This window comes from Siphateles boraxobius, unplaced genomic scaffold (genome assembly GCF_051911475.1).
Source record: "Siphateles boraxobius isolate OS27281-9 unplaced genomic scaffold, OSU_SipBor_1 9, whole genome shotgun sequence".
Classification (NCBI taxonomy): domain Eukaryota; kingdom Metazoa; phylum Chordata; class Actinopteri; order Cypriniformes; family Leuciscidae; genus Siphateles; species Siphateles boraxobius.
In genome coordinates, this window is record NW_027509219.1 from 2,135,378 (window position 1) to 2,207,466 (window position 72,089).

The 72,089-nt window shown below is 41.1% G+C and overlaps 3 protein-coding genes across 5 annotated transcripts in view; 2 read left to right on the top strand and 1 right to left on the bottom strand.

Moving 5' to 3' along the window:
* Window positions 1-2,525: 2,525 nt before the first annotated feature.
* kansl3 (KAT8 regulatory NSL complex subunit 3) lies at window positions 2,526-28,795 on the bottom strand. 3 transcript variants are annotated; one of them, XM_077222776.1, is made up of 22 exons: window positions 28,598-28,789; window positions 26,967-27,252; window positions 25,947-26,117; window positions 25,633-25,723; window positions 23,475-23,660; window positions 23,260-23,391; window positions 22,964-23,080; window positions 22,645-22,743; window positions 21,821-21,892; window positions 21,662-21,736; window positions 21,373-21,530; window positions 21,227-21,290; window positions 20,810-20,998; window positions 20,203-20,359; window positions 16,510-16,587; window positions 14,375-14,551; window positions 12,239-12,326; window positions 11,388-11,515; window positions 9,884-9,972; window positions 9,588-9,780; window positions 6,065-6,177; window positions 2,526-3,088 (listed from the first exon to the last, which is right to left on the bottom strand). In XM_077222776.1, the coding sequence occupies exons 2-22, from the start codon at window positions 27,179-27,181 to the stop codon at window positions 3,086-3,088; spliced, it is 2,595 nt and encodes an 864-aa protein (XP_077078891.1). In that variant the 5' UTR covers window positions 27,182-27,252; window positions 28,598-28,789; the 3' UTR covers window positions 2,526-3,085. The 3 variants fall into 3 exon arrangements, with proteins under 3 accessions (XP_077078891.1, XP_077078892.1, XP_077078893.1); XM_077222777.1 differs by lacking the exon at window positions 16,510-16,587; XM_077222778.1 differs by lacking the exons at window positions 2,526-3,088; window positions 6,065-6,177; window positions 16,510-16,587 and having other exon boundaries at window positions 9,002-9,780; window positions 28,598-28,795.
* Window positions 28,796-56,993: 28,198 nt separating this feature from the next.
* Window positions 56,994-63,218, top strand: msmbl (microseminoprotein, beta-like). Its single transcript, XM_077224270.1, has 4 exons — window positions 56,994-57,013; window positions 57,334-57,415; window positions 57,493-57,607; window positions 62,676-63,218. The coding sequence occupies exons 1-4, from the start codon at window positions 57,011-57,013 to the stop codon at window positions 62,788-62,790; spliced, it is 315 nt and encodes a 104-aa protein (XP_077080385.1). The 5' UTR covers window positions 56,994-57,010; the 3' UTR covers window positions 62,791-63,218.
* Window positions 63,219-64,896: 1,678 nt separating this feature from the next.
* Window positions 64,897-72,089, top strand: part of antxr1a (ANTXR cell adhesion molecule 1a) — a 106,079-nt gene continuing 98,886 nt past the window's right edge. The window contains exon 1 of the mRNA XM_077222781.1: window positions 64,897-65,380. Within this exon, the coding sequence (XP_077078896.1) occupies window positions 65,238-65,380 (143 nt within the window). The 5' untranslated portion in view covers window positions 64,897-65,237. The remainder of the gene's footprint in view (window positions 65,381-72,089) is intronic.

Consider the following 72,089-nt stretch of genomic DNA (forward strand, 5'->3'; position numbering starts at 1 on the left):
AGCAAAACTCCACTGGTGCACAGTGGTTGGATTTGCGATTTGCAGTTCTCAAATATTACAAGCATACACACACATTTTTTATTATTACACACATACTAACCACACTTTGACATCCATACCAACACACCCACACAATTATCGCTGCATAATTTATCCAATTGGCTCTATAATATGCCGAAGCAGAAAACAGGAATAAAGCGAGTATTTGCTTTATAGGCCAAAGCTGAAAAAATGGCACCATCTGGTAATTTTTTTTACGATTTTTAATTTTGAGTACTTGCCAACAGAATGAAAGCCTCTTAAAGGTGCCATATGTCAGAATTGAGTTAAAAATATACAAAAAATGAGTTACACGGATCAAAAGAATGAGAAGAAATAAGGGCGATGATGTCATTAAAAAATGAAAAGTTATAGTATTGCAGAGATATCAACCTGAATTAGCATGCTAAATTACTAGCCCCGGCACGACGTCATAATACCAGTTTTGGCCATGGGAGGCGGTATGTGGGCAACATCAGCCAAACTGCAATAAACGAATAAGTCGCACGCTTTTGGGCGTACTTGAACCTGATGCCAATCGTGTGGAAAGTACACCCCACTACTACTGTTCAGTTCAGGGAAAAGAGCGGAAGAATGGCTGAAGCTCTTGGCAAGAGACCTTTACCACCACCACAACCACACGCTGCAGGGAAAAAACCGCGCTCGGAATCACAAATAAAATCAGATCGAAAAAAAAGGAGCAGAACCAGAGTTAACATTGGCACTGCTTTCCATCGTTGGAGACAACTAATGGAAATGAAAGAAATGAGGTTCGACTCCGAACTTGCAACATTTCTTTTGGATTGGTAAGTAAGATGCTGTTAGTATTTCGCTAGAAGTTTGTTTTATATGTTTGTTTAGTTTTTCCAGGAAGTTATAACATAGAAATGTATCGAAGGCTGTTCGATATAAGTTCTAAAGTTAGCGATGGCTACATTGAAAGGTGTAATGAGAACTGCGTGAGCTATATTATGTTTACTAAATTGCTTTCCTTAGGTAAATCTGACATATTTCTTCTCCAGCTATGTTATTGACCTCTGCACGCTGATTAAAAAAATGATTGGTCGGTATTATGTATGAAGAATACATTTTGGTAAGTTGTATCATACTCTATCTTTCAACAGTGTTCGCAGATGATCGGTTCACGTGCGCTAAGGATCTGTCGTGTAACGTTAACATTTACAAGCGCCAAAACGGTATTTTTTGTTTGAATTGCGTAAAAACATTGACAGAATCGGTGACGGTGAATTCGTGAGAGTTGGCAGCTCTGAATGGCGCTAGCTTGGTCAACAGTAGCGAATTCTGTCTGTCAAATTAATGTAATTCAAACTAGCAATAAAAATGTAATATGAACAAAACGAATATGAACATTCACTGGTGAAGGGGAGTAGCTTGAAGATGTCATTTAAAGATCACTTGACATCAACCAACGTTCCCCTGGAGTCAAAACGTCCTCTATTAGGAGTTGGCTCGGCTTCGGCTATGGCTCTAGGGTCGTTGTGAAGGTAGGGGCGGAGCATAGAGACTATGCCGTTTCTCGTTTGTTACTCTAGAGTAGACCAACTCACTTTCTGGAGGTAGACTGCCCCCATCTGGTATGGAATGTGGAGTATGAATTGATTTTTTTTTGCGGATATTACACAAGGCACCTTTAACAAAGATTACATCATTTTATAGTTAAATGGCCCTAGGATTAAAAGTTGCAGGTTTAATGGGTTTCAATGTGGACATTTTTGTCCAAAAGATGCTGAGAGGAAGTATTTGTTGTACCTAGTGCAAAATTGATTTTGGAAATGGGGGTAAAATAGTAAAATTCCAATAAAAATGCACACCTGTGCCAAAATTCATGCAGTTGGCATTAACACAATGGCATTAAAAATCAACTGAAAAAGAGACAAAATTTGTACATAAGGATGCACAAGGGTTAAACAAACTCTCGACCCTTGAGACATCTAACAACCAAAATACCCAAGCAACCACCTAAGAATCGCCCAGAACACCTTAGCAACCACCCAAAATAGCCTAGCAACCACCTAGACCCTGCCTGCACATTCACATGAAATAGCTTACTTTTGAGTTAACAAACATTTTGATAACCTCTGCCCTACGAAGCTTCTGAACCCTCCAGCAACTAACTAGGAACATCCTCATGTAATCAGTTCGAGCGCTTCACAATCACCTCATGTATTGTTCTTCTTTCTAAAAACATAATGTTTTGAGGACACAAATCGCTGCATTAATCAGTGTCTATCATTCAGTTTCAAGCGTTTCAACCTCTACAGGTTTCCCTCATTAGAGGCAATATAGCAATCAGCAATCAAAACAATTGTGACTTAATCAGACAAACACATTATTATCCCCGTTGGCATAATCAGAACGGTTATTTGAAGGACAGCGATATGCTGTCATGAGGAAAGCCGTGCAAAAATGCATTGGGTGATTGATGCATGGTTAATCTAAAAACAATGAAACACTCTCACGCCATCTTTTAAACGTTTTGAATTTATTATCTTTTTTTGATCCATTTCTCTCAGGCGCTTTATGGCTGTAAGGAAATAACACTCAGGCTCTGCTGGGGTTTTGTGCAAAACATTTTAACAACAAACTATTTTTTTGCCAAATCAACTGAATCAAATATTCTGTACTGGCAAAACATCATTTTTAGACGGCAAGAAAAAAAGCCTGTTATAACTAAAGAACAAAACAGTGTTTGTGAAATCTCCCAATAAATATATTTTGAAGTGCTGTATGGAAAAATATATTAAAACGGGTGGGGGGAACAAATATAAAATATACAAAAGGAACATTGCTCATGGCACTGCACAGTCAAAGTGCTGCAGATACAAATAGACAAATGCATGAGTGTGAAGTCAAATTCATGTGTGCAAGACAGTGTCTATAGAGGGCGCTCTTGCAGGTTGTGAGGCAAATGAGACTTGAAACCGGGTTTTTAATCCATTTGATTCCTCTGGGTTCATCCATCTGTGCTGTTGGATTTCAGTGATGGCCATTTCAGCTTCTCATATCCATTTCAATGAGCTTCTGTTCACTGCAAGATAAAATACCGATTGAACACATGAACATAACATACAATACAATTCTCCAGATGAGTAGTGTTCCAAAAGTGCTCATATTTCTTATGATGGAAATGCATTTATTTGTTTTAAATATATGCCTACTTACATTTTTAGACAGTATTGTCACTTTGTTTTCACTCTGCCAACAAAAAGTTTTAAATGAAGCCAATGCAATCAACTTTTGCACATCAGTAGTGGAGATCCGTTTTCAAATTAATTTGATTTTGGAACAAATCTGTTGAGTGAATGATTCAATGGGTGTGTCTCAATCAATATCGTGTACACTGGTAAGGACCTTGGTTCACTGCACAACGGGATATCGATTACTCAATTTCCAGTGACATGACTACGAACGACTTCAACATACAACGTTGTAGAACGTTACCGCTGGTATTAATCAAACAGGTAGACCTATATCTTTTTATGTAATGTTTTATGCTGTTTAGGGATAGTTCACTCAAAAATTAAAATTATGTCATTAATTACCCTCATTTCGTTCAAAACCCGTAAGACTTTCGTTCATCTTCAGAACACAAATGAAGATGTTTTTAATGAAATCTGAGATATTTCTGTCCCTCCATTGACAGCTACGCAACTACCATTTTTACCCTTCAAAAAGTTAATAAAAAGGTCATAAAACTAATCCATATGAATTGAGCGGTTTAGTCCTAGACGCTTTATATGATGAACAAAATTAAAATTTTTGGGTGAACTAACCCTTTAAACACATAGTTGTTACATACCCTTACAAAATCTTAGCTGAATATTTATTATAAATGTTAACTATGTGTGTTCACTACCTGTCTAGCGATGTGTGTTTATGCTGGGATACACTATATTGCCAAAAGTTTTGGGACGTCTGCCTTTACATGCCCATAACCTTTAATAACATCTTATTCTTAATCCGTAGGGTTTAATATGGAGTTGGCCCACCGTTAGGTATGCTGAAGCATTAAGCGTTACTTTCACTGGAACTAAGGGGCCAAGCCCAACCCCTGAAAAACAACCCCACACCATAATCCCCCCTCCACCAAACTTTACACTTGGCACAATGCAGTCAGGGAAGTACCCCAAACCCAGACTCGTCCATCGGATTGCCGGACAGAGAAGCGTGATTCGTCACTCAAGAGTATATGTCTTCACTGCTCTGGAGTCCAGTGGCGGCGTGCTTTACTCCACTGCATCCAAAGCTTTCGTTGCACTTGGTGATGTTAGGCTTGGATGCAGCTGTTCGGCCATGGAAACCCATTCCATGAAGCTCCCTACGCACAGTTCTTGAGCTAATCTGAAGGACACACGAAGTTTGGAGGTCTGAAGCTATTGACTGCAGAAAGTGTGCGACTTCTGACCCCGCTCTGTGATTTTACGTGCCTACCACTTCGTGGCTGAGTTGCTGTTGTTCCCAATTGCTTCCATTTCGTTATAATACCACTAACAGTTGACCGTGGAATATTTAGTAGTGAGGAAATTTCACGAATAGACTTATTGCACAGGTGGCAACCTATCACAGTACCACGCTTGAATTCACTGAGCTCCCGAGAGCGACCCATTCTTTCATAAATGTTTATAGAAGCGTGTGCATGCCTAGGTGCTTGATTTTACACAACTGTGGCCATGGAAGTGATTGGAACACCTGAATTCAATGATTTGGAGGGGTGTCCCAATACTAAAAAAAGTTTGTCTTTTCAAATCTTCCATCCGCTTGTCATTATATTTATTGAGTTGGCTCGTGTGTTTTATGTTTCATGCTTCAGAAATGTGACGTAAGGTAAGGGGAGCGTAGCGAGCATTGATGCTCCCTAGTTTTTGCGGTGCATTGTGGGATTGTCTAAGTGCACTGGATGGGTTTTGCGGTTGAGAGCCCTTATAATGGCCGACTCCCTGATCAGTGCCCTGACTGCAGAGCTGATTGAGACGCACCCAATGTCTCGCTCACTAAAAACAGGATTGTTTCGTTCCTGAATGTTTTTTTATTCAAATGGCTCATAAAGATAGTCATTTGTCGCCACCTACTGGTGTAAAGACGCAACTTGCAGAAAGTCCACCACCATTTATGTTTTTCAAAATATGGCTGGGTTTATTTGATCAGAATACAGTAAAAATAGGAATATTGTGAAATATTATTACAATATATTTTTAATGCATTTTATTCCTGTGATGTAAAGATGAATTTTGAGCATCATTACTCCAGGTGTCACATGATCCTTAATAAGCCAATTTTGCCTCTCAAGAAACATTTGTTATTATCAGTGATGAAAAGAGTTGTTGTGCTGCTTAATACTTTTGTGGGAAACATGATACATTTATTTCCAGGATTCTTTGACGAACAGAAAGTTCAAAAGAGCAGCATTTGTTTGCCATTTTTGTAACATTATAAATGTCTTTACTGTCACTTTTGATCAATTTAATTAATCCTTGCTGAATAAAAGTATTAATTTCTTTAAAAATACATATAACTGACACCCAGCCCTATGCACTCATGCTCGTGTGATGTTGCTTATTTAAGTTTATTTAACTAGTAACGTTAGACACAATTAGCCAATAGTGTTTTTATGAATCATAAGCATTCTTAAATGAACTAAACCATTACTAATACCTAAGTGATCCAAATAAAAAATGACAAGCATATAATTACGCTTTTCAGAGTGATTAAGCAAATAATTACACCTCATCTCTCTGCATGGTCAATGAGACGGTTACTACAGCAACACTAATTGCCCGCACTGCATGGCACTAAAGGCACTGATCCAACTGTGGGCGCTGCGAGTAAACATCAGTTAACACAAAAAGTTAAAAGACTGATGAGCTCTTCTAATTTGTCGAGCGCGAGTTAAAGCAAAGGGAACCCTAAAGCCAACTGTTCTGTTTCAGCTCTGGTAGGCTACATCAAGCTAAAAAAAAAGTGAAAGAACAGACAGAATATAATTTGGTGACTGCGGGTCACACACCTGGTGGTCAGGTGCGCTGTGAGAGGGCACTGTCGCCCCCGTGTGGCTGAGAGAGGGAATTCTGCCGGGCTGCCCTCGCAACGTCACTGTGATGGTGGTTGGAGCTTTCAGCCCTGCAGATGACACACACATTACAGGAAAAATATTTGAAGACAAGAAATATCCTTAGCCTTTTCTTTTCCTTGAATATTATAATCACAGGTTGTTTGGAAACATATGTAAGATTGTGGAATACTTATTTTGTGGCACAGCTATTATACATGCAGACATGTTATTCTGTGTTGCTTATTAATTGTAATTAAATTCAATCTGTAATGTTTTGTCCATAATTTATAATGTGATTAATCAGATTTACTATTATATCAAGTAGCCTAATGAATAAATGAATGTTATATATGATGCAGGTGAATTAATCATAGATTTTTTTTATTCACCTCCTATTAAGCACCTCCTTTAATCAAAAGCGAAATGATCGAAAATTTACAGCATTAATATTTTTGTTTATCTAAATAGATGCATTTCATAATTCATATGCACTTTTATCCAGAGTAGCGGCGACTCTGAACTCGATTTCATGAAAAAACTAACTAATTTGTGATTTGTTCAAAAATGTTACGATGCTATTTTCATCAAGAGGTGCATCAGTTTTCGCTCAAGATCTTGTATTGTTAATGCAAGAGTCCAGCTCTCTGTAAAGTCTCCTCCAGCACATCCCAAACACTTTCAATGAATTTAAGATCTGGACTCAGAGGAGAAGATTCATGTGTGAAAATGATTCTTCATGATCCTCACAACCATTCTTTCACAATCTGAGCCTGATGAATCTGCACATTCTCATCCTGGAATATGGCCATGATGTGTCTTTATACATGGTTGTTTAAGAAATGAAAAGATACACACTCCTCAATTAGGGTTAGAAGAACTGTTGCCAAAAATATCACATGATTGAAACATAATAATCACTGCAATAATGACTCTTAACCATTTACCTATTTAAATCCAAACAGCGACTTTTCTTTTCTTTTTTTTGACCAGTGTATAACCGTCACCGGGTGTAGGCCTAAGATTATACGAAAAAACGTATGAATGAGATCTTATGAATTCATACGAATTAGCCACCAAGTGCATGAGGCCATTTGTTCCTCATTAAAATCCCTTTGTAGTAAACAAGATTCATGGCATCGTGTCTTAATTTTTTACTTTTTTAATACAAAGGAACCCCACAAACAAATCTTTTTCCTCATTAAAGTACTAAACTACTGTAAATATTGCTATTAATCTACGCACTATGAAAAGCCTTATAACAAACCTATTATTTAAAAAAAAAATTAGTTATTCTCCAGCAATATTTAAATATTTACTTAACACATCCCCGCTGCGGTAGTTATTTTAGTTTATAGTCCATCACGTTTCAAAACTTGATCAAAAGATGGTCTAAATGGCCACAGAGCTCAGAACTGTGGGCATGCTGCATAAAAGAAATACAAAATAATAAATGTTAAAAAATAATATTTGGCATCACAGTGAATTTTTACATTACATTCATTTTTTTTTTTCCCATCTTTTCATGTGTATAATAAACCATTTTGTGAACCGCAATCACGGTCTACATAGAGCTACTAATGCAGTGGATGTGTGAGTATGTGACTGCATTGTGATGAGGTGTCAGCTGGGAGCGCTAACGTTTGTGTTGAATAATGAGTGTATGAAAAGGAATCCTATAGCGTACAATCAGGGTTTCTGCAGGTTTATGAAGGTAAACTAATTTAAGACCTTTTAAAGACCAAGTTAAGAAAATTCAAGAAATAAATTGAAGGGAACACAACATGTTAATATGATGATGTCTAAATGTAAATGTCTAGGGAGAAACACAATGAGTTGTATTAGCAACACTTCAACTGATAACTTCCAACAGATATCCATTACTTTCTCATTCATTTTACACACACCTTAAACCGCTCTGCTACCAAACAGAAAAATATGGAAATAACTTCTACTCTATCTTCTGAATGCAGTGTAAAAAGTGAGGTTCTTCCTCAGTATTTTTGTCTTGTTTTCCAGTACAAATGTCTCGCGTGTTAATGGAGGGACAGAAAGCTCTCAGATTTCATTATAAAGATCTTCATTTGTGTTCTGAAGATGAACGAAAGTCTCACGCGTTTAGAACGACAAGAGGGTGAGTAGATGTCAGAATTTTCATTTTGGGGTGAACTATCCCTTTAAATCAAGATACATTTATTTGAAATGCAAAATGACAAAATGATATTTGTAAAAAAAAATATTAAATCTTGTTTTCTGTGAAATTGATCAAAATTAAGGGAGTTTATGATTAAAATGAACTAAAACATAACTGCTAATGGCTCAAAAAAACTTAATTCAAATGGAAGTTTTTATAACAAAATTGACAATTGAAATGTTTTCAAGGCTTGAAAACAGAATACTGAGGAAGATATTATTTTTTTGCAATGCATACAAAATAAGACTTTAAACCCCACAGAAACCCTGACAATATACTGGATACTACTAAAATAATGATTAAGTATGCACACACTTAGTCTGCATATTTAATTCAAATTCTCAGCTTATTTAGCATTTTGCAATCCGATTGTTAAAAAAAAGCCTTAAATCTTGTCCATCAGATAAATCAGTAGCTCTCTAAATCAGAATTCTGCTTAATGCACAGTCGACACTGCCTAACATTTAAAAAACTAATACAATTTACAGAACATTTGCATACTGTATACAGTCTACACGCTGCAGAAATACTCTATTGCATTTGACCAATTATGGATTAATAATCCATAATTTGCTTTGGTTTTGTTCTATTTGCACTGCGTTTAAATAACTTCAGCAAACAATAGAGAACATTAATGCATGCAATTTGGGAGAAGATGAAAACAGAAAACAATAATAATGACACAAAGAAGAGGAAGGAAATACTTTGCTGTTGGGGATTTAATTAATGTCTTTGTGAGTAGAGCAAGCATTATGATTTACATAAACCTCATCCAACAGAACAACAAACAGAAATGAGAAAAAACAAACAGAAAACCACAGTGAGGCGGTCACATTGAGCACACTGAATGAAGCTGGTGATGTGGGAATTTATCACAGCTGTCATTTTATAGCACTGCCATATAAATATTTTGGTCCTTTGTGCATAACAGCAGTTTGGAGTTTAAGGTCAACCCCTAGAACACACTAAAATGAACAACTTGTATAAAAGTACATTAGTTTGCAAAGAGGAACTTAATCAGCCCACTAATTGTAGAAGATCACCCAAATAAATCTTTTTACATGCATAAAAAAAAGGTCAAATTTACACAAATGTTTGCTTATGATACATATATACATGCTCAGCTGGATATTTATTGCTCTTTCAGAACATTTACCTGTCCGACACCTTTTTTCTGCTAATCCTTTTCATGGATTTGACCTTTGACCTTACTGCTACTCTAGTCAGCTACTCATCGCGGGCGCCTCTGTTTGGAGCGCTGTGTCATCAGTGGCGACGAGGACGTACCCGTGCTCTGACTGGAGACGTGGGCCAGTCCTGGCAGGCTATTGGCTAGTTTGGCCAGGCCGCCGTTGGTGAGGAGCTGGTGTATCGCTGTGGTTTTGGTGGATACGACCGGCACCGCGCGCACTAGCGTCCCGCTTCCCGAGCTGAGAGAGCTCAACACCTGCCCCTGACACTGGGGCTTCCCTCCTGACACCTGAACAACACCACAAGATGGAATCGTACAAGCATGTTTATTATAAAGATTTTAGACAAAGACGTGCGTTGAAGAAGCATATGCTGTGTGACTGGGCCGGCACCTGTGTGGTGGAGGGAACGCCTGGGGATTTGGTGTTGATCTCCTGCAGACTGAGGCTGAGGCCCTGCAGCAGACTACTGGCAGAGGGACCTAACACACACACACACACACGCAGTCAAAAAGGATTCAATCTAGTGTTACTTTTCTCAGCTATTTTTTCCATTTAGTCTAAAGGCCCGCTCACACAAAGGACAATAACTATAACAGTCGTTCTAAATAGAATGGCAGAATCCACACCACAACTGTAACAATAACGGCACACAGAAACAATGTTGTTGGAATCGCACATAAACAGCCATTCAGAATCCATCACGCTTTAAAGCAGTGGTTTCTTAATTTGTGGGGCGTGTGGGAGATCAGCTGAAAAAAATAATAACAGAAAACAGACGTTGCAATGGCGTTCAAATACGTCAATAGCGGTGGTGCTCTGCTTGTATAGAATGGCACCGAATTTAATACAATTATATAATTTTATAAAACTGTTTTATTTACAAATGTTATGTTTGTAATTTTTATTCGTTAGACAAATTAAATTATTAAATATTCAGAAACAATTGCATTTATATAAGCTACCATTATTTTGTGTTTAACTTTTATTAGACAGCAGATCAAAATCAGACAATTATTTTTAAACTGAATGCAGGTTCACTTTTTTCATCTGCAGAACAAAATGAATAACTAGGAAATCACCAAAACACGTTACTAACACATTTAGTGGCAATCGATAATGGATAAGAATATATAATGTATTATGTACTGACACAGCGCACACAAAATTACGTAACGAATCAAAATTAGTTTTTAGAATCAGTTTTTTGGCTTAGAATGTAATGTTTATATTTTAACCCTATTTTGCACATATTATACAGCAAAGCCTACATAGAAACATTCACTATATTTGTTATTTGTTAATTCTTTAATACAAAATAATTTGATTTTTCATCCGATGCACACTGTTGCCAGGTTGTGAACATGAAGTAAAAACCCAGCAGAAAATCTCCCCCTTTTAAGAGAAGCGCTTTAAACTTGAAATCTGGCAACCACACGTATAAATGGTAGTGGAGAATTGTCAAAAGTAAAAATACAAAATAAAAATAAAAAGTCTATAATATTTCTTCTCCCCTTTTTTGGTTAAATATATAGAGATTTTGGATTTGTTTTTTTTAAACTGCATTTTAGTGACACCTTTTTGGTCAACAATATTGCATGTTGATGGAGTGACAACAGTGTTCAATACTGTTGATGTTGTCTCGTCTTAGTCTACATTAAATTAACACTCATTTTTATTAAACAAAGAGCTTGCAGGTGACTGCGGGCTCATTTACACTTAGCATTAACATGGTTACAAAGCACACATAAGTTTTCCAGGTAGACAAGCCACTTGATGTTGCCAAGTGTAAACACACAGTGCCCTGATTGGCTGATGATCCAATCTGCTTCACCTGGTCATGTTAATGCCAAGTGTGAATGCAGCCTCAGTGGGCAGAATTCGAAGGTCGTGGTACCTTGAGCAGTGGCGGGGGCCTGAGCCTGGACAGGAGAGGAAGAACCCGACATCACGCTCCCCTGAAGGCTGTGAAATGACCCCTCACTGGAGCCCAAAACTCCAGACACATCTGCCAAAACTCCTGACCTAAAAGAGCAGAGGATACCAGATCAGAATCCAGCCACCATAAACACAGATGCTGACATGAACTGACAAAATATTAAACCAACCACATTGTACACTTTGGTAGCATTTTTTCTTTTTTTTTATTATTTCCCACAAGTTTCCAAGGTTGGAAAGTGGAAACGTACAAAATATAGTCCAAATGCAGTGTAATGAAGTTATGCAAGTGTGGGGACATTCTCTGATCTAATACAGCATGATATTGCATAAATCATGCAAATGTCACAAAAACACAGATCTAAAGCTAATCGTATTTTTGAATATTGAAGGCCTGTCCATACAAAGTTAACAAAATGCACACAAAGTGCCAAAATTTGGTTCATTTGAATGAATGCATTTGTTCAGACTAACATGAACATTCACATGCCATCAATGCAACGTTTTTTTATGGTTCTAATCTCTTCTCAATTACACTGCGAATAAAGCTGACTATCCAGAAAGATTCACGCTTTTGGACACATGCCCAAAGCCACTGCTTCAACATAAAATGATGACTTGGTGGTGCTCATGAACAACACTGTCTTGCTAAGCGACTCTGAACAGCAGAGCAATCTCTTCTCTGTACACATGTATTTGGTGTGAAAAATTTGCAGAATGTCCATTTTAACAGTCGTGTTCGTATGAACAGGTCTTAAGAGGCTTTTTTTCTCTTTTGTACAATTTATCTGGTGTGTTTGATAAAGGTACCTTTGTGCACTGAGAAGCTCAGACAGCTCTTTGGCCCCCGATACCGTCTGGCCCACTGTGAGTCCGAGGGGCTTTCCTGACAAACCCACTGCACAGAAAAACAGGAACACAACCGTAAACACTGAGGTGGAAAGTCAGTCTGAGACACCTTTTTCAAATTTAATGTGGGATTATGTAGGCTATTACAAGATTTAATTATATAATGGCTTTAGTGGAGAAGTACACTCAAAACTATGGGCTCAGTAAGTTGTAACTTTATTCAGCAAGGATTCATTAAATTGATCAAAAGCGACAGTAAAGACGTACGTTGCTAAAGACTTGTATATCAAATAAATGTTGTTCTTTTGAACTTTCTATTCCTTTCCAGAATCCTGGGGAAAAAAGCTTTGATCACAGGACCAAATTAAATTTAAATATATATTTATTGAAAAAAGTTATTTTAAATTGTAATAATATTTAAAAATATTACCGGGACGAATATCGGCGCGCGTTATTCGCCAGCGTTTTTCAACGTGTTTTTTGTGTTCACACCCAAGCGATTTTCACTGACGATGAGCCGAGTGAACATGCAAATTCATTCCCTGACATTAGATGGTGCTTAATGTAAAACAGAAATATCCAGACCCCTGGATTCTGTTCCATTTTAATGTGCTCTCAAGGGTTTTTTGAACCAAGAACACGAGCTGTGTGAATGACTCCTTACCAAGAGCAGTAGTAAGTGTTGTTTAGCGAGTCGCGTTACCTGTAATAGCAGCTGGGACTCATTTCGATGGGCAAAAACATGAAGGTGGGATGTGGCTTGCATCTTCCTCGTCTTCTTCCCGGCAGTGTGTAGACCTTTTACAGTCTATGGTGTAGACGCTACTTGGCATATCTTCTTCGCCGTTACGTATGTGTGCTCGGCAAGACCGTTTTGTGTTTGAGCGCCCTCAAGTTGTGTTTACTGTAATTTCAGAAGCTCCAGACACGTGAGCAAAAGCACCAATCTCATTGGTCGGATAGTTTTTGACGCAGCGCGTCAAACCAAAAAAACGAGCCCGAGGCGTTTTTTTTTTTTAAATGACGCTTTTACGCGTGGCGTTTTCCGCGTTGGTGTGCACACTCACATTGGCGCCCTTTGTTTAATCACGAGGCGTTAAACGTCGGTGAATATCGCGCGCGAAATTCGTCCCGGTGTGAACGCACCTTTAGTGAGCATTAATTACTTTATTTCAAAAACAAAGAAAATCACCCCAACCCCAAACTTTTGAATGGTAGTGTGTCACTGCATCAACCAGCCCAACTAATAGGGTAATGATAGTCAGGTGCTTCATTCAACATGACACACTAAGACAAGTTACTGTTTTAGCATGTTGCGTGTATCTTATATCTAAACCTAGCTTATACAAGCATCAATGATTAACTCTTTCCCCGCCATTGATGAAATTTCCATTTTCACCGTTATACGGTAGGAGGCATCTTCTGAAAGAGAACTGAATCTTTGAATCAAAACACAGGTGAAGAAGAATCACAAAAAAGAGATATCAAACGCAAGCAGATGCATGTATAAAATAACACAATCATTAACCTTAAACAGCATATAAATCAAAAATTCATAATGTTACTGGATGAAATGTCGACCCAGGACAAGCTATAGAACTGTGAAGCTTAGATTGAGTACATCAACACCCCCTGTGTTTTGATCTGACGTAGTGTTTGACAAAAGCAAGGTTCTATTTATAACTGGAAACTTACAAAATATAGTCCAAATGTGAATGACATTAACATGCCATTAATGCAACAGCTTTTTGCTCAAAATGTAGCTTTAAGAAACTTACCAACATTCAAGTGTTCATAAAAAAGAATGCATAAAGCTAGAATAAAACATGTTTTTTGTTTAAAAGCATTCATACAACAAAAATATATTCTGGTGGCCATGAAACTTTTGTGAAAATGATCAAAAATGCTGGCAGTGGCTGGCTTTTTTTTTTTTTTTTAAATGCTGACGGGGAAGGAGTGAAAGAAATGGCTTAACAACAGGCTCACTCACAAAGCAAATTAAAGTAATCAATCTGGCTGAAAATTGCTTAAACCAAAACGTTCCTCCTCCTGCCTAAACTCATCAATATGCGGCTCAGTGGGCTGTGTTTCCAGTACCTTCCTGAGCAGTGGAGCCAGTGCTTCCTGACGCGTCTCCATGGGACACGATGGTCACTTTGATCTTGGCTCTTTTGGAGGCTTTGTTGGGAGTGGGACTGGGAGTTTGTCTTCTCTTGAGGTGTAGCCTCATGTCGTCTCGGTCCAAACCCTCCACCTGCTCACTGGGCACCGGCACTGAAACACATGATGCTGAAGGGTTAAGCTCCAACAGTCTCCTGTAGTCTCAAGGTCACTCAGGGATTCACAAGGTGCTGATACAGTTAATATGAAATGCTGCAGAGGTCTATGGGTACAGATTAAGACGCTTACAGATGAGTCGGACCCAAAATTATTTTGACATCAGTGTTTGGTTTTTGTGAAAGATACTTTTTGAACTCAGGCACACAGAAAGGAAACACACTCAAGACTGCTTGACAACAGGGGTAGGATTAGGGGTAAGTATTAATAAATATGTAATTATAGTATGAAAATAATCTGTCCTTATTTGCAAAAGTGAACCGGAATTGATGATATACAATTTAGCCATCACAGAACAATTGGTCTTGTGAGAAACTGCCTTTGATGATGATCTGCTCTGTCTATGCAGTAGAAACTCAAAACAAATACCCATAATGCACTTTTGATCATGCCACCACCCCTCTGTCAATCCAACTGTCCGCTGGCAGGGATTAAAGAAGTTAAAGTTCCATCTGTAGTTATAACAAGACCTGGAGCTGAGAAAAACTCTGCCAGATAATGCAAAATGATCATTCAGAAGACGTTTGCTTTGCTGACAAATAAAAATGGTGATATCTAAATGCAGGTAACATGGAGAATGAGTGCACATTGTCCATTTACCCATACTACCCATATTTTAACAATACAAAGCTGGTTTAAAAATCGCCAAACTTATCATTTACTATTTGGTAGTAGAAATTGTAATGCTATAAAAGGAACATTGCTATGGGGAAACAATGTTCACTTGAAATGATTCTGTTTTAAATTAAATTAATCAATTTAAATTACGGTGATATATTGACACTAACAACGATGCGATTTCAGCTGAGAAGCTTGTGGTGAGAAGTCCATACAAGCAAGTGCAACTTGAGAAAAAAAAAAAAAAGTTTGGAAGAATAGCATGGTAAAAATTCTAAAGCAAATTAATTTAGTATGTAATCCTGCATCATCCTCTGTAGTGAGGCAAACTCTCTTGCTTAGTCTATTATTAAAAAGCCAATCAATTCAATCTAAATCAATTTAATTTCAGCCCAGTGCATGCAATCAATGCAATTGACGTGAAACATCAGCTTCAGCGTTACCCAGGTGATGCGTCGCTCATCGATTGAGCCTTGGAAAGTGATGCTCAAAGTTAATTTCAACATCTTGTTTCATTCATGAATGAATCAGCATTTAAGCATATTAGTTAGATTAATAGTTTAATAATGACACGCTCATAATGACGGTCCCTTGCCGCCGCCTGCTGGCGTAACAATGTAACTGCACTGACTGACAGCCTGCAATTATGTTCAGTTTAAAGCCTTGTAGGGTCTTTAATAAGTCAAAGTATCCTAATATGGATAATGTTCTGTGCAAGCTCAGATTTTAAAGGCCTATTAAAATGATGTATTTACATTAAAATTCATATTTGTTATGCTTATTTATTTGATTCTCAATTAAAAGAATTGCAACATTACTGTAAATAATATAACCAAGGCAATCTGGGATCTCAAAGCGGTCAATACAAGTTCCACTTCCAACTTTACTCAGCACAGAAAAACTTGACAGATGACAATAATTAAAAAATAAAAATAAATATAGGCCTAGGCAACGTATTGATCAAATGATACTTTAAATGTGTTAACGTGAAAAGGTAAACAATGCACCTACTCTGTTAGGGAAAACTATTACGCAGGAAAATGCCCATTTTTACACTCTCACATTGATTTAAGATAGATTCTGTCAGGAAGAACATACATTTGCAAACAGTTATTATTTGAAGGATTAACTATTGTTATTGCCTTTTGCAAACACAAGCTGGTGAAACATTAAAGGGACGTATGTGATACAAATATGACAGACAACTTTAAAGAAAAACATGAAAGGGGCAGACAGACAAAACAGAATGAAGGAAAAAGAGAGGGAGAGATACTCACCAAAGAGACATGAAGGGCTGCCAGGAGGAATGCTTTTCCTCACCAGCATATTATGTTTCATAAAAGCAGCAAACTGAGCTGTAGCAAACGGAAGACAAAGATGGAGAGAGTGAAGAAGGAAAGCACAGGATATAGAAAAGACAGGAATCACACACAACATTACAGCTTGATGAGATCTGGGATTGTCCTCAATACAAGGATGATGTGACTACATCCCAGATAGTTAACTGTGTGGACCTTGTCATTTAACATGCACAGGCATCAGCAGAACAGCTCAGGGTTAAAAGAGGCTTAAACGTGATTTATTGTTCAAGTTATGCAGATACACAAGACACACTCTTCAAAAACAGAAAGGTACAGAACACAGGGATCATGATGAGGTACATTTTTAACTACTGGGTCGTTCCATGTCAACTCAACCAGAGATCCCCGGCTCAAATGTTTGATTTTGATCATTTTTTTCTGTAGAAAGACAAACATAAATAGTGATGAAAGCCGAAATAATAAAATGTCATGAATGTTTAATAATTAGTAATCCACTGTTTTGTAGAGGAGGGTCAAAATAAAAATTTTCACCTGACATTTGGAGCTTATAAAGCATAATTATTTTATTTTTACACAGAGATTGGAAGTTCTATTAGTAAAATCTGTTAATTTTAGCAATCTTTGATTTATTAAATGCTAACGGTGGACGTTCAAAAATGGAAAACAGCACTTGTGTTTTTTTCCCTTAAGTTTAGAAGCCTTTAACTCAAGAAGTATTAAAGGGGTGGTAAAACACGATTTCACTTTTCTAACTTTAGCTAGTGTGAAATGTTGCTGTTTGAGCATAAACAACATCTGCAAAGTTACAGCGCTCAAAGTTCAAAGCAAAGGGAGATATTTGCTATTAAAGAAAAGGACTACAACAAACGGCTGGTAGGGACAACACGACATTCCTCCTGGGTTAGTGTCATCAGCAACCCTAAAATGTACATAAACCCCGCGCCCGGGACACGCAGTCCATGTTGAGAAGAGGAAAAGTCGTTGTATAAGAGTGTATTTGTGAGTCAGCTCAAACTTTAGCATCCTTCTTTTCACATGCAATAGAAAGTCACTCTGTGTGCATCTCACAACAGTTCCTATATGAGCGGTTTATAGATTATCATGACAGAATATGATAATTGAAGATAGTTAACTCCACTTCAGCAACATAAATTCAACAACTAACCATTCAGAGACGTCCTGTTGCATTCTACATGCTGTCAATTCTTCTTGAGTCTCTCCATCTTTGTCTGACTCTGTTTTAACATTAAAGGCAGAACAGTTTCTGTCATTTTAGTGTGTCTGCGTGAGGTAATCGTAATCGCAGCTGCTAAAAGCGCTTGAAACCCCGCCCTCTGCAGCAGCTCATTTACATTTAAAGGGCCAGGCACAAAACGGTGCATTTTTGCTAACCCTCAAAAAGTGACAACTTTAACATGCTATATAAAAATACCTGTGGGGTATTTTGTGCTAAAACTACACACACACAGTCTGGGGACATCAGAGATTTATTTTACATCTTGTGAAAAGGGCATTTTACCACCCCTTTAATGTGGCTCCATGAGTAAATTGGTCAATTGTACACATTGTCAGTGGTCAAAAACCAAATGTGGGTCACTTTGCACACAGCAGATACTTTTTTCTAGGAATATCTAAAGAAGAAACAATGTTAAAACTAGAAATGCATCTAATTTTTTTCTATCTGCTCTATCTGTCACCGTTTGCATATAATACAACAAATATTTCTGAAGTCAACAGATTCAACTAATAGACCTACCAATCTGTGTAAAAATAAAATTATGATGCTGCCATCTTTCTAAAGTCAATTTTACACCTCTGTAAGTTGGCTCCAAATCTCAAGTGAAAATTGTCATTTTGACCCTCTACAAAACAGCGGACTATACTCAGTATAATATGATATGCTCCATTTTCATATCGTCCAATCGTCAGTCTGTGAGATCGGCGATACACAATATTACCGTGAGGGGGGCCGGGGCTTACTTATTTGATTATTTACTGGCTTATTTACTCATTAATTTGCTTGTTTTATTACTACGTTTTATATATGAGAATTTTTTTTATTTTGCTAGCAAAGCGTTTATTAATCAGGTTATTTCCCGGTATAGTGAGGTAAAAAAAGATCCTAATCATTTTGAATCTGACTGAGTATTTCAACATGTCAGCGGGAAATTTACGGACACACATTATCCTCTCATGCCGTTACACATGCAGCATTTTGACTGTAGCCTACTTCTGCACGAGATGAGAACACGTTTTAATAATTTCTTGGGTCAAGAAACCGTCAGATATATGTCCTCCCAGTGCTCTCTCTGTCTGGATGCACTTTACATATGCGCTCTTCAATAAGGTCAAAGAACGCGGGTTAATGTGCTTTAAATGCCGGGAGAAATCAGAGTAAGGGGCATAAATCTAGCTTAGTCGATCGGTTTATATGACTTGACTCCGATAAAAGGAAAACGGGTTAATGCGTTTACATGACCACATGCATTGTCAGTTTATTCAGCATAATCGGGTTAAGAACGTGCATGTAAACGCGCTCATTCCCTGAAATTGAAAGTAAAAACGGACTGAGCTTTCAGCATCTGTCGCTGCATTAACGCCTCATTCTCTCAGAGACGACGATGGATATAACAGTATAGCAACTATCTTAATTTACTGGCTTAATATTTCTCTTGTGGACCTACATTAATGACAGTGTAAAAATTAAAAGAATATTACTTGTTAAACAAGTGTTTGAAGCTGCTTTTGATTTTCAAGGATGGCAGAGTTGTGCTGTGTTCGAGGAACTAAAGACTGTTATTAGGCCTATATCATTTTAGTGATATTATTATTATTAATATTTAGTAGTTGTATTGTTTTTAGTGTTATTAGTGTCATTAAACGTTTTGTTAAACGTTTTGTTGTTTAAACGTTTTCCATGGGCGATGGAAACAAAATACTGACGAACAACGATGCCGTTTTCATCTTGGATCTGTATAAGAATTATGCGTCTGTTAAAACAAGCACTTTTGAAAATTTGAGAATGGATCACCTTGCAATTCAATTTGATGTGGGATGTAGTTTTTTTAGTCCGTTTTAAAAGCATTTTCTTAGAGGAGTCCTCATAAGCGCGTGTCGGTGTTGTCTCAAGTGTTAGGCTATGTGATGTCGTCGTTATGAATTTATGCAAGGCAAATTAATTGTAGTTCCTAATATTAATTTAATAACAATACTAGCTTTATGATAATAATAATAAAATACATTTAAGGAAAAACGAGCCAATTATCGTATTGATATCGTCAAATGCCTTCAGCGATATCTCTGACCATCATCGATACACGATACTATCGTCTATCGGCACAACCCTAATACTCAGTCAATATACATCCATGACATTTAATATTTGGGCTTTCATAACTATTTATGTTTGTCTTTCTACAGAAAAAAATACTAACCATATCAAAAATTTGAGGTGGGGAAGTTTCCGAAATGGTTGATTTGACACGGAATTACCCTACTGGCTTTGTTACGTGCAGTTGTCTCCCACAAGGCATAAATAATCTTAGCACTATTAATAACACAGACAAAATGTGAAAAAGCATCCTGCATCTAAGCTCTCTTATAGTTCTGGGGCCAAATCTGTGAACTTGCACCTGGAAAGATACACACCTTGTGCTTGCTTGTGTGTGAGCACAGTTCCTGAGCGCTGCATGTGGGTCTTCAGTAGCTGTGTGGCAGTAATGAGACTGGACTTCTGAGCTGGTGAAAGCCCGACGGTCTTGGGTTTGGGACTGGCTGTAGGACTACTGCAGACACTAGACATATCCTGGAGGGGAAACAATATTGATTTTCGATTAACTTAATTATCTACATGTTCTGATTGGTTTTAGCCATATCATTATGCGTTTCATTTTTCTATTCAGGTACAGAAAAACCTTTTATATCTGCTGCTATAGAGTGCTACACTGACGACGTATTTTTTGAGGAATACCCGGATGTTAGCATCACCCTGGTTCCCATGAGACAAAGCCAATAAATGTTCTTCCATTGGCTTTGGATATTTGGATTATTGCAGAAAAGAAGTTCTGCGGCTAACAAGATAATGTTCACAAATTAACGTTTATGTATTTTGAAGCCAATCGGCAGAAGCAAAAAGCTAAACGTAAGCTATAAATGGACTACACTATGGTCACGTGACTTCAATAAAATGTGAAAATATCTTAAGCTTGTTTTAACCACAGACATTATTTCAGCACTCTATATCCTACATGTTCACCTCTGAGCCTGATGGGGAGATGGGTAACCTCACAGCAGGTGAAGAGGGTCGTGACCTCTCAAGGTCAAAGGGCAGCTCACGGCGTGGTTTCTTCTTCTTCTCTGCATCCAAATCTCGTGTTTCACCAGACCCATGACCATGACTCTCAGCACGGGTCAAAACTCCTGTCAGAAAATCCACTATCTCGTCCTAAAAAAGGGGGGGGGAAAGATTAAGGCTAAAGACTAAAGAGGTCACACGAGACAGAGCTTTATGCATTTATCAGAGGTAATTTTTAAGGTCAGTTTTCCCTAAAAATAAACTTTGTCTTGTGCTGGACTTTAGTCTCTCTGTCTTAAGAAACGATTTTAAATCATGTTTCATTGACTTTGCCTTTAAATGATCATGATGTGGGGAACACAAGTGAAAAGTACTGACTTGAATGCAGCGATCAACCATGGTCTGGGTCAGGCCTTCTGTCTTCATCTTGGTGGAGTTGATCCTGTAAACAAAGCCAAGTGTTTTCAACTAGTCTATACAGAGGGATTCCCCAGAAACACACGTGAATGTCAGAGGACACAAACCTCAAGTTGTCATCTGCCCCCCCGACAACTACCATGCTGTTATCAGCTCGAATCTTTTCCCTGAACTCCTCCATGTTCTCAGGACTGCACTGTAGTGCGTTCTGTCCAACCACAAACAGCACAGGAGTCTTCATGTCCAACAGAGGATCATCAACATCCTGACAAACACAATACAAACATTACATTTCAGCCAGCCATTTTAAAAGTATCTGCTAAATGATTTCATAAAGCTCATCATGAGAAAGAACGGTTTACACTGAATGAGAAACTATGGAGTGTTTCCTCTTACCCCTCGTGGCCCGCTGACAGTTTGCAGAGGGAAACCCAAACACACAACAGCAGTCATGTACTCCATAAGGGAAACCTGGATGCAAAAATAGACATCTATCATCAGTTCACAGCCGACAATAGACAAGAAATTACAAAACTGTTGTTGAGAGAGACTTACATGACAAGAGATCAATGACCCCAAATTCCAGCCAACCAAGATGATCGGTTTATGGGGAAAGTGGCTATGAACCTAGAGAGCAAAAACATTAAATTTACCTAAAAATAATCTATTTTTTGCCCTGTCATCACCGAAGATTCATTTCCATGGCAAGAACATGATCATTTAAAATACAAATGGCAAATAATAAACAAAAACTTGAAGCACTTTAGAAACTATACGCGATATTTTAATTCGATACTTCTTAATTCTTATATTTGAAATAATAAAAAGAATAACCTGTTGAGTCCTTCTTAAAAACATTTTTAAAAACTTTCTAAAATCAAAGGTTTTCCCAAGTGATATTAAAAGAACATCATTGTATTAAAATGACTCATTTTATTACAAATGATATATTAAATTAAATGCATATTAAGCAGCATATGAAATATGCCTAGTGTTCTGCTATGTAAACATATTTTTCACACTTCACAAACTGTGGTATGTGTCCAAATTATTTTCTGTGGTACTTGACACCATGCCACACAGAATTGCTCTCCATAGACATGTATTTATACAAATAATCAAGTAATATAAGAATACACCTTTAATTTCTACAAGTACAAGATAAACCACAAATTGCTAACATAATGCGGATTTGGGACATCTAAATAGACAAGAATGGACATTCAATATAACAATACAATAATAATTTATTTTACACAACTGTAAAATTGCAATTTTAATATTTACGGCTGTCCGATACAGAAAAATCGCATCCCTGATTTATCTTGTTCTGTAAAGCGAAAGTGGCATTGTCTGGCTAGTGATGTGTCGTTTCATACCTCAATGACCTTTCCTCTGACTGTGCCTATCATGTGCTCTAAACATTGCGTGATTCCGATGTTGGATCCACTGCCCACGTGAACGTTTATAGGAATGACCTGAATCACAAAACAAACAGACACAAAATACAGACTTTAAAAAGAGCAGTTTATTTGAATCAGAAACTGAAGGGACTCTATAAATGCAAGAATGATGCATTTAATGCAATAGTTTATTCACAAAATGCCTTTACTCTCAATGTGTAATGTAACCAATCTAACATTAGAACTTATTGTGGAGAACACTAAATCAAAGTGTTTCGCTTATGATTTTGTATACCTTCCCTAGACAGGAGAGCTGAGATTGCCAGAATCTCATTCGCCGAGAGGTAGAGAAGGCAGGGTTGGTTGGCCCTGATGGAGCTAACAGGATCAGTGGAGATCCAGGAAGTTTACTCTGAAAATAAAAACATGAACACTCAGATTTGATTCAGACAGCAATCAAGATGTCCATCAGGAGAGCATCACCAGACATTTTCTGTAAAATACTTTTTATTAGAGAAATATTAGCATAAACAGATCTCTCTCATTCTCAATTGGAATGAATAAACCAACAAAATAAAGCCTGGTACATACTGGTTTGTTGTGTGAGAGTACACCCACAGCAGGGTCCCATGGGCGTTTAAGGAGCAGAGAAAGAGCCTCAGCCCCTGCAGCTCCTGTTTTTACAGAGGATGACAGCAACATCCGGTCAATCAGGGATGGTACCTAAGAGAAGAATAAAAACAGTCTCCTGTAACCTCCTGCTATGGACTCGAAGCACACAGTGGTATGATAATAAGATATCCCACCTTGCTTTTGAGTGTTTGCAGTACATCAAGGTAAGCCGCCAGCATAGCAAGACTCAAAGACTCCACAAGTGTGCTATGCAGCCACTGTGTCAGCTTTATGTCCCAGCTGACACTGGACAGAGCGTGGCGTACCTTATGAGCACATTTATCCACAGCTATCCTGCGTAAAACAGGTTCATTACAGGCCTGTGGAGACCAGAGACATAGAGACTGAGAGAGAGCACGACCTGACAACTTTCACAGAACTATGTCTTTCTAATAGACTGTCACTAGACTAAATATGCATCAATAAAAGAGTAATCTGTCAAACTGGTGGGTTGTGTTGATTGGTTAGTGGACAGCAGGGAGAAAACATTGCTAAAACGCAAATGATAAAATCTAACAATATAGTTATGATAAAACAAATAGGTTTATCTATCTATAAAAGGGCAAACTCATCAGTGGTATAAAAGGTGACAAGCACGTGACCCCTCTGAGGGGAGTCCAAAACCTTTCAAATATCAGCTTTAAAACGTGGATTTACAGTCGATTACCGCATTAGGCTGTAAAAGTCACTAAATTCTCTCTCTCAGTTTTTTCATTTTACAGTAAAATTATAATACTATTATTATAATAACTTTATTTCCATTCAAATGTTAAACCAGGGCTTTTATTTTGGTGGAAATTCAAAGACTGAGTCTCATTACAAATTTGGGAAGATGGCTGGTGCATGTTGCATTTCCAAATCCATGTTAAGTGACCCAACCTCACAGCACACGCAGCAATGAAGTTCATGTGGTGCAGCAGAGCACCAGACTCAAAGTCATTGAAAACACCAGAATATGAACCGCCAATTTCAAAACTACGGCTGTCACTTTACGTTCGAAAATCGATTGCACAATCGATCGGATCAACCAACACAAGTTTCGAAAACGAAAATAGGGAATCGATTTTAACTGCCTTTTTTTTTTTTTTTACCAAAAATGTGTTTTAGTTTGACAGATCAATACAGTGCACAGAACATGTAGGATGTTGGGAAATAACAATGTCTTTTCTGTTAACCAAATGCTTTTTAATATTCGCTATTGCTTCAGTGCAAGTGAACAAGCGCGTTGTTACCGTTACTTGTTGCTTAGTGACGTGTGTGTTTTCAAGCAAGCCAGAAATGCGCAGATTCTGCGCAACACGCTGTATTTAATATATCATGAGGACTCACGAGTTGCGTATTTGCGCTAAATCCACGCAGATTTGGCGTACACGAACTTCCCCAGCAAAGTGAGTAAACATAGAAACACGCAAAATTGGCTCGTGATATGACAGCGTTACCCGCCAAAGTTCATTTTTATCCGAATTTGGCGTGTGTCCATTTCAATCCTTGAATGTTGCACTCCTGTTTGTCACCTTGCAAAAAACTTCACGCCAATAAATCATCAGAAATATTGCTGACTTGTGCGCGTCTCAAGCGCCCTCCTTACGTTCGTCCTAATGCCTGTTAGTTGTCCGTGGATTTGTCAATATTTGCTGTTGAAAATGGAAACGTCTTTAGACATGGAAAAATCGATTTTACAATCGATTCAATTAACACAAATGTCTCAAAAATCGAACAGGATTTTTTCACAAAAGTGACAGCCCTATTCAAAACCTTATCGTATTTACACAAATCACACAAAAGTTTGCATCTCTGTGGGATTATGGTGCCTTTAGTCCAAACTGATGTTGTTCCAAACCTTTATGATTTTCTTTTCTACAATGGAGAACAAAAGAAAATATTTTAAGAAATGTCTGTTTTTTTTTGTTTGTTTTTTGTTCCATACAATCGAAGTCAATGGTAACCAAAACTGTGTGGTTTCCAAAATGCTTAAAAAAAAATCTTCTTTCTACTTTGCGGAAGACAAAAAATTACACAGGTTTGGAATGACATAAAGCTGAGTAAATGATGGAAGAATTGTGAACTACAGTATCACTTTAAGAAACATTGGCATAAATTACTGCTCCGCGCTAAGCCTTGTGAGATATATAAATTATATATATATAGTAGGATGAAGCAGTATGCAAGTCTAAGACTACTATCATCTGTCTGTTATAATACTACTGTGAACATCTTTAAGAAACAGCATCTCATGGATTTGACTGGGTTTATCTTGCAAGCTCTGTTTTATAATCAGTTTTGAAAACTCACACCATCATTGGCCAGTCTGCCGAGTCTTTCTGCCTGTAGGGCTTTTAATACTTTATTGAAGAGCTTGTTCTGAGCCAACGACCAGCCAGCCCTAAAACAGAGCGGAACGAAAACAGTCGTATCAGCAATCTCTCAAACATGACCATGCACAGAGAAAATGTTTTCTTTGAACACTGAAATCTCATGCAACAGTCAGACCGTATAAAAACTGAGGAATTGGAGATCTGTGCTGCTGAAAGACTCTATAAAAATATGAACATCCTCCTTCTCAAACTTCTGTGATCTTGTAATTTACTGCGAGTAGTTTTTCTTACTTGTTGATGTGTTCTTCCCAATCATCGGGAGGAGGTGGTCCATCAGCGACGGTTCGTGCAAACAGAACGTGACGTTCACATTCGTTCATCACACTACGAGCTTTCTGGTTGTCATAGAGAGGCATTGGAGTGGGTTTGACCGTCTCTACATCAATGGAAATGTCCGAATCACTGTAGTGGACAACATCACAACCAATTATACATTTTGTGACGTGATATACGTTTACTGATAAATAGGTAACTAGCTTTGGAACAGTCTAGGGCCTTATGATTTCAGTAAAACCTCTATTGTGCAGCACCTCGTTTGCTCAAAAATAAGAATTTTTTTAAGACCGTCACCAACGATTATTTTGGCAATCGAGTAATCAGTCGATTATTTTGACGATTACTCAAGTAATCTGATTTCTTTTTTTGTAGTAATAAAAATAGACCTAAGCAAACAATGGCCTTTAAACCAACTAATATGACATATTGATGCATTCTCCTCCCAGACCAGGACTGGGACATTTACGTTGGGTTTTGTCTATGTATGAGTGGCAGTCAGCTATGAAGCATCTGCTGTCTACTTTTGCTTCATTTATTTTAAAACGTCTGTTCACCGGTTCCCCATTCTTACCTGCGCCTTGAATTTTGTTACATTTATATTTAAAAGCATTTAAAACAGCACATTAAAATAAAACACTTGAAAAAATAATACCTTAAGAGGTCATCTTTTTATTTTACCTCAGATGCGTTTTCTTTGTGAAGCAAGAAAATGCCCATTGCATATTTAATTAAACTTCCAAAAAATTACTGAGCATCAGAATGAGCTTTATTTGCCAGGTGTGTGGCATTTTTATTGTGGGATTTAACTGTTTGATTCATAGATTAAGTGCTCAAATGGACCATACATGCACACAAGTCTTTAGAGGGTTTCTCATTTTTAGACTAGTCGGTTTCAAAACTTGCGTTCAAACAACTGTCAAATTAGTCGATGCACTCATCCCTACTTCTGACAATCTTCTAGAAGAGAACACTCACACAGAAGGCTCCGGTTGCCGCCGAGGCGTGACGAACAGCATGCGGGTGGGCCGGGCACTGCTGGCATCCGGGTGGGCGTTCCAGGGTTTGGCATAGCTGTGGTCGAGGAACACAAGGTCCAACTCGCGCTCATGGACCGACAGCTGGAAGAGCAGGGACGTTCCCATCCTTCGGGCCGACGTCTGGAAGTCTCTCTCTCCTCCAGGGCGGAACATGGTCCTCTAGCCCCACACGGAGGCTCTGCGGTTCCCGCAAAAAAGGGACACTTGCACCGTAAACATGAACCCTAGAATTAAACAACCTATCAGTATCAAGCATCCTGATAAACAGAACATTTGGGCCATTCCGTGTAAACTCAACCAGAGATACCCCGGCAAAAAAAATTTGATTTAGATTTTTTTTTCTCTAGTGAAAGAAATACATAAATAAAGATGGAAGCCTAAATATTAAATGTCATGAATGTACATTGACTGAGTAATCTGCTGTTTTGTAGAGGAGGGTTAAAATGACAATTTTCGCCTGAGAACTTAGAGCCAAATTACAGGGGGGTAAAAATGACTTTAGAAACATAGCATGATGGAAGAATCATTATTTTATTTTTACAGACGTTGGTAGGTCTATTTACTTTACTTTAGCAATCTTTGTTGCATATATATGCCAACGGTGATAGTTAAAAATGGGGAAAAACACTTTTTGTGTTTTTTGCCCCAAGTTTGCATGCCTGGAACTTAAAAAGTATTAAAGATGTCTTAATATCCTCTTAGATTCTAGTTTTTTTTCTGTATTTATTTATTATAATAAACATTTTTAAAAAAACAAAGGTGGTAAACTTTGCACAAGGCTTAGTTGTATCAGACTTATTGCATCTAAAGGGGAATGTCTGAAGAATACATTTGGCTCCAAATCTCAGGTGAAAATTGTCATTTTGACCCCCTCGACAAAATAGTGAATTGCTCCGTCAATATACATTCATAACATTAAATATTTTGGCTTCCATCACTATTTATGTTTGTCTTTCTTCAAAAAAGAATCTTAACAAAATTAAAAATTTGAGACGGGAAAGTTTCCGAAATGTAGCACTCATGTGATATTGTTAGTGTAATCATTATGTACTTTACTGAACTTTATCAAATTACACTGTATTAACAATGAAGAAAACTATTATCATGTCAAATTTTGTAGGTTACAATTTGTCGGGGACCCTGAATCTTAAACGTCAAGAAAGCCTCATAAGCTGTTGCAACCACTAACAATGCTGCAAATATACACAACATACGGGGGAGGACGGTGTTGCAGAGCTTAGCTTAGTTAAATGGCGTTAAATTTTAATTTAATGTAACGTTAACAGTTTTAGTTGGTGGCTGACGCGCGAGCATGAGTGGCAACGCCAGTCGCGAGGCTTCACGCATGGGCGTGTTTAGGGCCCGCGCCACACAATCCATCACATTCATGCCAGTTTGATACAGTTGAGCTTTTAAATCTAACGTTACCCGAAATATCCCCTGTGTTACTTGACCAATGACGCAATACGTAGAAAACCCTCAAACGTTTACGTGTCGCCATTACGGTGTTATATTATGGTCTGGTACTAGGCTTTTAGCTTTGAGGCTAACTCAATACACAATACTCACTGTCCGCTATCAGGCTCCTTTCATGTCATTTCGGTCCAAAGAACGATCTCCCGAAACTTCTGTAAATAACACTGGAGAACTCGGGATCACGAGACGAGAAAACAATAAACTCCAATCCACTCTATAAAAGGTTTAGCAACAGACGACTGTCTTTTGTTGTACCACCGCGCCACAGCGGCTCAACAGAAAACCCGGACTGGAGTTCATACGGCGTCAAAGTAGCTGTTGGGACTGCGAGAAACCCGGACTGGATTTCATACTGCCACAGTGTTGCCTTTGAAGATGTTGTTGACCTTTGTTGAATTATTTTCCTAGTAAAAAAAAAGGGTGCTTTTATTACCGATATATTCGGATTTCGCTTAACATGTAGCTATTAATAATGAGCTATCCATTGGTTTAGCTAAAATGTTGGACGAGTACTTTTCTTTATTTAAAATCGTGGTCTGGCATTTGTTTTCATTTTTGTGTTTGGCTGTAATAGACTGGGTCTGACTTTTTTTTTACAGTCTATGTGTCTGACTAACATAACACTCATTTATTTGGGTCTAAAGACTCTAGACCTATTTATGTAAATTAATTTCAATCATGAAATTAATTATATAACAATTTACAATAATGGTTTAAAAAACATTTTTGGGGAAAAGTACCAAAACATTTTTTTCCTTAAAGATTATTGACTAACTTGAAACAAAACATTTGCTTTTAAACTTATATATATATATTTTTTTTTTCAAGTTGGATTTATTAATCTAGTATACTAGGGTTACCACCTCGTTTCCATGACACCGTGATGGTGCAAGATAGTAATTTCATGGAATTTTAATATACTACAGTAGAGAATAATTACCACATTTGTATTTACAGTAAATGGTACTCTTAAAATACAGTGGTACTTTTTGTTAGTGTGTGACTAAAAATCTGCTTTGATGAATAAATTCAATTGACTGATTATCTTGCTCTAGACATCCATGAAGCAACATGTAAATTTCTCTTCGCAGGATTAAGCCACTAAAACGACTATTAAATAAAAGGGACACATGGTCTAGCGACAGGTTACATAATTATTAAGATAGTAGTATATTTAATATTAAGACTACAAAAATTACGTCAAACGGATCACAGAAGAATAGGATGCAGAAGAAGAAAGTTCAACACTCTTATAAAAACAACAAAAAAAGAAACACAAATGTTCTGTTAATCTAATTTTTGCTTATTAGCATTTTTAAATTGAATCATCTCAGTAGCAAAGACATTGGTTAATGAAGTGAGATTAAATAGGCTACAAAAGTAAAACGATTAAATACAACCACCGAAAAGGTGGCGATATTCACCAAGTATGTAAAGCCATTAAACAAAAGAAGAAAGAAGTAGTATAGCGCACTTTTTCTTAGCGTCCGTTTCCATTTGGACTTGTCGATTCGTCGCTCTGTTGAGAATGTCTTGTGTGTTAACCGTGAACATACTCTGGGTTTTCTGAACTTACTCCCAGACGCCTTTTTGGAACCAGCATTCTTTGAGTAAGCACGGTTTGGATTTATAAACCAAGAGCTCAGTGTATGTTTTACAGTAAGATAACCTTGCTTACTGGAATACCCCCCTGCTCACATGTAGTCTAGAACTATAACACCCATCATGTTCACATAGCACCCACAACGCCTCTGCACTCACCCCCGATTTCTCTCAACATGAGAACAGGAGAGCTGTCAGTCAATACATGGCTGCATTGCACCAGGTGTGTAAGGGGCCCACTCAGTGTGTCCAATCGGGTAATCAAAAGCTCTACACACACTTGCAGTCTTCACGCCTACTTGAACACTTGGGCCAAATACAGGAAATAAGTCATGTAAGTAGACAAGTAATTGCAAAGTGTGGGTATTTGGAAAGGCCCTTAATATCCAGCAATATTATTGTTCTCATCTATGTTCCTCGACTGTTTTCATCATCCCTGCACCACCCCGACTCCTCACTCTTGGCTGGTTCCTGCAACAGCCAGGAATACTCAGAGACCTCTCCTCAGACAGCACGACAGATAGTCCTTTACTCTATCTGAGGATTTATAAGTGTGTACTCGCCAAAATCAAAACTTGTTTATATTTACAAAATACAATTTAAAGCTCCAGTAGGTAGCTTTTGTAAACAAATATTTGTTAAAACTCTCATTATGTCCTGAAAGTAGAATATGAGACAGATAATCTGTGAAAAAAATCAAGCTCCTCTGGCTCCTCCCTGTGGTCCTACTGCCATTTGCAGAAATACACCGCTCCCGGTCAGAAACGACCAATCAGAGCCAGGAGGAATGTCTTAGCAGTGTCAATCACGCTCGTGTACGCGCTGATCACCCCTCTCTTGCACAGCGCGAGCGCGTACCGTCGTTCGTGACTCTCCTGTTCAAACTCGTTCATCCAAATGAACGAATCTTTTTCGAGTCATTTCGTTCATTCAACGAACGAAATGACTCGAAAAAAGATTTGTTCATTTTGAACGAGTCTTTTTCGGAGTCATTTCGTTCATTCAACGAACGAATGACTCGAAAAAAGAATTGTTCATTTGGATGAACGAGTTCGAACAGGATCACGAACGTGCATCACAGAACAGAGCAAGGCGAGCATTTGTGCTTATAAAACTTAAAGTTTTTTATTTATTTTTGAGATGACCGATCGTTTCACTAGATAAGACCCTTATTCATCGTCTGGTATCGTTTAAAACCCTTTGAAGCTGCGCTGAAACTGTCATTTGGTCCTCGAAACGTTTGTGTCCTATTGAAGTCCATTATATGGAGAAAAAGCCTGGAATGTTTTCATCAAAAAACTTAATTCTTTTCGACTGAAGAAAGAAAGACATGGACATCTTGGATGACATGGGGGTGAGTAAATTATCAGAAAAAGTTTTTTTTTAAAGTGAACTAATCCTTTAACGTTATTTTAGTAGCTATAACTTATAGAAAGAGTGCAACGTTATAAAGTTACATGTATTGCAAAATACATAATGATTTGAGGACCAAGTTTGTAGTCAAAGTATGGGCAGGCCATAGTCAATGTAAAGCATATTGTTGATGTTTCGTCCCTATTAGTGAATGTTCCATAACTGTTTATAATCCGCCGTCATCGGTGGTCCTGCTTACTAGCCTGTGCGTTCACGGCAGGCTCCGCTGTGGGGGAGGAGCTGTGGGGGAGGAGCTGTGGGGGAGGAGCTGTGGAGGGAGGAGCTGTGGAGGGAGGAGCTGTGGGGGAGGAGCTGTGGAGGGAGGAGCTGTGGAGGGAGGAGCTGTGGAGGGAGGAGCAGTGGAGGGAGGAGCTGTGGGGGAGGAGCTGTGGAGGGAGGAGCTGTGGGGGAGGAGCTGTGGAGGGAGGGCTGTAGCGCAGCAGTGAGCAAGGGGGTTGGACCTGTAAGTTGTGCTTGTTCCATTTTTCAGGCTAAGTCAACATTTTCTCAAAACTCCCTACTGCAGCTTTAATGTAATGATTTGGTGTTGGTGGAATGAAAGCATTCAGCAGAGAGAGTGAGAATCCAAACTCAGTTTATTGACAATCATAATCTAAGGTCATAGTCCATACCAGGCAGAGGGTCAAGCACATTTAATCATTCTGAACACACATGATGTCACAAACAAAATCAACATTCATCTAAAATACTAGTTATTCATCACTAAACGCCTCTAAATATATTTGATATACTCATGGTTCGAATTACGTGGGAGCCAGTGGGAGCTGAGCTCCCATAGAGAGAGTATGAGCTCCCATGAAAGCAGTAAAATCCTACACCTGTGGGGGCTCTAAAAATAATCAGCACCATCATTTTAAATTACAAATAAAGCACTTTTTCCTTCAGTAATCGAGGCATATTTGTTAACCCTTTCGCACGTACTTTCATAGCGGTGTGATTAGAACAGTCAGTGCCAGTGCCGGATTAAGAGTGCAGAGGCCCCTGGGCACAATGTCTTGTAGGCCCCCCTTTAGGCAGGCCAAATGTATATTTTGTCCAAGGACATTTTAATATGGCATTTACAGTTTTACTGACTTAAAAGGAACCTTGTTGTACTATGCTGGAGTAAAGTTCATAAATGGTCGTTCTTTCCCATAGGAATTTGTAAAACTATGTTGGGTGCCCTCTGTGCCTCTAGGGGGGTTTGGGGGCATGCTCCCCTGCAAGACAATTTTGAACATTTTAAGGTTAAATGCATCAATCTCGTGCTCTTTGAGAGAGCACAACCCATGAACTGCTCTTTGAACAAAGAAAAAGCATTGATTTGTACCAGGAAAATAAAGAGGGCTCAAACATCTTTTTAGTTATGAGAGTCTCAGTCTACATTACATTATTCATGGTGTTTTAGGATGCCAAACAATTATTATAATAATGTAATAATGATTTATATAATTATTCCTATGACGTAAAATCCATATAGCCTATAAATGTACTATATAAATGAAAATGAATATTTCAAAAGTATATTTTAGTCTACTTTACACTATAATACAGGAAAATTAAAATACTTTTTTCCCAATTTCTTCACTTGCAAGAAATAAACCCTTGAGCTTTTATTTAGGAGAAAACACCAGATAACAATGCTGATCGCGTGAGCAAAGAGCGCACTTTTCTTTAAATCACGCAGCACAAACAGGATGCCTATTCTTAAAGTCTTGTGCTGTTTTATAAAGGCACAAAGCCATATCATGGTTTCGATTTTAGTTTGTTGGCAAAATATAACGCTAGAGACCTTTATGTTAGGTAAGGTTATACATTTTACATCTCATATGTGTTGGGAAAAGGGAGAAGAGAGAGTTCGGCAAAAGGCGAATTCGAACTCGGGTCGAGCGCATCAAAAGCTGCTTTCTAGCACTTCACGCGCTACGACCTGCGCCACTGTAGCTATTCCGTGAAGGGCGTCTTTTTGCTAAAAAGACAGGCACTTAGTGCAAATATACGCTCCGTTATCTAAAATATTTGTTCCCTATCAGGGAACTCGAGCTGCGTGACAACGCTTTGGGAACGCCCCTGCATGAGTGCGTCATGAAGCACGTATGAAATCAGTCCAATGGCGAGACGGAACGTCATAGGCGGGTGACGTCATCGACCAGGAAACTATAAAAGCACCCCAAAACACAAGCGCGTCAGCTTCTGAGTATTCAATAAGCGCTCTGTGTGTGAATATATCAGTCTGTGTCTCAAAGTGTTTTTGTCTGTCCTTAGAAATTGCTAGGCAGGAGTTTTTCACATATAAAAAAACTATAAAGAGACGATATATATATATATAATATGGCGAGCGAACAGCATTTCGGAAAGTGTGTTCATCCCTGCCCACGTTATATCACGGGTGGGGACACTCACGATCTGTGTGTTGTTAGTATGGGAGTGCAGCATGCCCAGTCAGTTCTCGAGGGAGCTGGTTGCGAGCATTGCGAGCGTATGTCAATGAAAACGCTCCGCTCCCGCCGAGCCCTCTTCGAGGAGAGTGGTTCGGTGCGCGCTCCCCGCAGTTCGGGTCCCGCTGCTGCCGAGGCCGTCTCAACCTTTACCTGGTAGATCCAGTGCCTCAGATCCGGGTGTGGAAGCACGCGCTGCGGTTTCTTCCCCCCAGGCTGATGCACCATCACTTCAATTATCCAGTTCTGAGGATCTGGATGTTGAAAGTATTGATACAGCAGAGATTGGGGACTCGTCACTTCAGTCTCCTGCTAGTGAGGACTTTATGGAGGTGCTCACTCGTGCTGTAGAAAAATTAAGCATCGAGTGGCCAGCTGATAGACAGGAATCTCGTTCAAAAAGTAAACTAGATGAAAGATTTCTGCCGTCTCGTGCTGCACCTCCACGCCGGTGTCTTCCATTCTTTCCTGACCTCCACACGAGGTGTCAAGGTCATGGAAAAGACCAGTGTCATCCAGAATATTTAGCCAGCAAACATCTGTTTATTCAAATATTTCTGGGGCTAAGAATTATGGTTATGGGGCGAAGCCTAAGGCTGAAGAAACGCTAGCGAGCCATCTATCTCCAGATACGGCATCGTCATTTAAGACACCGGCATTGCCCACAAAGCCATTAAGAAATACCTCGGCTTTGGTGGGCAAAGCGTACTCGGCGGCAGGTCAAGCGGCAGCGTGCTTACATACTATGTCGATATTACAAGCATATCAAGCAGACCTATTAAAAGATATGAGTGAGGGGGATGAAATTAATGCAGACGTAATTCGAGAATTTCGTCAGGCAGCAGATCTATCTCTCCGTGCCACCAAGGAGACGGCCAAATCAGTGGGCTGTTCTATGGCAGCCATGGTGGCAACGGAGAGACACTTATGGTTGAATTTATCCAACATGAAAGAAAAGGAAAAATCTTTTCTCCTGGACGCCCCCCTATCAACTGCTGGCCTCTTCGGTGACTCAGTGAATTCGGTCATCGAGAGGTTTCAGGAAGAGATAAAGCAGGCGGCGGTGCTCCAGAAATTTCTCCCCCTCCGTGTTCATGTCTCCAGGGCTGCTGGGCTGGAGCAGCCCCGGCCGTCGAGTAGCTCCTCACACCGGGCGCAACAGAAAAGGAGTGTCGCGTCTCGTGCTCCTCCCCAGCAAGACTGGGCCGAGGCGCGGCGCTCTCAGACGAGGTCTTCCAGGGGCAAGGCGGATCTGAGGACGGTTATTGTCGCCAGGAAGGCTTCGTCGAAGAAGAAGCCCTGACGCCAGAAACGTCAGGGTACTGAGGGTGGTCCCCACCAAGAGAGAAAGGTGTTCGCTGCAGTACACAGCGCCCGTTCTCTCTCTGTGCGCTCAGGGGCCCGTTCTGCCAACCCCGCCTGCGTGCCGGGGCGTAGACGGTCCCAGTGAGCGCTTTCCCGAGGGACGCTCGCCCGCTCTGAGGAGCGGTTTAGAGTGGTCAGACCAGTTGTTCCCTGCCGGTGCGCCATTACAGGGCACTGTGTCTGCCACTCAAAATATTCCAGAGGCCAGTCTCGAGAGACTGGTACCCTTAGTAGAATTTTTGGCAGTGTGGAAAAGCCTTCCAAATGTATCTCATTGGGTCCTGCAGACTATCGAGAAGGGGTACGCGATTCAGTTCAGATCACGCCCGCCTCGCTTCAGAGGGGTTTTGCCCACAGTGGTGGGCCCCGAGCAAGCTCTGGTTATGGAACAGGAGGTGAAAACTCTCCTGCTGAAGGAGCCTATAGAACGAGTTCTTCCTCCCAGCAGAGAGTTGGGTTATTACAGCCGATATTTCATCGTTCCAAAGAAGGATAGGGGTTGCGTCCAATTTTAGATCTGCGCCTCTTAAATCGCTCAGTAGGGAAGCTCAAATTCAAAATGCTTACTCTCAAGCAGATCGTGTCACAGATCAGGTCCGAGGACTGGTTTGTCACGATAGATCTAAAGGACGCGTACTTCCACATTTCCATCCTTCCACACACAGGAAGTTCCTGAGGTTCGCTTTCGGGGGCGAAGCGTACCAGTTTCGGGTTCTTCCGTTCCGCCTAGCACTGTCTCCCCGAACTTTCACGAAATGTATGGATGCAGCTCTGGCTCCGCTGGGACTCCAGGGCATCCGCATTTTAAACTATATCGACGATTGGTTGATTCTGGCTCAATCGGAGCATCAGGCGATTCGGAATCGAGATGTGTTCTCGCCCATATCAAAAAGTTGGGGTTGAGGCTCAACGCCAAGAAGAGTGTGCTTTCTCCAGTACAGAAGACCACTTTTCTGGGCGTGGTTTGGGATTCGACGACGAGGCAGGCACGTCTGTCTCCTGCTCGTATAGCTTTGATTCTCTTAGCCGTCAAACAGGCAAAGCTAGGCCAGTCACTCACTGTAAAAGAATATCAGAGGGTTCTGGGTCTGATGGCAGCAGCGTCCAACGTTATACCTTGCGGCCTGCTGTACATGAGACCACTGCAGTGGTGGCTCAGGACCAAGGGGTTCTCCCCGAGGGCTAACCCGCTCCGCAAGATCAGGGTCACGCGACGTGTCTCCGTGCTCTGGCTATGTGGAAAGAACCTTGGTTCTTGTCCCTAGGTTTTGTGTTGGGGGCTCCGTGTCGTCGTGTAACACTAACGACGGACACCTCTCTCACAGGCTGGGGGGCGATCATGAGTGGTCGCTCAGCCTAGGGTCTGTGGCAGGACCATCATCTTCATTGGCACATAAATTGTCTAGAAATGATGGCGGTGTTTCAGGCTCTGAAACACTTCCTCCCAGACCTGAGAGGTCACCATGTTCTTGTCCGGTCAGACAACACATCAGGGGGGTCTGCGTCCGCGCCCGTTATACAAGCTGGCTCGCCAGATCCTTCTATGGTCCCAGGGGAAGCTTCTTTCACTGAGGGCGATTTATATCCCGGGGTATTTGAATCAGGGGGCAGACATCCTGTCGAGGCAGGGGCTGAGGCCCGGGGAGTGGAGACTCCCCCCCGAGGTGGTGGAGCTCCTATGGAAACATTTCGGTCGTGCCGAGGTAGACCTATTTGCATCCAGGGAAACATCACACTGCCAACTGTGGTTTTCCCTAAGTCCTCCAGCCCCTCTGGGGTTGGACGCGATGGTACAGGAGTGGCTGAGGTCACGCCTGTACGCATTTCCCCCGATTGCTCTGCTCCCAGGAGTTCTGGAGAGGGTTCGCCGGGACGGGGTCAGTATACTGTTGGTAGCCCCGTACTGGCCAGCCCGAGTTTGGTTTGCGGACCTAATTTCTCTCCTCGACAGCTCTCCTCTGGAGATTCCGATGAGGAGAGACCTTTTCTCTCAGGCGAGCGGGTCGATACTTCACCCCCGCCCAGATCTATGGAGGTTGTGGGCTTGGCCTCTGAGGGGGCCCAGCTCATAGAATCTGGTCTCTCAACTGAGGTCGTGGAGACCATCCTCCACTCCAGAGCTCCGGCCACTAGGAAATTATATGCCTTGAGGTGGAAAATGTTCACCTCTTGGTGTGGAGAACACCAGCTGGACCCAGTTAACTGCCCGGTGGGTGTAGTGCTGGAATTCCTTCAGGAGCGTTTCTCCACAGGGTTATCCCACTCCACACTGAAGGTGTATGTGGCGGCCTTATCTGCTTACCACGTCCCTTTGAGTGGTGCTTCTCTCGGGAGACACCCACTTGCAACCCGTTTCCTTCGTGGCATTCTGAGGCTGAGGCCAGCAGTTCGCACGAGGGTGCCGACCTGGGACCTGGCGGTTGTTCTAGAAGGTCTCTCTCTAGCAACGTTCGAGCCCATTGAAGAAGTTTCGGAGAAATTCCTCACTCTTAAAACTATCTTTCTTCTGGCTATATCTTCATTAAAAAGAATAGGAGATATCCAAACTCTGTCGGTCTCTCCCTCGTGCTTGGAATTTGCACCAGGCATGGTGAAGGCTTTCCTCCTCCCTAGGCCGGGATACGTTCCCAAGGTACCAACCAATGTGGTCAGGCCTATTGTACTGCAGGCTTTCTGTCCTCCTCCATTTCTGACGTCGGACCAGGAGAAACTAAATCTGCTTTGCCCTGTTAGGGCCCTAGATGCGTACGTCCACAGAGCTGCCCTGTGGAAAAAGAGTGAACAGCTATTCGTTTGCTTTGGACCCCCTAAGAAGGGCTGTCCAGTATCTAAGCAGAGGTTGGGCAAGTGGGTGGTCGAGGCCATCTCACTTGCCTATGAGTCTGCCGGTCAGCCTTCTCCTTTGGCTGTCCGGGATCATTCAACCAGGAGCATGGCTGCCTCTAAGGCTATCCTGTCACGAGGATCAATCCAGGATGTTTGTGATGCGGCAGGCTGGTCCTCACCGCACACATTCGTGAAGTTTTATCATCTCGACTTCAGCTCCACTCCAGGGGCGCAGGTGCTTTCGTCCGAATGTGCGCTCTGACTTCACACGACGGACACTTGCTCGTATGGCGACGTTGGTATTAGCGTTCCCAAAGCGTTGTCACGCAGCTCGAGTTCCCTGATAGGGAACGTCTCTGGTTACGTATGTAACCCTAGTTCCCTGAAGGGAACGAGACGCTGCGTGTCTATGCCATACTCCCAGCATGCCCGTGAGCACTTGCTTCAGTCTTATCAGAAGCTGACGCGCTTGTGTTTTGGGGTGCTTATATAGTTTCCTGGTCGATGACGTCACCCGCCTATGACGTTCCCTCTCGCCATTGGACTGATTTCATACGTGCTTCATGATGCACTCACGCAGGGGCGTTCCCAAAGCGTTGTCACGCAGCGTCTCGTTCCCTTCAGGGAACTAGGGTTACATACGTAACCAGAGATGTTTTCTTCCCCTCGCTTAGGCCACAAGTGCGCATGGCGAACTTGCAATGAATACATTTTATCAGACCGGCCCTCGCGGCCTCGAAACACTACCGGCCCACCGGGGAAACTCCCGACTCTCCCGATTGCCACTCCGCCCCTGGTGCCCAGGGCCCCTTAGATGTCGTGGGCCCCTGGGCAAGTGCCCAGTTGCCCTAATGGTTAATCCGGCCCTGGTCAGTGCATCACGTGATCAACTGCTAAATTCAAAAGTGCTTTCGCGCGTTGGCTGGCGCTGAGCCAGAGACAGATGCGCTCAATATATCACAACTATTCAGTGTTTTTAACCACATAATGTTTATTTTAGGTTTCAGACATTTAAATACACAAAAGTAGCTACTAGCAAAAAAATGATTTGGGGGGACGCTAGGTAGGTCCCCACCAATATTTTAGCGAACTCCTTTCAGGGTTTTCCTGCATGGAATTATGAGGCAGCCGCCTCCGGCTCTCAAAAAAACTCGCCTGTGGCCATTAAGTTTGCCGATAGTGCTGCGCGGGTCGGGCGAGACAAATAATAAAAAAAATTAGCCTACATTCAAATTAATCGAGGATGGATGACAGATAAATCATTATAATGTGTTGATTTTAATAAAGACACGGAACTCTTATCATGGTAAAATGAAATGAGCGTCACTCTTTTACTTTCGTTTTCAACAATGTATTCTCTTTAGAGAAAATCAATCAAGGAAAACATATCAGGGCATTTACTACAGTTGTAATTTTTCAATGTAAATTATTTAATTTGATTGGTAACAGCCTACTGTCTTATTATTCTGATTTAATGTATTGATCAAATTAAGGAATATTTTAAAAGAAAGATGGAGCATAGGCTACATAAAATTAGAGGGAAAAATGCCCTATTTTAAAGGTAAAAAATTTATTCTGATAAGAGTGTTTGCCAACAGTGATGTAATGAAACATTGACAATTTAACTTTGAAGGGAGTAAAAAGCCTCTGTTTAGGATATTAAGGAAATGTAATTTTGGCCAAAGAATAACTTTTAATTTAAATAAATGTTAATTTTAAATAAGCCTACTTCAGTGTGATATTTTACCATATTATCATGCTTAACATTGAGAATTTGAAAAATTGTAATGATGATCAGATGCAGATCTAAATCAAAGAATATCAAATGTTTGGGCGGTTGGATTATTTTTAACAGCGGATTCGGGTGACTCAAAGTGCACAATGAATTTATCTTTAAAATGTACAAAATTTTCTTCCTGGGGGGGCATGCCCCCAGACCCCCCTAGAGGTTACGAACTCCACCCCAATATTCTCTACTCCTGTATTAATAAACGTACGTTGAACTCAAAATAATGAAGTGCAGTATTTAGCTATTTATTTATCACATACACCACGCCTGCTCGTGGGTTACTTTTTTTTCTTTTTTTAAAGAGACCCCCACAAAGATGAAATCATAATTCGAACCCTGGATATACTGTATAAAATCCTCTTACTGACTACAACAATCCTGAGGGCGAATGAGATTACTTTTTGGTTTGTTTCACTCCAATTTATTTTTTAGGCCAAGGAGGTTCAGATCCAAAAGCTTTGTCCAAAAATTGTCATAATTAACTTCTCTAATTTTCTTCTCACATGGATCACAGAAGAGAAACGTTGCAGAATGTACCAAGATCTCAGGGTTACATTGAACTGGTGTATTTCCCTTTTTTAGGTATAGACACTTTCCTAACATTATCTCTACATTCATCGTTTTGCTTTTATATATTGGGCATTAAAATACTAACTTGGACTGGCCTGGTTGGGCTAGCTTGTATTTAAAGTCATAATGCTGGCTATTGAATATGCAAAGGGCAAAAAGAGTTCAGCATTTGTTAATACAAAGTGGGGAAATCACATGGGGTTGACAATCATAATACAATTGAGAAATATGTAAGAATTAGTAAGTCATTATCTGGCATTGTGATTGAAATTGTGAAACCGCTTATGATAAGTTACTGTTGTGTTAGTACAATGAAAAATAATTAGCTTTAGGTAACGATTTAACAATGAACCACAAATTCAGCAATAACCATACAAAAACACTACAAATATTTACAAAAATATATTTCACATACTCTATAGCCTATCCGTAAAGGAACTTAGAGGCCCATCATGCTTACATTGAAGCCTTGAAACGTATTATGCTGCATAAAAGTGCAAAGGTCTTTTTAAAGTCGATAATCATAGAAGCTGATCATCAGTGATCATGTGGTTTGGCCAGATGTTCCACCCCTCTTCTGCTTTGTTTAAAAAGACTGCATTTCATCAGACCATCATCTGTGCTAAACTTGCAAAAATGGTGAGTTTAATGCTATTGAATTTCAATATAGTAAAAATCTATATAAATATGAAAATCAATATAGAATTTCAATCTCTGTTTTTATAATAAGTTCCTTGTTTTCTCTTTACAGTCATCTTTGGCTCTGGTTTTGGTATTTTGTGCCTTTGTCTCTTTAACTGATTCTTCCTGTTTCCATCAACGTCTAAAACCAGGTAAATGAAAATACACATATGTAATACCATATTTTGCCCTCATAAATTGTGAAAGAAATGATTTCCATTACACGAGAGTAGGTGTTAAAACTTCATGCTGATTTGTACTCGGCTTTCGCCAAGATAATCACCAACTAAGACGTAGCTTTACAGTAACCTATGCTTCTCCATCCATTTACGCTTCTTTCCATCTGGTGACGTGAATCTCCTTCTGTCTGGTATTAATACAGTGTATAGCGCGTCAGCACACACAACGGCTGCAACCACAGTGCGGTCCCCCCATAACAACCCTCTGGATTGGGCGGAGTAGGGAACATCTCTAGGGTCTTCAAGTGGGCACCTTCCGTCCTCAGTGTTTCGTCGACTAGCCCACGACACCTCAAGAGGGCTCGACAGTGACTTTGGCGTCCCAGAGTCACCCCCCTCCGTCCCCCACTCAACTCAGCCCAGCTTACTGACCTCTACTTCCCTCTTGCTGCTGAGACCACAATCTCACAATATCTCCGCAACCCAACCATACACACCAACCCGTTTGACTAAGGCTGTCGAGCCCCACTGGTGCGTTAATATGCAGTTTCAGTGGCAACGGATCCGTATGGCATACCACCTACCGCAAAACACAATATCTGCCCAGCCACCCGTCATTCACGCAATATACACAGGAACGTAATGACTGTAAATACTATACAACCTATACAAATAAACCAACAGACTCTTTAAGTTTTCAAGAAATCTACGAAGCCGTAGCATGGCGCCCTGTACACAGCCAGCTGGAATCTTTCCGTCTCAACCACAGCCAGTTGCTGCTCCTTTCTGCTGCTTCAGATAAGTTCTTTACTGTGTGACACAACTCTTGGCCACTGAATCCGACGTCTCTGAGGAACCGGGTTGTAGAGTGTGCCACTGTTAAGTTGAATTTGAAAAAATAAATAAATAAAATAAAATGGTTAAAAGTATAAATTCATCATTGTTAAAGAGATTTAAGATCAAATGAGTGCAGCCTATTGGTTGTGAGCACATGGTGCAACCTGGGAGAGGCAAGGTAGCTGATTGGTCATTGAGGCTATGTTTACACGGAAACGATCTGAAGAGAAAACGCAACAGTGGCGTTGCGTTATCAGTTTTTATTCTGCGTTTAGACGAGCGTTATCGGGGGAAATCCGCTTGCATATGATGACGCATATGTGTGAGAAATTTGATGTAGTATGCACTCCAGGCGGCTAGGTGTCAATGTGAAGCACTGCGACACAACAACACCAATATCTGAGAATATTTTGTACAACTGCTGAAAAGACTCTTGTACATTTATCAGAGCTGCTATGGCAACTTGAAGGTCCAACGTATGGAAATAATCCGGAATATTGGGGTTATTTCCCTGTAATGGCGCATGCCTGTGACGTAAACACGTACGCGACGAGAGCCACAGTGAGCAGATTTGCGTTTTTACTGTTTAGATGGGAACGCGACGGTGGATCGTTTTTAAGATTTCCACTCTGGAGGGTGGTTTCACTTTTTTGCGTTTTTAAGCCTCCAAAACACCGTCGCCGTGTAAACGAAAGGCACATCCGATAAAATATTTTTACGTTTTCACCCAGAATCGTTCTCGTGTAAACAGGGCCTGAAACTCCACATGCCACACATAACCAGGTGTGTGATTACTAGGAGGAAGAGAGATCTTTGTTTGCAGTAAATGTGCTTCTCCTACCGAAGTTGTTGGTTTTTGGTGATTAAAAAACCAAAGGAGAAAGACTGTTGGGAAAAGCCACAATGTTTTCATCAACTTTGAGATGCTACTGGTAGGACAAAGACTTATTTTTCTTTAATGACTACATATTTTATGTATGTTTGAAAGGTGTTTAATGCTAGTAGTTTAGCATTTAACTTTCTAACTGCATTACAAGCTTTTTATTTACATTGCTGTTAAGTTGCTGTGTAAATTTTGATTGTTTGTACTTTTGTAGTACTTTGTAGTGACTCACATATCTTTTTCTGTGTAGGTTATTAAGCTAACCATCTGGAATTATCATTGAGACAAGTACAAAAAGAAGATCTAGTCATTGATGAGATATTTTCAATAAATTGCTTCTATGACAAAGAACCAGATGGTTTGAGTTATTCCATGCACCTTCTGAGTTGATTTAAGCCTTTTTTCAAGTTTGGGCAGACATTGAGGCAAAGAAAGACCCTGATAACTTGACACCCACAAAACCTCGACAACCCACTTCCACTGGATAAACCTGGACTCTCCATCCTCGCTGTTCTGCTTCAGTGGCCAGATGAGCATACCGCAGTTTCTTCCTCTCATATGCCTCATCTACCGCATCCTCCCATGGCACGGTTAATCAGTTGAACAATGCGTGCTGATCCAGACCACAAAACAATATCTGGTCGTAGGTTGGTGGTGGCAGTCTCAGGTGGAAAAATAAGCCGTTGATCAAGATCAGCCAGCATCTTCCAGTCCCTAGCAGCTTCCAGTTGTCCTGGGCGAGAATTGGTGTTAGCACCTTTTCTTGGTGGTTGCTCGCCTGGGCGGAGAAATATTGTCTTCTGCGTGTAATGTTTTGCTAGAACAGGCGGCAACTTATTGGTCATACTACGCTTGCCTTCCAATGCTAAAGCCAAACATCGCAATACTTGGTCATGGCGCCAAGTAACGCCCGTTTCACACATACTCCGTGTGCAGTGTGTATGCGGTGCGTATTTTTTTCCGTACCCATGTTAACAGGTTAGAGCTTTCACACTTTTCGCACGCGGATGCAGTCCGTCGATCCGTTCCAGTTGCGATGCGTATACAGCAGTGCAGCGATCGTTTCCGCAGAATCCGCACCGAGTCTATTTTTGCTGTGCTGCAAACGCTGAATTAAAGGGACAACGCACGGTTCGTGATCAAAATGAACACAGATTGACCTGAAAATGTAGTAATTTAAAAAAAAAAAAAGGAAATAAAATAAAGAATACAAAGAGTCGGCAGAGCGGTTATCTCCTCTCCTCACTTGTCAAATACTAACGGACACTCTACGCACATGCGCAGTTCTCATTTGAACTCAGATTGCCATAAAACACAAAGTGACCGTTACAGTGCATACGTCCATTCAAGTTTGTATACAAATAGAATCGCAATGCTGACAATTTTTTTTTTTATAAAAGTTGCTGCACTTCTGGATTTGAAATAAAAATAGTGAGTAGCCTATGTGTTTGTGGTACAGCCGCGGATCAGTTACGCACTGCACTGCAAACGCAGCATATGTGAAAGCACTATAGCGTGTGCTGCTCCTGTACCACATACGCACCGCAACACGCACCGCATACGCACTGCACACGGAGTATGTGTGAAACGGGCGTAAGAGCCACCTTACATCCTGTCAAAATGTGCCTTAATGTGGCAGGTGATGAACACAAAGGACATGAGGGATCCTCTCCTACCCAGAGGTTTAGGTTCTGTGGTGATGGGAGAACATCATATGTTGACCTAATAAGGAAACTGATCCTACTGTCTTCCATTGACCAAAGGTCTTGCCAGCCCATTTTGCGTTGTTCCACACTCTCCCATCTCATCCACTCTCCCTGCTTGGCCTGGGAAATGGCCTTTATACATCTCATCCTCTCCTCCTGCTTTCGCACCTCGTTGACTACCAGCTTCCTCCTTTGAGCTGGGCCTAACTTGTGCCTTCCATGCTGTACCTGTCCCACGATATCCCCAATTTGAAGGTCAGCCTTTGCCTCTTCACAGATTTCTTTGCTGACCTCTTTCTTTTTTTTCTTTTTTTTCTTCAATTTTTTTTTATTGGTTTTTGTTTGAACATCACAACAACAAAATAAACCAAATAATGAGTAAAAAACAAATAAACAATTAAATGAAGATAATGAGATCCACATTACAGGACATCCAGAACAACACTAAACCATAAAATAAAGTAAAATAAAATAAAATACATAAAATATACCTTTTGATATGACAGCAGACAGCCTGACATTTTGTAGTTTAATTCTACTATTTTACCGGAGCCATTTTTTATTTTGCTGGATTACAAGAGCTGAGTTAAATATTGGACATGACCAAAGAAGAGTTAGGTAATTCAATCATCCCATATTGTCTGGTCAACTTGGTTACAGTAATGTAAGAAGGGTGCACAAATTTTATCAAAGTCTTTTAGTTTCCCTTTAACAACATAAGTAAGTTTTTCCAAGGGAAGGTTGTTGGTCATTTCTTTAATCCACTGACCTGGGTTAGGTCCATGGGTTTCCTTCCATTTTAAAGCAATAGTACGTTTGGCCTGAAGTAAACTAAAATCAATTAGTTTGCGGTTTCTTGCATTCACCTCAAGATTTGCTGGGTATATATGAAACAGACAAAATTTGGGTGAAAGAGGGATATTTACTTCGGTTAGTTTACCAATCATAAAAACAATCTCCTTCCAAAATCCTTGAATTTCATTACACTCCCATACACAATGATAAAGGGTACCAATTCCTTGATTACATTTTGAACAACTATCTGGCATATTTGGATTAAATTTATGTAGTTTGACTGGGGTGATGTATGTCCGCAAAAGCCATTTATATTGAAGTAATTTACTCCTAGTATTGATGCTGTGATTTTGGGCAAATAAACAAGATTCAATCCACTCTTCTTTAGAAATGTCTTCCTGAAGATCATTCTTCCATGCTGTTAAATAAGACAGCAAACTATCTTTTGATCCCTCTAAAAGTATATTATAAAGTAATGACAGATTACCTTTGTCCCTTAAATGCTTTAAAGTGTGCTTTTCTATAGTTGACAAAGGGGGTTCTGAATAGTTTTTAATTTCAGAATGTATAAAACTTCTTATTTGTAAATATTTAAAAAAATGTTTCTGAGGGAAATCATATTTTCTCATCAATTGTTGGAATGATAACATTGTACCTTCCTCGTATAAATCTTTTACTTGACTTATTCCCTTATACATCCAGTTTTCAAATCCCTTATCACTTCTACCCGGTACAAACTTTGTGTTACCCCAAATTGGTGACAAACCTGACATTGTAATTGCTTCATCTAGAAACTTGTGAGCTTCATACCATAATAAAATGTTGTTCCTAAGGAAAGGATTATTCGTAGCTTTTTTGAGCATTTTAAATGAAGAAGAGTAAAGATACATTCGTAATGGAATCATTATTGCATCTTTTTCTATATCTATCCACGCTGGAATGTCTGCGTCTGTGAAGTAGTATTTAGCAGAACAAAGTTGAGCTGCCCAATAATAAAGTTTTATATTTGGTACTTTAAGCCCTCCCCGCTCGAATGGTAGGTAGAGTAAGGAGAGACGTAACCGAGGATGTTTATTATTCCATATAAATCTTGCGAATGTTTTCTGGAGTATAGCAAAGAAGGAAGCTGGAAGAGGGAGTGGAATTGATTGGAAAAGGTATAAAAATTTAGGTAGGATCGACATTTTAAGGATACTTATACGCCCAATAATAGAAATTGGCAGTACATTCCATCTCTCGAGGGAGTCCATAACTTTCTTTACTAATGGGTCGTAATTCCTTGAAATAATTTCTTTTATGTTTGGGGTTATCTTAATCCCTAAGTATGTAAAACCTTCAGGAGAGCTGGCAAATTGCCTAGAGATCGGATAGCTACTCCTTTCATCTCCATTCAGTAATAGTAGGGCACTTTTATTATTGTTAATTTTGTAACCTGAAAACTTTCCAAATACAGTTAGTATATAATTAAGTGCTTGAATAGAAGGGTCTAGATTTGTAAGAAAAAACACAATATCATCTGCAAACAAAGATAAACGATGTTCCCTCTCACCTATTGTTATGCCCTTTATTTCAGAACTACTCCGGATTGCCATTGCAAGTGGCTCTACTGCAAATAAAAATAACAAAGGGGACAATGGACACCCCTGTCGAGTACCTCTACTTAAGTTAAAGGGTTTTGAAATGTGGTTATTTGTTATTATTTCTGCCTGTGGATCATTATAAAGGAGCCTAATCCATTTAATATACCCATCACCTAGCCCACATCTCTTAAGTACTTCGAAAAGGTATCCCCATTCAATCCTGTCGAAGACTTTTTCCGCATCGAGCGACAGGATTGCATGGTCCTTGGCATTTTGTTTTTTATATAGTATATTTAGGACTCTACGTTTGTTATGGAGGGCTTGCCTTCCCAGCACAAACCCATTTTGATCATTCATTATGAGGTTCGGTATAAATGTTTCAATTCTCTTAGCGAGGGCCTTACAGAGGATTTTTGTATCGCATGACATCAAAGATATGGGCCTAAAAGATGATTTTTCATTAGCGGGTTTGCCTGGCTTCAATATAAGGGTAATTAGTGCTGATCTCAATGATGGGGGCAGTATTTCCTTTTCAAATGCTTCGTTGAACATTTCAAGCAAGTGTGGTAAAAGTTTCCCTGCAAATCTTTTATAAATTTCCATTGGGATGCCGTCAGGCCCAGGGGCTTTTCCACTACTCATGCTCTGTAATGCCTCTTCAGAGCTCTTCAATGCTCAGATTCCTCTCTAGGTCACTTCTTATCCCCTCTGATAATTTAGGAAAATTAAGTTTATCAAGAAAGCTGTCTTGCCCTTCGGAATTGTTAGTGTATTCAGATTTGTACAGATTTTCATAATACAATACAATACAATACAATTTATTATTTATTTCAAATGGAACTACAATATTCACCCCCTCCTCCAAAGTTTATGAATTAATGGCTCTATCTGTTTGTATTTTTTTTATTCTCCATGCAAGCAACTTTCCGGGGTTTTCTCCCTGATTGTAATAGGATTGTTTTCGCCACATCAAGCTCTTAGCAATTTTAGTACTGGTTAATTCATTGTATTGGGCTTTTAATACAAGAAGTTCTTTTCGCTTTACAGGGTCATTGTTGCTAAAAAGGTGTTCCTCTGACACCTTAATTTGCTTTTCCAAATTCACTAATTTTGTCTTATATTCTTTTGATCTATATCTTGTATAACTTAATATCTCCCCCCTGATATAGGCTTTAAAGGCCTCCCATTTGATTGAAGCACTTGTCTGATTTGTGTTAACTAGAAAGTATAGGTCTATTTTGTCCTCCAGGAATTTAACAAAGTCAGGGTCCAGGAGCCAGCTTGCTTGAAATCGAACTCTGGGAGGGGAAGATACAAGATTGTCAATTTGGAGTGTAAAAGTAACCGGGCATGGTCAGGTAATAATATACTGTCGTACAAGCATCTTCCTACTTTTGAAACTAAGCTGTTGGAAATTAAAAAATAATCTATTCTCAAGTATGTTTTGTGTGTGTTTGAGAAGCATGAATATTCTTTTTTTACTTGGGTTAACTCTCTGATGGTTTTATGATTTTTAAAAAATTTCTATAAATAAACAAATAAATATTTAATTAAATAGGATTTTTACAAAAAAACAGCCTTTTATGTTAAATAAACTTTATAAAAGACCCAGATTTCTAACTTTCATTCCTCGGGATACCATGGATAATTTTACAAGGTTTAATGTAAGATTTTTGCCCATTTTTTGGAAAATACAGGTTAAAATTTGTAATAAATCACTTTAACCACTAGATGGCTATAGAGCTCCATTATATGCTATTTGCTATTTGAATTACTGAAAGATATAGTTTCTAAAGTTGGATTCAGTTGGATTCATATCTAAATATTATAAAAGCACAATTATAACAAAAATAAAATAATTTTTGTCAAAATTTTGCATTTTTTGTACTGAAAAAACACAGCACACACAAAAACAACAACAACAGTGAAGTGCCAAACCTGCAGACAGGGTTGGAGCAAACACAGGGTGTGTGTGTGTGTACATTTTATTTTTATTTTTATGTGTACAGTGTCACCAATTTATTTTTGAGGTGGTTCTTCATTTTGTATGATTTTATTTGACAAATTATATTGCCTTACAAATGTATTTCTGTGTGTGTGTGTTTGTGTGTCTGTGTGTGTGTGTGTGTGTGTGTGTGTGTGCGCGCACATTTTCAATGCGTCTAAGTGTTACCAATTTATTTTTCTGGTGGTTCTGCATTTTAGATTATTTTATTTTACAAATGATAAGAGAACAGTTTTTATAGTCTGTATGTATTCCTGTATAAATGTATTCCTCTTTATGTGTGTGTTTGTGTGTGTGTGTGTGTGTGCACCTGTGGTGAGCATGATAATTTTGGATTGTGGATGTTTTTTGCATTGTTGGAAGTGTGCCACTTTATTTCTGTCATTTCTGTCTATGTGTTCTACGTTGTTTCTGATTTTGATGATGTTATTTTGTCTATTTTGATTGCGGGGTCCAATAGACCCCGAAGACCACGAGTGTGACAATTTTTGTCACGCCAACATAAAAACAGATATCATAAAAACATTTTTTTTTTTGTTGTAGATCTAGAAAGTGTTGAGAGCCGTAGAAAGTTTCAAACCATTTGGACAAAGAGAACATTTTTTTTAATTTGAGCAAAAGTCATTTGGGGTCCAATAGACCCCGAAGACCATCATAGGATACCTCCATATTTCCACTAAATTCAGATCAGTTATATACTTTATGATAATTTTTTTAGATTGTTGATGCGTATTATCTATTCCTGAAGAGCGATCATATATTGGGTTTAACACACAATTAAAATCTCCTCCAATTACATAATTTCCAGGATATGATGATATTGTGAGAAAGAAGTTCTGATAAAAGGAAGGGTCGTCTATATTAGGAGCGTATATACTTACTAGATTAATTTGTGTTGACAAAATCGTACCGTTAAGAACTATGTACCTCCCTAATGGATCTATATGTTGCTGTCTTAACTGAAATGGAACAGACTTGTGTATGAGGATCATGACTCCTCTAACTCGAGAGGTAAAAGAAGCATTGAAAACCTGACCTGGCCATCTCTTTGTGACCCTACTGATATCGTCTTTTATTAAATGTGTTTCCTGTAAGAAAACTATGTTTGATCGCATTTGTTTCACTCGACTTAATACTTGTTTAAGTTCCCTTTCGAAGGGAACTCAACAATACGTCATCGACGCTATGGGGAACGCCTCAGGAGTGACAGGTGTCTGAAATCAAGTATCAACTCACAGCAATCATGTTGACCGGCGACAGCCCGTGCTTCATCAGCTCGAATGATGAGCACGCAACCTGGATAAGGGCGCCTTGAGACCGTGACAACATCTTTTCGTCTTCAGGGACTGTTTGTCTGTTTTTGAGTAGTCAACAAAAATGAAGCGTGCAGAGAAGGGGAGAAATACTTTCCGCAAGTGTGCCGACCCGTGTCCCAGATATTTGACACCGGAGGATTCACACGATCTGTGCGTTTTCTGCCTGGGAGAAGAGCACGCGCGGGAAGTTCTCGAGGGAGCTTCCTGCGCAAACTGTGAGCGTTTTTCTCTGAAAACGCTCCGTTCTCGTCTGTCCCACTTCTCGAGGGAAGTGGGCGCGGCATCTGAACCCCGCGGTGTTGGTCCCGCTCGGGCTGAGGCTCAGCGGCGCGTGAGCTCGTGGGGCTCTCAGATGGAGCTGGCAGATCGTCTGGAGAGGGGCGTTAACCTCGCGGATGATCTGCCAGCTGACGAGGGTGAGTTACAGGTCGATGTTGAAGAGGTTCTTTCTCTTTCTGATGGATCTGTAACTGGTTCTCTTCGGGCCGGGCAGGAGTTGGCTGCTGATGATGTCAGTCTGGTTGAGACTGAACCATCTCAGCCCTCCTGCCACGTGTACGCTGAGTTGGTGGATGTTATGGGGCGCGCCACCAACAGATTACAGCTACAGTGGAGGCGCGTCCGGGAGGAACCTGTTCGTGGTATTTTGGACGATCGGTTCCTCCCTTCCCATAAACCACCAGCCCGGACGAGCCTTCCATTCCTTCCTGATCTCCACTCTGAGATCGAGAAGGCGTGGAAGAACCCGTTCTCTGCGCGTCTTCATCTGCATCAGCGGAATAATTTCGCTGATGTGGATGGGGCCGCGGAGTGCGGGTATGTGTCGATGCCACCAGTGGACGAGACGTTGGCCAACTATCTCGCCTCTGGTCGGTCTTCGTCACTAGGAGCTCCGTCCCTGCCTTCCAAGCCGCTTAAAACTACATCACGCTTGAATGGCAGAGCGTACACAGCAGCAGGTCAGGCAGGAGCGGTTCTGCACACCCTCGCGGTCCTTCAGGTCTACCAGGCCGACCTGCTGCGGGACCTCGATCAGGGGGGCGGTTTGTCCCCTGACGCGGTCGCAGAGCTGGGCCGCACCACGGATTTGTCTCTCCGGGCCACCAAACAGTCTGCTGCCTCCATCGGTCGTTCGATGGCGGCTATGGTGGCCACGGAGAGGCATCTGTGGCTCAACCAGGCTGACATCGGGGAGAAAGAAAAGACCTTTCTCCTCGATTCGCCGGTTTCGCCTTCCGAGCTTTTCGGACCGTCTGTCGACACGGTGGTCGATAAGTTCAGGGAGGCGAGGGCGCGCTCTGCGGCGTTTAAGAGCTGCATACCGCGGAGGTCCTCGGCCCAGCCCAGGCAGGCGGGAGGGCCTGGTCCGTTGTGGTCTGAGGATCACAGACAGACCCAGAAGGCCAGTGTCGCTTCCCGCGCGCCCCCTCCTCCTAGCAGAGGGAGCAGGGCGCGCAGGAGGCGTAACTCCCGCGGGTGGCACGATCTCAGGGAGGTGATCCAGAGCAAACGTTCTCGGACCAAACGTTAACCTCCCTGGGTCTTGTCTCCACCATCGCTCCCAGGCTCCTCCTACATCAGGCCTGGGGCGGGGCCCATGATGAGCTCATGAATTCTCTGATGGCCCGCTTCAGCTTGGTTGATAGGAGCGCCTTACCTTTACTTGTGAAACAGTAAAAAGAAAGAAAAGAAAGAGGGGGTTACTGAGTTCTGACTCCCGGTGTGCCTCATTCCGCATGCTGCAGGTTTTTATGCTGAGTGAAAATGTTCTTTTGCGCAAATAACATCTTTCTCTTCTTTTTCAGAACTCGCCTCCTGTACAGAGCCGGGGACATGTTTGGTAAGCAAGGTTGTGAGTCGAGCTCCCACACACTGTGGTCCCCAGGTTACAGGCCTCGCCAGGCCTTCCGGGTTATGAGCTTCCACATGTCAGGTTACAGGCCTTACCCGGCCTTCCTGAATGTGAGCTCCCACATACTGTGGTTGTCAGGTTGGGGGCCTCACCCGGCCTCCCTGAATGTGAGCTCCCATATACTGTGGTTGTCAGGTTGTAGGCCTCACCCGGCCTCCCTGAGTGTGAGCTCCCACATACTGTGGTCGCCAGGTTACAGGCCTCATCCGGCCTTCCTGGTTATGAGCTCCCACACACTGTGGTCGCCAGGTTACAGGCCTCATCCGGCCTTCCTGGTTATGAGCTCCCACACACTGTGGTCGCCAGGTGACAGGCGTCACCGGCCTTCCTGGTGATGGGCTTCTACATGTCAGGTTGCAGGCCTCTCCCGGCCTCCCTGAATGTGAGCTCCCACATACTGTGGTCGCCAGGTTACAGGCCTCACCCGGCCTTCCTGAGTGTGAGCTCCCACATCCTGTGGTTGCCAGGTTACGGGCCTCACCGGCCTTCCTGGTGATGGGCTTCTACATGTCAGGTCACAGGCCTCACACGGCCTCCCTGAATGTGAGCTCCCAGATACTGTGGCCCGGCACATTCTGTGGCAGGTGACAGGCCCCAGCCGGCCTTCCTGGTTATGGGCTCCCACATACTGTGGTCGCCAGGTTACAGGCCTCATCCGGCCTTCCTGGTTATGAGCTCCCACGCACTGTGGATGAGCTCCCACCTACTGTGGTCGCCAGGTTACAGGCCTCACCTGGCCTTCCTGAATATGGGCTCCCACATACTGTGGTCACCAGGTTACAGGCCTCACCCGGCCTTCCTGAATATGAGCTCCCACATACTGTGGTCGCCAGGTTACAGGCCTCACCGGCCTTCCTGAGTACGACCTACTGTGGTCGCCAGGTTATAGGCCTCTCTGGCCTTCCTGATATGAGCTCCCACCTACTGTGGTCGCCAGGTTACAGGCCTCACCCGGCCTTCCTGAATGTGAGCTCCCACATACTGTGGTCGCCAGGTTACAGGCCTCACCCGGCCTTCCTGAGTGTGAGCCCCCATGAGCTTCTACAGGTCAGGTTACAGGCCTCATCCGGCCTTCCTGAATGTGGGTTCCCACACACTGTGGTCACCAGGTTTTTAGGCCTCTTAGGCCTTCCTGGGTGTGAGCTCCCACATGCTGTGGTCGCCAGGTTACAGGCCTCACCCGGCCTTCCTGGTTATGAGCTCCCACATATTGTGGTCGCCAGGTTACAGGCCTCACCAGGCCTTCCTGAATGTAACTCCCACTCACTGTGGTCGCTAGGGTGTAGTTGTGAGCTTTCACATGTCAGGCCTCATCAGGCCTTCCTGAATGTGAGCTCCCACCCACTATGACTATCAGGTTACAGGCCTCATCTGGCCTTCCTGATCATGGGTAAATTCAGGCCTCAAAACCGGCCTCCTGAATTTAGAGTGATGAAGTACATGCACATTTACTTCATCTATTTTCTTTGTACGCTCCGTACCTTCTTAAACCCATACTTATGGTAAGTCACACGACGAAACGTCTTGTGTACTTTCTAAAATCCATTTTTTATGGTAAGGGTCGTGCGCTGTACGCTTCAGTCCCTTCCTATATGGCTAGACCCCGGTCTTTCACCTTGGGTCCCACTCTAGATGCGTCCTGTCGTCAAAGTATGCTACGACAGACGCCTTTCTCTAGCTAACTTCCACTTTTGATCCAGGCCTTCCTGGACTCAGAATGGCTAAGTTCATGCACTTTTGTTTCATGTACTTTCTAAAAATCCATATTTATGGCCTTTCTGGAAGTAGCCCCACATGGTGTGGTTGTCAGGTTACAGGCCTCACCAGGCCTTCCTGAAAGTAAGCTCCCACAGGTTGTGGTTGACAGGTTTTCAGGCCTCACCGGCCTTCCTGAGTATGAGCTCCCACCTACTGTGGTCGCCAGGTTACAGGCCTCACCCGGCCTTCCTGAATATGAGCTCCCACATACTGTGGTCACCAGGTTACAGGCCTCACCCGGCCTTCCTGAATATTAGCTCCCACATACTGTGGTCACCAGGTTACAGGCCTCACCCGGCCTTCCTGAATATGAGCTCCCACATACTGTGGTCACCAGGTTACAGGCCTCACCCGGCCTTCCTGAATATGAGCTCCCACATACTGTGGTCGCCAGGTTACAGGCCTCACCCGGCCTTCCTGAATATGAGCTCCCACATACTGTGGTCGCCAGGTTACAGGCCTCACCCGGCCTTCCTGAATATGAGCTCCCACATACTGTGGTCACCAGGTTACAGGCCTCACCCGGCCTTCCTGAATATGAGCTCCCACATACTGTGGTCACCAGGTTACAGGCCTCACCCGGCCTTCCTGAATATGAGCTCCCACATACTGTGGTCGCCAGGTTACAGGCCTCACCCGGCCTTCCTGAATATGAGCTCCCACATACTGTGGTCGCCAGGTTACAGGCCTCACCCGGCCTTCCTGAATATGAGCTCCCACATACTGTGGTCGCCAGGTTACAGGCCTCACCCGGCCTTCCTGAATATGAGCTCCCACATACTGTGGTCGCCGGGTTACAGGCCGCATGGACCTTCCTGAGTATGTACTTCCACATGCTGTGGTCGTCAGGTTTCAGGCCTCACCGGCCTTCCTGATATGAGCCCTCATGTAATGGAGCTCCCCACATAGGGGGTTATCAGGTCTTAGGCTTCAGAAGACCTTCCTGGTTTTGATCCCTCTTACTTTCTCAGTGTTCAGAACGAACACTGGGTAGGCCCATGGATTGAGTGGACGTCTTCCGTCATTTCTTGAGGTTGAGTCACACTCTCCGGGGAATCCCGTCTCTGTGATCCGGAACTGAATGGTTTCTGCCAGCTTTGCAGGCCTTCAGTTTTGGATGCCCTTTCCAAGGCAGTTTCCAGAGGCTCTGTCTCGGACAGACAGGCAACGGCCAGACTGTGCGTCTTAGGATAGATCACCAGGCCAGCCTGGTGGCATGTCAGGAGGCATGCTCTCCTGAATAGTGACTGGCTGGGTGTCCCTTGAGTCCCCTAGCCACACTCCCTAGAAGGGACCCCTTCTATTAGGAAGTTGTGGTCCTAAGCCTTTGAGCTGGCCCAGATATACCTCCCGTGAACTATGTTCTGGCAGTTTTCACGGTTCATTAGCTTGGGCTATGATCGGTAGGGAGTGCTGTCACTGACAGCCCAACGTGACCTAGGGTGAGTGGTTTTTAGTGTCCTTTTTATTACTGGTTCTGACAGTTGTCACTGCCATTGGGCATGCACTCCCCTCAGTATGGCGGCGTGGGTATTTCGTTCCCCATAGCGTCGATGACGTATTGTTGAGTTACAACTGTAACCTATGTTCCCTGAGAACAGGGAACGAGACAATACGTCTCCCTGCCATACCTCGGGGCCTGCCTGCAACAGTCCCTTCAGACGATAGGATGTTGTCACGGTCTCAAGGCGCCCTTTTTATACATCCAGGTTGCGTGCTCATCATTCGAGCTGATGAAGCACGGGCTGTCGCCGGTCAACATGATTGCTGTGAGTTGATACTTGATTTCAGACACCTGTCACGCCTGAGGCGTTCCCCATAGCGTCGATGACGTATTGTCTCGTTCCCTGTTCTCAGGGAACATAGGTTACAGTTGTAACCTGAGACGTTTTTGCAAGAAAGGATACGTCGACGGATAGCGTAGCTCGCACGGATGGCTGAAGGTGAAAGCTTTTTTTTTTAGCAGCCATTTCTCCAGTCTTCAGTGTCAATCTTTCAGAAATCATTCTAATATGCTGATTTGGTGCTCAAAATACATTTCTGAAAGTTAATTTATTTAAAATAGAAATCGTATGTAACATTATAAATGTGTTTACTGTCACTTTTGATAAATGTATGTGCATGCTGAATAGAAGTATTATTGAAAAAACTAAAGTAAAATAAAAACTTACTGACCCAAACATTTTTGACCAGTAGTGTACATTGGCAACACTGTAATGCTGCTGAGCTTTTGTTTGTTTCAACTTCAAAGTCCAAACAGGGCAACAGATAAGGCTGTTTTTCTACTCAAGAGAATAATGAGTAGTACATCTCTTCAATAAAACATGTCGATTAGCTATATGCTATTTGTGTAAAGTTTCCTTAATGCAATTGCAATATGACAGATATCTTCGTGAACATGTCATGATCCTTCTGTAATTAAAAATGATCATTACCAAAGCATAAAAATTAGTACTTATTTATAATAATAAGAACCCCAGGTTTCACAGACAAGGCTTAAACTAGTCCCAGACTAAAATGCATGTTGGAGTTTTTTTAACTGAAAGCAACATGTACTGACAATCTTAAAATATGTCAGTGGCAATCTTTTGTCTCAAGATGCACACCAGTAATGTTTTTTCTAAGGCACTTTTATAATAGCTATTTAAATGCCCTAATTGAACTAAGGCATAATCCTGGTTTAATCTTACCATTGTCTGTAAAAACAAGGCCTATATGCATTTGTATCAGTTTTTCAAAATAATTTGTGAAATGAATCAATAACATATTGCTCCACCCTCCTCTGTTCACTTAAATACATGCAGGCATAGTGATTTTGGTTTCATATAATCGGATCGCTGTCTGCTTAAACATGGTAAGCTCTCATTATAATATTGCTTATGTTTATAGTTTAATATATAGATTTTAAGATTTTCAATAGATATTTTTCACAATTAATTACAGGATTAATCACATGTGTCAGTTGCATGTGATATCTTATACTTTTTTATACCTGTCGATGATACATTTTACCATATAATTCCTCTAAATGACTCTACATTTGTAAAGCAAACATACTTTTACTATACATTGTTGTAAATTAAATTCAACCCAGTTCTGCAGGTTCAGGTAAAACTATTTAAAGTTTAACATTGGATCAATAACTTTATTTGCTTGTGTTTGTTGACTGTGAAGAGGTCTGTGGTTTTGGGTTTGTTTCTGTGCACTGTCCTTCCTCTGGTCGATGCTGCATGCTCCCTCACCCAACACAAGACAGGTACATACACACATAACTTTTCCTTTGCTTTTAATGCATAGCTAAAGAGTATGACACAATTCTCTTATCCTTGATAGATAAGTTTTGCCAGGACTCAACAGATAAGACTTGGCATCCTATTGGGTCCAGTTGGAGAAGCAGTAAATGTATGGACTGTGAATGTTCTGCTAACTCCATGAGCTGCTGTGATGCGTAAGTATATAAAATTTAGTAACTAGTGACGTTACCTGTTGTATTGATTTTCTCCATCAATACAACAGAATTGAGTTACTAAGGCCCTGTCCACACCAACATGGGTATTTTCAAAACCAGTTTGGCAGTTCGTCCACATGCAAACGGAGTATTCGGTCACTGAAACTGAACTTTTTTGGAAACTCCTGCCAGGGTAAAGATTTTTAGAAACTCCGGTTGCAGTGTTGTCATGTATACAGTGAAACCAGAGATTTTGGCCTGTGACGTCGGAGTGCGCGCTATCTCTTTTGTTTGACGTCAGATTGTGTGCCGCTATCTCCTTTGTTTACATGAGCAGAGCCTGTGCTAACAGGGCTTATATATTATATATATATTAGTGATCGACCGATGTATCGGTTTACCGATATTTTTCCCGATATTTAAGCATTTTCCCATAATCGGGAATCGGTTTTGTAATATCGGATTTTCCGATAAACGGCGCCATCTTGTGGCCGTTTTGAGAATTCCGCCATTGCAGCCCGCGTCTGAGGAGATCAGTCAATAACAACTCTGTGCACAGGTAAAGTATATGTTCTACTTGCTTTGCTTTAATTATTCAACTTTATTTAACATAACAGACATGCATGCAGAAATGAGATTTGAGACATAAATGCCTGATATAGTTTATGCAGCTTGGTTCTAAAAAATTGAGACGAACTCTTTGAGCCACGTAGCGTAGGCCTAATCCGTCATGTCCTGCCCCAATAAAGACGTAACTTTACATTAATTAAATAAAACAGACATGAATGAGTGCATGTTGAAAATAAAAGCGCTGAATTTAATTCTCTATCTGTTGTATTTGCTCACCATTAGTCTCGAAAAAAGTTCGTTCATATTGCTGAGCACTCACTGGGTTGATGATCAGGAATGCTCAAGCACGGCCACTGAATGAAACTTTTGACAAGATTATCTTGTTTAAACACCCTAGATTATATTATCATTTACTACATAGCAATTATTTCGCTAATACACATCTAAATATACCGCTTTGTGGAAATTAATTATTTATTATCTGCACGCGCGATCGCGGTTGAGTAACGTATAGCCTAATGTTATAGTTCTGTGTAAATGCATAGATAAACAGCACTTTGTCATAAAGCATTTCATGATCTAGACCGACAAAAATATTAATAATAATTAATAACATACTAGTTGGAAAATGCAATGATGTATAGGCTATGCTGTTTTGTTTGTTACTTTCCTGATGTTATAGGCTATTCCAGCTAATATTATGCAGTGAATTAATATTACCCAGTGAATTATTCCTCACTCTTAGTTTAAACCTATTAAACGGCACATAAACCTTCTAAAACTGTTTAAAATGAATTACATTTCTGCAAAGGTGATATGACTCCCCTGTCAATTATTTTTTCCATATGAAAACATTATGCTTTTAACATTTATTTTGCCTATTGTTAACATTGTTGCTGCTAATGCTTATAAATGATAAGATATAAATAGATATAAATTATATAATGTAATAATATAAATGTTTTTATTGTAATTTGATTAGTTTACCATTTATGAAAACAAATAAACATATCCAAATATGTTAGAATAGTTTTTGTGCTTTATTTTTTACCTCATCAAAGCTTTTATTTTTAAACAAAGACACTTAGTGCACTTTATTTTTTGGACTCAGACCCCTCTATTTATTTGTGTATAAATATAAAGGTTTTTTTTTTGTATGCAAGAAGGGAGTGATTGTTATAAATAAAATGGTTTGTTCAGTTCATTTGTGTTGTAATAATTGTGCCAAAAACAGAAGTATAACAGTAAATAAATATCGGTTCTGCATATCGGTTATCGGGCACAAACACATGCAAATAATATGTATCGGTATCGCTTATAAAAAATCAATATCAGTCGATCACTAATATATATATATATATTATATATTATACTGTATACAAATACATGCACAGTTCTCCCATTATATTGCGGAACAGAGACGTCAGAATGCAATACTATGCAGGTCACTGCTAATGACAACATGTTTTTAGCTACCAGAACCAGTAATAACCTTTTTTCTGGCTTCTGATTGGCCAACATGGCTTTACGGTTAGGGTTATATCGCCACCTGTTGGTTTTGCATGCTCATGACAGGGCTTCATAACTTGTTTTTGTGTTTTCATGTGGACAGATATTTTTTTAAAACTGTGCTTGTGTGCAAACGATTTTTTTTAATGAAGGAGGAAAAACTCAGTTTATAAAAAAATACCCGTGTACGTGTGGACTAGGCCTAAAGTAAGTGAGACCACTTTGGGAGGATTTAAAAGAAATTTGAAGCTTGTTTTTATAAAAAAAGCACCCATAACAAATTTGTTAAAATTGTGTATTACTTGAGCTGTAAAGTTAATGGTTAATTTTACGGATGATTTTGAGTATTAGGTTTAATTGAAAAATTAACAGAATTAACAGAAAAATTTACAGAAGTTTAATTGAAAAATACTTTAAGGCCACAGTGGGGGATCACTGTTCCCCTCTATTACAAAAGCATTAGGTTAACTCATTAATTTTGGTTTTCTTTTGAGGAAACATTGCATCTGTTGCTGACACTATGGGAATGCCTTCAGTGTGTGTCACATGTGTCTGAAGCACGTGTGCAATCACACCAATTCTATTGGCAGAGGAAATCATGACGTCTCTCAACACACTGTAATGACCCCTCCTGAGCCTTCTGTTTCTTCCTAATCTCCATGACGAGTTGTTTCCTCGCATAGTCACTGGTTCACCATCAAATTATTCTAATGTGCAAGGGCTATGCAAGCACAGATATATGAAGACCACCGTGTCAGACCACCTCGAGGGCTGGTGGGCAAGCCCTACGCAGTGGTGGGTAAGGCTGGTGCAGCCCTACACACCATGGCGCTATTGCAGATGTACTAGGCCAACCTCCTCAAGGACCTGGATCAGCTGAGTAATTGGCACCTGAGGCAGTCCTGGAACTCTGGCAGTGTCACGAAGAAGATGGCCCATGCAATCACCATATCCAGGGTCCATCATCCCCAGTAGCTCCCTCTTTCCTTCTCCCTGAGACTAGTTCCTGACAGAAGGGTCAAAGGCAGGCGGTCCGCGCATCCCTCCAAGGAGTTGGGGATCAAGGGGGCATGACTGGAGGAGGCTAAAGCGGGACTTTGGGGAGATAATTTCAGCTTGTAGGTCTGAGGACCCAAAGCCGTGAGGTCCTGCACCAGGTCTCCTCAAACACACCCCTCCCCCTCGCTGTCTCATAACCCTTATTGAGGGTATTGTTTTACAAATGGTTGTTGGGTCATTGGCCTTACAAGGCCAGTGGTAAGGTAGATTCTTCTCAAGCCTCCAGTAGGGGGCCGAGCAAGCTCTCCCAAATAAGATAAAGAGCTCAGAGGAAGAAGAATTAAAAAACAGAGTTTGAAACAGTGGATGTGGTCAAAAATTGCTATTTTGCGATCCACTCTCTGGTTTGTTTTGCCTAGTGGTAGAGGCACATAGTGCATTCCAGAGGGTTTAGTAGGCTTTAGACCAGGGTTAGACAACTGGAGATCCATGAGGGGGTACATAAGTGGCTAGTTGAACAGAGATAGTACAGAATGAAACTTTCTGACCCGATACCCCCCTGTAGCAAGGGAACTGGATATGGTGTTGGCCTCTCATGAGATCGCTTTTTTGGGCAGGCATTTATGTTTCCTGCCGAGTGGCAGATTTACGGATGGGCCATGCCGTATGTTTGGTAGCTGTAGTTTATTGGTTTCTTCAGCTTGAAAGAAATAGACATACTGTCTGTTCACTCCTCTAGGGAAATTCCACTCATTAAAGACATCCTGTTTGGGCAGGGGCTTAAGCCTGGGGAATGGGCATATTAGACCCCCTCCATATTCATAGGAGGCGATGTGAAAACTCTTCCCTGATGTAGGGAAACTATGTGGGCAGTACTGACCATTAGCGTCCCACTTTTTCACCTGTCGCCCACCTCCAGTACACTGTTGTATGAAGGTATATCAACCCACTTCCCTAAAGGTATTTAGGTTAGGCAATTGATAAGAGTATAGAGTTCATCACTATTACCGTTACACTTTCTCATCTGTTGCCCCCTGCAGAGTCTTTCTTGAGCCGCCAGTAAGAGGGTGAGCAAACTCTGCAGAGGACATAAAGAGCTTAGGAATATTCTAAAGACCAGCGGCAAGTAGCAACCATCAGCCTAGGAACCATACAGAGGTGGACTAGGTCATCACATGTGACCCAGTCTCTCTGTGGTTCCCTCTGGTTTATGTAATCAGAGATAGAAGCAAGACACCGCGCTTCCCCTGTGATTCGGATGTAAGAGTATACCAGATAAATGCTACTCCTCCAGAATTTTGCCTAGTCCCTGGTGGGTCGCAAGGATTAAAGATAAGGTTGTAGTGGTTGAGTCACTTTAGGCATCCCGCTACCTAGTATGTTGTTTTTCTCTGCAGAAGGAATCCACTGTGCAGTACTTTTACTCCTTTTGGGAGGACCAGGGTTGAACAGGCAACTGACAGTGTAGAAGAGATGGACTGTATTGCCATGGGCGTACCACCCCCTAACCTGTTACCTTCCCTTAGTTACTTAACTAGAGGTTGAAGTGCAATCAGGACTTCATTACCCCCGCTTGGGTTGCTTTTTAGAAACTCTTATGATGCTTGTGAAGGTGGAATAAAATTGGTTGATTGCCACAGGCTCTTGGTCTATTTACTCTCTTTCAGTTGAAATATGTGAATGGACGTGGCTTATGCTACGTCTAAAGCTTTCCTTGCTACCACTGCTCCCATGGGTTCTAGAAGTTCTCTAGATGGGGCATTGAGTTGAGGTGAGTGTTCATGCCTCTGAAATCTGTGCTTCAGACATCAGTGCATGCTAAAGGCGTTCCCATAGCATCAGCGACTGACGCAACGTCTTGTTCCCTTTTTAGGGAACTGAGTTGCATGCGTAATCCAGAGAAATTTTAACATAACAGCCATACATTTTGTGGCAGTGTTGTACTAATATGATACATTAAAAATCCTTGTATTTTGTTTAATTTCTGTAGAATGGGGAGGCCCACTGGTTATCCTGACAAGTGCACAGTGGAGTACGATTACACTACATGCACATTTGAAGTTTTTGAGAAAGTTCCATGTGCTCATGGTACTGTCGGTAAATGACGGCCATGAATTAGGGAAAGAAATCAATCATAATTTTTCAGTTGTATCTGCTGATTTAAAGGCCAATTACAGAAATGTCCAAATGAACATGAAATTCGTATTACAATTTTTTTGTTTTTGACATGAATGTTTTTGAAAGAAGTCTCTTGGTCATAAAGTGCATCTATATAAATGTATACTAATTGAGGATTAAATCAGCATATTTGAATGATTTCTGAAGGATCATGTGACACTGAAGACTGGAGTAATGATGCTGAAAATTCAGCCTTGCCTTCTGAAAAAGTATACATTTCATTTGAAAATATATTCAGAAAGAAAACAGTAATTTTAAATCAAAATAATATTTCACAATATTGCTTTTTTCACTGTATTTTTGACTGGTTGTGTAAGTTAACATGATTTGAGGAATTTAGGCAACCTTAACTACATTTTACATTAAAACTGTAAATTAAATTAAAGTCATACAGCTATAGAAATTTAAATAATAGATTATATAAATTAAAAGATTTAAACAATTGTGTTTATATAAATAAAGCTTAATCAATACAATGTGTTTGTTAGCATTATTATTATTTTTTTACAGCAGCACAGACCAACACTATTTTGACACTTTTTCAACTCCATGCCTAAACTATTAAAGGGATAGTTCACCCAAAAATTCTGTCAGTATTTACTCACCCTCATGTTGTTCCAACCCCGTAAGACCTTCTTTCATCTTCGGAACACGAATTAAGATATTTTTGATCAAATCTGAGAGCTGGATCACTCCTCCATATGCTTCTTCAGGGATTGAAACTTGCCAGCCCCGAAAAGTTATTAAAGATATCGTTAAAATAGTCCAATTGACTACAGTGGTTCAATCTTAAGTTTATCAAACGACGAGGATACTTTTTGTGCGCAAAAAAAACAAAAATAACGACTTTATTTCAACTATTCATTTTCTTCTGTCTGGGCCTTAAGTCAGTTAGCGTAGTGTGATCGCGTAGAGGTACGTCAAGTCAAGTCAAGTCATCCTCATTTATATAGCGCTTTTAACAATGTAGAATGTTTCAAAGCAGCTTTACAGAGATAAACATATAATTTAAGGTAACAGAGATTGGTTTGGTTTTATAGTGGCTCTTGAAAAATGTTTTTTCCAGCTAAAGTTAGTTTTGATTGATTCACTTCCGTCTAAACGATCATTTGTTATTAAATTAGGGGCCGGTAAGACGACACCGTTCTCTCTAAACAGACTTTAAACGTGAACCTGTGATAGACGCTGATGGCGTTCACATGCGCATTAAGAATTGATTCTATAGTTATGTGCGTTTGAATATATGTGCGCAGGTTTGTAATTCCTTACAAACCATGCCTAAACAAACTACATGTCTATAAATTTTGATGCAGAATTTTTATTTTATCTTATCACTTTGGATAGGTACGCGAACCGAAAAATTCCATAACGCTTTATCTGTAGAGTGGTATAGGGATCCTCCACACGTGACATACAACAACAAAAGCTTACGCTATTATACTAGTGAACTGACTCGAGGCCTACAGAGAAGGAAATGAACAATTATTTTTGATTTTTTTTCGCACAAAAAGTATTCTCATCGTTTGATAAACTTAAGATTGAGCCACTGTAGTCACTTGGACTATTTTAACGATATCTGCTTGTAGGTCTGCTTGTAACGATATCTCTGGGCTGGCAAGTTTCAATCCCTGAAGACGCCTATGGAGGAGTGATCCAGCTCTCAGATTTATCAAAAATATCTTAATTTTGTTCCGAAGATGAAGGTCTTACGGGGTTGAACAACATGAGGGTGAATAAATACTGACAGAATTTTCATTTTTGGGTGAACTATCCCTTTAATGGAGCAGATTTGGTGGATAATATGGTTAATGTGATGTGGTCAATGAACATCAACATTTTCACTAACATTTCTTACCACTAGATGGCAAAATAACAACCTTAATCACGCATTGGCTATCTTTATTGCTTAAAAAAAAAGGATGGAAAGTTGTTTTCGAGTCAAAGGGCTGAGAGAGACAATGATTTTGCACTGTCTGGCAAAATCACACTCACACACATTCTCAAACATAAACACACACAGCCACACTCCTCCCACACTACATCAATCTAGCAGCAACTGGGGCAGCGAGCAGAAGTGTGTCAGACTTTTGGGTACATGTGAACATTTACATGTGTGCATTTGGGTTCTAGAAACTTATTTCTATCCAGAGACATTTTCTTCTTTTTTCTCTTAAACATTCAATCTGCTACCACAGGACGCTATAAGAACAAAGAAGACAAATTCAGTCTTTTGGAGAATGCTTTCTCCAAATTAGGTCTCCACATAATGATTATGGATTAAGGACCCCGTGAAACCTCATTTTTTCTCTCATGGTCACTTTTATATTTTTCCTGTAGTCCTGACATTTGCTTGACTCAAACAGTGCTTTACAACATGTGCAGACTTTGGAGGATAGCGGTTTTGCTCTGTGTCAAATTGGTGGGCACTGCGAATGGAAATACAGGACTTGTGCCGGGAAGAGGGACAGCAGCTTCCTCTTGCTATGGGGGTTTTGACCTCTATTTTGTTCTTGACAAGTAAGTAATCTTGTTATTTACCACTTCTCCTTACCATGCATGGTTATAAGCATAACAACACTCCATAAATGCAGTGTTGGTATCTGTATACCATACAAGACTCACGATGAGTGGGGGCTTTACCGATTAACCTGATTTAGTTATAATAGACAGTGTAATACACTGAATAGGCCTACACAAAATTACAAGTGCACATGTAGAATTAGGCAATGCATAACTTAAAACTTTTCAGGTTCTGTTACATTGAGGAATACTATATTAAGTGATGCTTTCATGTATTAATGTTGTAACCCATTGTTTTAATGGAAACTCTCCAAAAGTCACGTCCGTCTCTCTGGGATTATTTTTGAGATCATTTTAAAATTAACGCCTATGCCATTTTAACACTCACTGACTGAACTTCATTACATTAAATGCAAAATAAGTAGCATCTGCTAACAAATTGTTAGCACATTCTTTTCTGAGAAATAGTTTTTTTTCTACTTTACTTCATAATTTTAGCTCAGTGACTTTCAGTTCTCCTCAAGTTCACACAGGTGTCCTCTCAGAGAATCCACAGATGTACTATGAATAATCAAAGTAACTATGAATATTATCCACTAACGTTCAGCAACAGCAAAGTGCCCAAATAGCCTATATTTTGTCTTCACTATGTATACTGTTTTATTATTATATTATTTATTATATTGTTGATTTTTCTGTGAAATATTTTGCTTTAGTTTTATATTTTATCATTTAGTGCAGAATGGCATTGACATATAAAAGAGTTAATGAGAGAGAGAGAGAGAGAGAGAGAGAGAGAGAGAGAGCGAGAGAGAGAGAATGATGATAAAGATAATTGTTTCCTCTGTAACATATGTCTCATCTAACATGAGGTGAGAAAATTGCATGTTTGGGGTCAATGCGGACATATTGGCTGGATGCAAGTGGTGCCCTCTGAGGACAGTTTACAAATATGCAGCTCTGAGCCAAAAGCCTGCAAGGGAATGATGGATTAAACAGCTGGTTTTAGAGGCTAATCTCCATATTAGTTCCACATAGGCAATTGAATAGAAAAGTAATGTACTTTTATGCATTTTGACTACAAATTAAGTTTTTTTTTAGTTTATTTGATACATGGCAAATCACAAGCTATCTTGACCTAATTTGGGCATGTATTGTGGCGAAAGCCCTAGGACCTATAAGAACACATGGAAAATCAATTACATACGGTTCTGAACTCAATCATCATGTTTGCCTGCGTGCTGCACACAATATGAATACACACATATGGACATACATTAGATTGTATGTGGGTCACAGTTTCCAACTATTTCAATTCTACCAGTCTAAACTTTGGCTCTACTTGGCAACTTTTCCCCAGAGTGTTATGTTCATGTTCGGCGAATGTGTTAAATAAATAAAAAAACACAGCTGTGTTTCCTGATACTTGTAAAGCATTCGTCATGGATAACCTGGTAGTTCAGCTGTGAATGTGATGTTTTTGTTGGACAGATTCATATTGTTTTACAGTGACATACAGCTGTATCTCAACTCATTTCCCCTTTACGCCACTGCCTTGGATCCTGTGTATGAATCGAATTATGTCGGGTATAATACATTTTCGTTTATTTTGTTCACTTTTTTTTATTCAGTGAACATTTTCATGAATATAACAATGTTGATTAGATTATGTAATTTCATATTGGTGCAAAGAACATGTCGTCATTTTCAGCACCCAATGGCCAAGACACTCACTCTTTCAGGGGTTCCAGGCGCTTTTCATGTCTTTTCATCATTATAGATGCTGTGGAAGAAATCACCAGTGCTGTAGACTGTAAAAAAACATGCTGTAGGAATCTTTATAGACCTAAGGAAAGCATTCGATACCATCAATCATTCTATTCTTGTAAAAAATTTTTTTGAAAAATATGGTATTCAGGGAGTTGCTGGGAACTGGATTAAAAGCTATTTAGATGAGAGACAACAATTTGTTAAAATGGGGGACACTGAATCAATATGTATGAGCATTGTTTGTGGGCTGCCTCAAGGGTCTATACTGGCTCCCTTGCTATTCAATTTATATATTAATGATATATTTAAAGTATCAGATTTATTAAAATGTGTGTTATTTGTTAACGATACCAACATATTTTATTCTCATGATAACCATAATAGACTTATAAAGGATGTAAATCAGGAATTAGCTAAATTTATGACATAGCTGCATTTAAACAAATTATCGATCAATCTTAACAAATTAAGGAAAATCCCGAATTACTGATAAATATAAATGGTTTTAAAATAGAAAAAGTAACAGTTGGGATTCTGTTACAGTAACAATTCAAATTCTTGGGAATCACGATAGACAACAAACTGAGCTGGAAATCAAACATTGGACACATACAAAGGAAGATATAAAAAAAATATTGCAATTATAAATAAAGCTAAGTATGCTTTAAATTACAAGGCGCTGTTTATATTGTATTACAGTCTTATTTTGTCATACTTAACTTATGGAATTGAGGTCTGGGGTAATAATTATAGTTAAGTTCCGTACATCCCCTTGTAATACTCCAAAAACGAGCAATTAGAGTTATTCATAAAGTAGGATACCTTGAACATACAAATAAATTGTTTTCACGAAGTAACATGCTTAAATTCATGACTTAATTGATTTTTATACTGCACAATTAGTGTATAAAGCAAATCAAGTCCTACTACCAGTAAATATTCAAAAACTATTCATAAAAAGAGATAGCTGTTTTTCAACAATTTGAGAGGTTATGGCCAACTTAAAGTACCAGCTTTCAGAACTACGAGGAAAAGTATGTGTGTGTCTGTGTGTGGTGTCAGGCTCTGGAATAACCTGAGAGCCCAACTAAAGTAGTGCCCATTCATTTATCAATTCAAATCAAAGTGCAAGTTATACTGTCTAAGTACAGGACGGAAGAACATCCTTAAAGCAACTCCAAGGAACCTTTCCTCTGCAGTCGCCCTACAGGTTGGAAGCGGAATTGTCCATTACCGCTGTCGTAAATAATGTAGCCTACCGCAGCCTACTGTCGCACGCGCACGCTCGCTGTCTATCCAGCACCGGCTTTGGAATCAACAATGGCCACAGACAAGGTAGAGTATGATGCATGATTATATGAAAGACATCACGAACGAAGAAAAACGTCTCGGTTACGTATGTAACCCTAGTTCCCTGATAGGGAACGAGACGCTGCGTCAAACGCTGCGGGAACGCCCCTGCGTTGTGCGTCATGAAGCACGTATGGAATCAGCCCAATGGAGAGATGAAACGTCATAGGCGGGTGACGTCATCGACCAGGAAACTATAAAGCACCCCAAAAACACAAGCGCATTAGCTTCTGATAGGCTTGAAGGAAGCGCTAACGGGAGTGCCGGGAGTATGGCGGAGCGACGCAGCGTCTCGTTCCCTATCAGGGAACTAGGGTTACATACGTAACCGAGACGTTCCCTTTCAAGGGAACTTCGAGCTGCGTCAAACGCTGCGGGAACGCGAATACCCACGTCGCCATAGGACCAAATGACCGTCATGTGAGACTAGCGCACAGAGGACGAGAGCACCTGTGCCCCAGGGGTAGAGCTTAAGTCTAGGTCATAGAACTTAATAAAAGTATGCGGTGAAGACCATCCAGCCGCATCACAAACATCACTCAGGGAAACCCCCGACAAAAGAGCTTTAGAAGCAGCCATACTCCTGGTAGAGTGAGCTCGGACAACCAAAGGTGAAAGCTGGCCAGCCGACTCATAAGCGAGTGAGATAGCCTCAACCACCCACTTGCTCATTCTCTGTTTAGACGCCGGACACCCTTTCCTGGGTGGCCCGAAACATACAAAAAGTTGTTCTGATTTCCTCCACAGGGCAGCTCTGTGGACATAAGCGTCTAATGCCCTAACAGGGCAGAGTGAATTAAGTTTCTCCTGGTCCGATGACATAAATGGAGGAGGACAGAAAGCCTGCAGAACCGTAGGTCTAACAATATTAGTAGGAACCTTAGGAACGTAACCTGGTCTAGGATGCAGAAAAGCTTTAACCATGCCAGGTGCAAATTCCAGGCACGAGGGTGAAACCGACAGAGCCTGCAAATCTCCGATTCTTTTTAGTGAAGAGATAGCAAGCAAAAAGATAGTCTTAAAAGTGAGAAACTTCTCGGGAACTTCTTCGATAGGTTCAAAAGGAGCTAGGGAAAGACCTTCTAATACAATGGCCAGATCCCAAGTCGGCACCCTCGTACGAACTGCTGGCCTCAGCCTCAAAGTGCCACGGAGGAAACGAGTTATAAGCGGGTGTCTCCCAAGAGAAACTCCACTGAAAGGGACGTGGTAAGCAGCTAGTGCCGCCACATACACCTTTAGTGTGGAGGGGGATAACCCTGTGGAGAAGCGCTCCTGCAGGAATTCCAGCACTGCACCCACTGGGCAGTTAACTGGGTCCTGCAGGTGTTCTCCACACCAAGAAGTGAAAAGTTTCCACTTCAAGGCATAAAGCTTCCTCGTGGATGGAGCTCTGGAGTTAAGAATGGTCTCAACAACCTCGGTTGAGAGACCGGAGTCTATGAGCTGGGCCCCCTCAGAGGCCAAGCCCACAGTTTCCACAATTCTGGGCGGGGGTGAAGTATCGTGCCCCCCGCCTGGGAGAGTAGATCCCTCCTGACCGGGAGCTCCAAAGGAGAACCGTCCAGGAGAGAAATCAGGTCCGCAAACCATACTCGGGCCGGCCAGAACGGGGCTACTAGTAGTAGACTGACCCCGTCCCGGCGGACCCTCTCCAGAACTCCTGGTAACAGAGCAATCGGGGGAAAGGCGTACAGACGTGACCTCGGCCACGGCTGCACCATAGCATCCAACCCCAGGGGGGCTGGAAGAGTGATGGAGAACCACCGATGACAATGAGTGGTCTCCTTGGAAGCGAATAGGTCCACCTCGGCGCGACCGAAACTCAACCAAAGGAGCTCCACCACCTCGGGGTGGAGTCTCCATTCCCCTGGCCTCGGCCCCTGCCTCGACAGGGAGTCTGCTACCACATTCAAATACCCAGGGAGATACATTGCTCTCAGAGATAGTAGCTTCCCTTGGGACCACAGGAGGATCTGACGGGCCAACTTGTAAAGCCGGCGAGACCGCAGGCCCCCCTGATGATTTATATAAGAGACCACCGACGTGTTGTCTGATTGAACTAACACATGATGGCCTCTCAGGTCTGTTAGGAAGTGTTTCAGAGCCTGAAACACAGCCAACATCTCTAGTCAATTTATGTGCCACGAAAGATGATGATCCTGCCACAGACCTTGGGCTGGGCGACCACTCATGACCGCCCCCCACCCTGTGAGGGAAGCATCCGTCGTTAGCGTTATGCGACGACAAAGAGCCCCCAGCACAGGACCTTTGGATAGGAACCAAGTTTCTCTCCACATGACCAGAGCACGAAGGCAGCGCCGCGTGACTTTGAACGTGCGGAGCGGATTTCCCCTCGGGGAGAATCCCTTGGTCCTGAGCCACCACTGTAGCGGTCTCATGTACAACAGGCCGCAAGGTATAACGTTGGACGCTGCTGCCATCAGACCCAACAGTCTCTGAAACTGCTTGACAGTGAGTAGCTGGCCTAGCTTCACTTGTTTCACAGCTGAGAGAATCGAAGCGATGCGGGTCGGAGAGAGTCGCGCCCGCATCGATACCGAATCCCAAACGACACCCAGAAAAGTGGTCTTCTGGGAAGGAGATAATACACTTTTCTTTGCGTTCAGCCTCAACCCCAACTTTCTGATATGAGCGAGGACGACATCTCGATGCCGAACCGCCATCTGCTCGGTCTGAGCTAAAATCAACCAATCGTCGATGTAATTGAGAATACGAATGCCCTGAAGCCTCAGAGGCACTAGTGCTGCATCCATGCATTTCGTGAAAGTGCGGGGAGATAAAGCTAGGCCAAACGGAAGAACCCTGTACTGGTACGCCTCGCCCCCGAAGGCGAACCTCAGGAACTTCCTGTCTTGTGGAAGGATGGACACATGGAAGTATGCGTCCTTCAGATCTATCGTGACAAACCAGTCCTCGGACCTGATTTGAGACACGATCTGCTTGATAGTGAGCATCTTGAATTTTAGCTTCCCTACCGAGCGATTCAATATGCGCAGGTCTAAAATTGGACGCAACCCCCCATCCTTCTTTGGAACGATGAAATATCGGCTGTAATAACCTGACTCCAAACTGGGAGGAGGAACCCGTTCTATAGCCTCTTTTTGAAGGAGCGTTTTCACCTCTTGTTCCAATACCAGAGCCTGCTCGGGGCCCACCACTGTGTGCAGAACCCCTCTGAATTTTGGTGGACGACACCTGAACTGGATAGCATAACCCTTTTCTACTGTCTGCAGGACCCAATGAGATATTTTTGGAAGGCTTTTCCACTCTGCCAGAAATTCTACTAAGGGTACCAGCCTCTCGAGACTGGCCTCTGGTGTAACTTGAGCAGCAGACGCAGCGCCCTGTAACGGCGCACCGGCAGGGAACAACTGGTCTGACCGCTCTGAGACCCTCCTCAGAGGGAGCGAGCGTCCCTCGGGAAAGCGCTCGCTGGGATCGTCTGTGCCCCGGCATAAAAGCGGGGTTGGCAGAACGAGCCCCTGAGGGCACCGAGGAGGAATGGGCACCGTAAAAAGAGGTGAACACCTTTCCGCCTCGGTGGGGACCACCCTCAGCATCC

Bases quoted from the DNA above. Each gene is read 5' to 3' on its own strand.
- kansl3 (XM_077222776.1), bottom strand. From the start codon at position 27,181: ATGTTCCGCCCTGGAGGAGAGAGAGACTTCCAGACGTCGGCCCGAAGG. The intron at 21,737-21,820 runs GTAAGTCTCTCT...TTTTGCATCCAG, and splicing joins GGTCATTGATCTCTTGTCAT to GTTTCCCTTATGGAGTACAT. The intron at 21,291-21,372 runs GTTTGTGTCCTC...CTTTGTTTACAG, and splicing joins GGGGCAGATGACAACTTGAG to GATCAACTCCACCAAGATGA.
- msmbl (XM_077224270.1), top strand. The intron at 57,416-57,492 runs GTACATACACAC...TATCCTTGATAG, and splicing joins CCTCACCCAACACAAGACAG to ATAAGTTTTGCCAGGACTCA. The intron at 57,608-62,675 runs GTAAGTATATAA...TAATTTCTGTAG, and splicing joins TCCATGAGCTGCTGTGATGC to AATGGGGAGGCCCACTGGTT.